Raw genomic sequence first — 67,064 nt, 5'->3', positions numbered from 1 at the left:
TCTGGGGGCCGCCCTGCATGATGAGTAAAAGAGAGAAGGGATTTGAAATGGAGCTGGTCCCGATGGTAGACCACTCGGGCTCGAGTCTCTTCTATTTCTTCAGATGACCAGCTAATGCCACAGCGGAGGCGCTGGGCCATGAACCAAGTCTTGACTTTCTCCATCTGCAGCCCATAGCGCAAGCAGAGAAGGGCAATGTCTGCTAGACTGGGATAGGGAAAGTAGCTGAAGGTTTGTAGCAAGTGTTCATTGCCATCCAGCTCACTGGTCTGGGCTGCTTGGGTCCACACAAGCTGTAGCTCCTCGGAGATTGGAGGGAGGCAGATGAGCCCCGCCGGGGAGCTATTAAGACTGCTGGCCTCTTTATTAGGAGGCATGGTGCTTTCTGATTTGTGCCCTTCAGAGATAGCTGTAATAAGAAGAGAAACAGCTCAATCACTGGAGCTCCTCTTTCAGCCCATTGTTCAATTTCTGCCAAACAAAATGCTGGACTCCAATACAATCAACTGTCTATGTGTACCATGTTGGATTGCTTTTACAGTGCTTTAACGATTTCTCATTTAATTTTCCTAACTTTATGAGCCTGTTATATAATTCCTGTCATATGTATGGAAAAACCAAAGTCCATAGAAGTTAAATTACCCCAAGTCACATGACTCCTGAATACTGTCACCAGGACAAAAATCTGTCTTTAAGGTTAAGGAGGAAAATTCATCCTTATATTGCCTTTATTTTTCTAATTCAAACTCACTTCATCCTCTAAGTTCATGGAACAGGTGTCACAAAACGAAAAATCAACCACAAAAACATAGAGTGCAGTAATCTCAGAACTGATGCAAATGCTTTAACTCCTGACAATTTATGATTACCTCTAGAATGTGAACATGGGGCGGGGGGGCGGGGGGCAGAGGGACAGGTACGAGAGAGGAGCATCTAGAAGGCAGGACAGCACTGTTCCTCTGCCCAGCCCCCAGGCCCCTTTCCTCTTCCCTTCTTGGTGGTGGAGTCCTTCAGGGAGGGGAATGATAGTGCCTTTAAGCCTAAACTCAAACTTGCTAAGCTTTATTTTCTCTCTGTAGGGTAAGAGACAGGTCAGGTATCTGGGATAAGTGGGGCTTACTCCTCCTGGGTTTGGAGGTCCTGTGGGGGTAGAGAGAGGGAACTGTTTCCACCAAGTCATCCTTGGAACAAAGGTTAGCCCCTCCCCCCAGCCTTTGTCTCTTCCAACAGCTCAATCTCTCTCCGGGGAGCTTGGAGAGCTCCCTCAGACTGTAATAGCCCCTCCACACAGGGCGGAAGGCCTGCCAGTCTTATCTCTGCAGCCCAGCTTTCTTCTCAGGGCCAGGTGGGCAGATTCACTATGAACTGCAGCCAGGTCCTGCAAGCTTCCCAGCAGCACCACTGCTCCTGGGCTGTGGGTGTGGGGGCTGCAGGGAGAGCCCCTGATTCTGCATCATTCCTGAAATACCTGCTCAGGGTATTTCCCAGAAAGTTCTGTTGACCAAATTTAACTCAGCTCCCTGTCTGGGCATTAGAAACTCTAACATATCTGTCACCCTTTACTCTTAGAGGAATCCCATCTGAGCTTATAAATATTTACTTCTGATATGTTAAGGATGGGACAGGATTCCTATGTAAATGCTACATGATGAACTGAGAAGAATCTCAAGTCCAGGAAGTTATAGTACAGTGTGGTATCAAGGGATTTTATATGACGATCAGAAAAATTTGGAAGCAATTTAATGAGTCACCATTTCCTTTTAACAAGCGGGTCTAATGAATCGAAGGCCATGCAGATCCTTCAGTTGAAGAGAACCTGAAGAGGGTAAATGGAGGCAGCATGGCACAGTGGGTAGAAATATGATCCCTGAGTAAGGCCAGCGTGCAGTTTGAATCCCAGTTCTGCCACTTACCAGCTATGTGATCTTGGGCAAGTTACTGAACTTAAAGGAGCTTTCGTTTCTTCATGTGTAAAAAATGCACAGTGCTAAGTGTCTGTAAAGTTATATGTTTTTACCAGGCACCTACTATGTGCTAGGTGTCCTGCTTAGGCAAGACCTAAAGCAGCTGGTGGGGTGGAGGCCTGGGGGGAGGCAGATTTGAGATTAAGTGCAGCTCCACCCCTTCCTAGAATGCTGCCTGTCCTTGGGCAAATTATTAAACCTCACGAAGCCTTAGTTTCTCCTCAGAAAGGCAGTCAAAACAGCACCTTCCTCACAAGTTTATGGCTAAATGAAAAAAATGCAGTTGACATGATGTCTAGAACAAAGTAAAGGCTCAATAAATAGCAGCTTTTCTCATTATAGCCTCACAAGGTAATTTTGATATAAGGGAATGCCATCCATTCTCCTCCTAGACAAGGGGGGAAATGAAGCAAAGACTACATTCTTTAAAATCGTTGTTTTCAATCTCTTTTTGCAGGGTCCTAATTGTAACGAGCAGTAGAGGAAACCAGGGTATCCATGATTTTATGCTCTTTACATTTTGGGAGTTGGATATAATTCCAGAATGGATTATGCTGCTTTAAAGGAAGTATGAAAATCACAGCTTTAGGAGAACTGAATCCGTAATTTAGATATAAATCCTTTTTGATTGCCAGATGAATTGCCAATGTATTAGTAGTTCCAGGTTTATCCCAGACACAGCTGAGTGGCCTGTGAGCAAACTTGCACAGACAGGTGCTAAACCACCATTTAAACATTGTGGCCCACCAGGAACACCACCAAACCTAAGCTGGAGAATCCTTTAGGATTGCAACACTTGACATCTACTTAACCTTATTTGTGTCCTGTTTTTTAAGGACACAATTATACTTTAGATAAGAGAAAACTGTAGCCTAAGGAATAAAGCAGTCCAGTGTTAAGGATGGAGACTTCCAGACAGGAAATAAGGCAGGCATAGCTATAAGCCTTACAAGGAAGCATTCTGCCTTCTTTCATGTGGTTTGCTATCCTCCAGATTCTCGTGGTATCGGTTTGATGTTTCAGTAGAACATGCAGTAATGCAAATACCGTATTTGGTGTACTCTATACATCCAGTTTTCCAATTACACAAAACAAATTGTGGAAGATTTCCTGATATAGAATGGTGGCTTAAATCAGGGCACAGCTGTATAGCTACCTGGTACCTCCCTGGAAGAATCTGGCTTTGACGTAGGAAGAAACTACAACCACAGAGTGGCTCATGAGAACTTTAACAAGGAGGGTAGACTCCACAGTAATCAAAACCACAATGAAGACACTATGGTATCTTGTGTTCTTATGCCTCCATTTGGAGAGGGTAGAAAAAGAAGGGAATCAAAACTGTAGAAGGACGGACTCCTATGGGCAGAGGTGGTAGTGATGGTGGGATTACCAATTCTGAATAATTACTAAATTTGTATCCTTATTAAATATGCTGGATATACCCTACTGCTACTTAGTAGCTAATAAAAGTAGCTAATAAAAAACAAGTAGCTAATAAAAAACATAATGAGAAAAACAGAGAGAGGCTAACACCCTTCTTTCCCTTTGGGCTTTCCATACCCGTGGACAGGTGGCAGAAAAGAATGGACTACCTTAAACTTCCAGTCTAGGTGTACATACAATCCTAGGAAAAAGAGGTGTTCACAACTTTAGGCTTGGGCCTAGACTTATGGTTAAAGCAGGAGGTAGTTCAAATGAGAAACTAATGATCCTGCAAAATTACCCTATTATCTTTATTCGGAGAAGTATTGAAGTACTGCCTGAAATGTGTTTTGATGATACAGTTTTAAGGGCCTTAAAGAATTTTGAGTGGTATTCAACTTATGTGCTTCTCAACTTTTTGGGTCATGAACTTTGAGAATCAGATAAAGGTATGCACCCTCAGAAAGTTATGACTACCCCCCCATAAACATCTAAACTTACACATTATATATATAATCTCAGAAGGTTCACTGGCTGCCCAGAAGCCCAAGTTAAGAACCTCTGCCTTATGTTCTGCCAACTTAATAAAAAAAGGAGTGATGGTAATTGCTTAAAGAGGAACATACAGCTTGATGTGATTGAATGGAGAGTGGATGCAACACTCAAGAGAATTTAAGTCTAGAAGGGACTGGGTATTGGTGATATTAGTTGGAGAGAGTGGAAGGGAGAGGTGTTCAATTGGGCCAGGAGCCTGGCTTAACTGACCCACTGGGTTATATGACCAACATCCACAGTGCGCTGTGTACTAGAGGCTGGTAGGCTACTCTCTAGTGGGCCAAAATCATCTGCTTCCTTCAGCTGCCCTGTGTGCCTGGACCAGTTGTGTGTGATTCCCAACCTGTTTATGTCTGGTTTTTTGTTTTTTTTTTAAATTTATATAATAATGTAATTAAATATCACAGAAACCTATGAAAAATTAGTGCACTAAAAATTGTTTCTATGAAAACAAAGTCAAATGTTAAGGAGTGTACAGCTGAGTTGGGAGCAGTAGGCAACTGTAAAAGATTGGAGGGGCAGGGGACTTAAAAATCTCAAAAGTATTCTGCATTCAGATTGCTCCAAAAGTGTTTAAATTCTCACTGCATTAAAAAACCAAAAAACACCAAACCTGGAAATCATAGACGAGAGGCAGTGGCACATTAGAATTACCTGGGAAACTTAAACCAGGAACTCTCCTCCTCATTCTTAGTCTGGACTGGGGCCCAGGCATCAGTACTTTTAAAAGTTCTCAGGGTGCAGCCAGATTTGAAATTCACTTGTGTAGTTTATACTAGAAAGACAACTGGGAACTCTAATGAGCAGACTTACACAAAGAAAACGCCTGGACACTACCCCAAAAGATTGGTGCAACGAACATACTTTTAATGACAATGCTTAAGATATGTATGCATCATTTAAAAAATTCCCAAGTTTAACTGGCTTTTTTGTTTTTTTTTTCAATCATTGCCTTCTACCTGTCCTAGTCATATAATATAAAAGGGCTTCAAATGTATGGTGAGAAGGAGGTTCACATGATAAAAGATCTCCTGATCTGGGCCCACATTACCAAACAGGTCTCAGCTTGAGTCTTCTTTCAGTTTAGAAGTCTCAGATTAGGACGCAAAACCAGGAACCTCTCAGGATTCGGGTTTTCACTTTTCTGGTTTGTTTTCTGAGTATGGCTGGGTAGGGAGTCAGAAGGGGCAGTTTCTCCCAAACCTTTCATTCCCAAAGACCACTGCTCCCCAGAAGTAAGGTCAGATTTCTGTACGTGTGTTGAGGTCGTCAGGAGGTAGTCGTTGGGGGAGGAGGAGAGGCCTGGGAAGGAAACGTTTCTCCTATCCTCCATTTCGCAGGCAGTCTACAAGGCTCCAAACTGGGTCAGAGAACAAAAAGTTGCTGCACTTGGGGCGATGAGCCCCAGGGAGTAGGCGAATCTCTAACCTCCCCTCGCGGAGGGCGTCCCAACCCAGCCTTCCCCTCCTCCCTACACACCCACTCACCCTCCCCCAGTTACAACAGGGAACCGAAAAGTCCAGAGGAGAAAGAGAGAACCGGGCGACTTAGAGCCTAGAATTCTCCAACACCCCCCCCCCCCTCCGCGTGGGGATGGGGATCCGGAGGTCGGAGATCGTATAGGGGCTAGGAGGGGAAGTCGAAGGGGCTGGGGATCACTCACCGCAGTCCGGCCCGGGCGGCGGCTCCCAGCCTCGCACCATGGGCCGGGGGGAAAAGGGGAGAAAGGGCAGGGGGCCTCCGGGGTGGGAGTGGGGTTCCCGCCCGGTGCGGCCTGCTCCAAGCCCACCCGCGCGGAGGGCCGGGACCGGGACTGCCCCCCCCCGTCCCCGAGAGCGCGCCCGTCTAGCCCAACCCTGTTCGAGCGAGTTGGAGGCGGGGCGGATGGGTGGGGCGGGATCCAGGGGCGGTGCCAAGGTGGCCCGAGTCCCGATTGGTGGAAGTAGGCAGGCGGGGACCGGCGGAACGCACTGGGCCGGCCATTGGCTGCGTGAGTCTCGGCTGAAGTCGGTTATTGGCTGCATGGGCCTCAGCCGGGGTGGCTATTGGCTGCTTGGGGCAGGGAAGATGTCCCTCGGGGCCAGGGTGCTGCGAATGGTACCTCCCCCTGCCCCCCCCCCCCCCCCCCCCCCCCCCCCCCCCGGTTTCGACCTTACCGTGTCGGACCTTCGGAGTACGCTGAGCCCTGGTCCTCCCGGAATTCCCCCAAGGAATTCACAGCAGTTTGTTGAATTGTCCAAGACCGCCTTGCAACTACTCCCCATTTGTTCCCCCTGAAGGAAGAGTTTTTTCAGCATCCCCTTGCCAGGCTTACACGCGAGCAGAACCGAGCCGAGCCGCGCCTGCCCAGCCGAGGGCCGTCAGCAGCGTCACTGTAAACGGAGCGCCTAGAGCAACCGGGAACTTGTTCTCCAGATGGATCAAATGTCTTGCCGGCTGAAAGACGAGGATCCCAGCAGCCCGGCGCCTTCGGAACACCGGACAGGTGTTCCCAAAGACTAAGTGCCGGAAGGGGCACCTGTTGTTTGGGACTCACCAGACTCCTAGACCACCCCCTCTCTGTCCCAGTGAGGAGGACCTGCCTCATATTTGGGGACCTTGGTTTTTGTTATCAAGAAAGGGCTGGCAATAAAATGGACTTTTCACCAAAGTAGTCACACACTCTGAAGTTGTGGGCCAAAAGTTCGTATATTTGGAATTTGGGCCAAAAGTTTGTATATTTAGGATTCTCGGTCTTCAGACTAAAACTTGGGAACAGCACTTTCTGAAGTGATTCTTTTGTTCTCATATGCTGGTCTTTGAAAGTCTCTTTGCCTATTTAGGTAACTTAATAGTTTACGTAGCTACAATAACTTATAAAACAGTTTCAGACTTTGTATTCCACATACATCACCCTTCCCATGTACTCCCCCCCAAACCAACCCCCACTACGGATTCTTTCTTGCTCCAATTTAAGGTCTAGAGCACTTCCATGGTTGTCAGACATCAGAAATGTATTTCCACTTCAGCACTGAGCCCTATTTTATGTTATTATGCCTGCATTTGTACCTGCCCACTTCCCAGCCCCATTACATTCAGTAAAAATTTCAACCTCCTAAGAGCCAGCCCTACGATCTTCAAACTAGCATCCAGCAAATACATCATCGGTGTAAACAAAGGAAAGATACATATATATATTCTCAGCTTTAGAGTTGAAACTTCTGATCCCTCAGGGTTTAAGCCAGGGCTGGTAGTGTATACAGACTTTGTCCTAAATCATGAATGACTATTACCATGCCCCAATAGTTTGTATATGATAAAAGGAAAAGTGAAACATTTTAGGCAGCAGCAGTCCTCAGTTTTCAGTGGAGAAGTTGTTCTCCCATAATCCAAACAAATTACAAGACTGGGTTGACTGGGAAGAACTCATGCTTATCTGGCTGGAAAGCCAGGCAGACAATGTCTGCGGGAACCTAGTGCCTGTCCCTCTATAGAGGGTTCAGTTAGGCACTCTGGGCAACACTTATCACCGGCTTTTGGAAATATGAAAGGTGGACAACTCTGCCACCTTTCTTGTCTCATTAAGACACTCACTCCCGAGACTCAGGAGTAGGGAACAGAATTGAAGATAGGTTTAGGAGAGGGGAAATCCAAGGCAAGAAGAAACTCATCTGCCCCTTTTCTGGAGTGTGTGCTGAAGCCTCCCCCCCCTTTTTTTTTTTTTTTAGGATTTTATTTATTTATTTGAGAGAGCGCACAAGCAGGGGGAGAGGTTGTGTGGGTTTCACCTAAAGCTTTAAAAGATGGACTGGACTGGGATTGGAAGAGAGGAATAGATGCAGGCTGACAATATCAGAGAAGGGAGGGCCCCCCTTTAGCAAGACAACAAACCTTCCCAGTTCTTCCAGGGCCTAGTGCTGAAGAATGCAGACTCATCATGTCATCCTCAGTGTAGAGATGTTAATTCCCCATCTTTGGTGAAAATTCTCTCTTCCTTTGCATGGCTTAGATATTAGCAGGATTAACCATAGGCACATTTACCGTATACCTAAGGAAACTGAAGTTTCAGGGTCATCCCTTGCACAGAGGAGCACTGGAGGAGCCCCAGGATGTGTTAACATGGTCGTGGGTTTTTGTAAAATTTGAAAAAAAAAATTTAAACTGCAGGGGCACCTGGGTGGCTCAGTCATTAAGTGTCTGCCTTCGGCTCAGGTCATGATCCCGGGGCACTGGGATCGAGCCCCATGTCAGGCTCTCTGCGTGGCGGGAGCCTGCTTCTCCCTCTTCTCCCAGCTTATGGTCTCTCTCACTATCTCTGTCACTATCTGTCTCTCTCTCTCTCAAATAAATAAAATCTTAAAAAAAAAAAACTGCAATTGGCTAAGATTGATGTCTCTTTCCTTTCTAACTTCCCCTCCATCACACTTCTCCTTTTGTCAGGTGGCAGTGGGAAGGCCATGGGTATTTTGGGATTGGCTAAGGAAATGGAGTTGGGGATACATTTAGTTTGGGTTGAGTAGGTATATGACTGTGGTTTGCAGTTACTTCTGTAAATAGTTTAATAGCCAGTATAGTGTTAGGGGCTGAACTGTGTCATCCCCCGCCCCCCACATTCATATGATAAAGTCCTAACTCCTGATGCCTTAGAATGTAACTGTATTTGGAAATAAGTTCTATAAAGAGGTTATTAGGTTAAAATGAGGTTTTTAGGATGAGTCCTAATCCAATATGACTGGTATTTTATAATAGGAAATTTGGACCCAGACATGAACATAGGAAAGACCATGGGAAGACATAGGGAGAAGATGACTATATAAGCCAAGGAAAGGAACCTCAGAATTAAGTCAACCCTGCGGATACATTAATCTCAGACTTCTACACTCCACAACTGTGAGAGAATTTTGGTTTAAGCCACCCAATGGGTTGCATTTTGTTCGGCAGCTCTAGCCGACTAATACATATACATTAATCCTAGTGTCAACAATCCAGAGTATATTCGTCATTACAAATTTGAAATGCTCTGAAATTGTACACATATATCAAAGAAATTTGATAGTGTTTTTTTAAAGTTTGACAAAAATCCTAAAAAAATTATGTAACATTATCACTTATAAAGTGTGAGGGTGAAAATTTTCTAAATCACTAAGAATTTAAAAAAAAGTGATCATGTAGAAGGCTGAATTACTTTTCTGTACTCCTTATAGAAAACATAATCATCAAGATGAGAAATCAAGGAGCATGCACCCAAAAACAAAATTGTAAAAAAAAAAAAATGCTTGTCAAGTAGATAATTTTTAAAATGTTATTTTTCTTGATCTTATGATATAGTATTTGTCACCTCCTTAAAAATGTTATCTTTTCTCATTCTAAACTATTTTCACTTTTGTGCCTAATGTATTTATTTTTCTTTTAAAAGGCTCCAACAGTTGTGTTTCAGGCGCCCCAAAACTTGGATCTACCCTTGGGACAACCCAAATGGATATGGTGAGTTTCTGCCTCACTTAGAGGAACCATGCTCCACCATTCTGTGCCCTGTCTCCTAAGAAATACAAAAGCTGAGGACTAACCAATCAGAACTGCAACTATTAAAGATTTGGGATAGCAAAAGCTGCAGTGGAGTTTGTGGAAGAAGGATTTCAGACAGACCTAGCACTAGACTAAGGTGTGAAAAGCCTGGGAAGACATTAGGGCCACAGAGGAATCTTAGGCAATAAGCCACAGAGAAAACCCTGGGAAGCCCCCACTTACCTCTCTTTGGGTGTCTGCTCCTCATGCTGGCTCTACCCTTCAGCATATCTAGTTTGACAACGTAAGTGTGGGTGCTCTGCCATGACATCACAACTTGGTCATTATGATGTAATGAGGAGGCATCTGATTATTCTCAGGCTAGGGCTTCCCTATTAGAAACGTTCTCATTATTTTGTGGGTAACTGGATTCTCTCATTGTTCAGGTGATGTGGGAGTCAATATTATGTTAGAACTTGATCTTTCTCAAGGATGCCTCACTTTAATACCTTTTGCTCCATTCTGGATTAGACAGAAGTCTTTGCTTTTCCTCTTCATCGTATTTCCTAAGCTTTGCTTTAGGGTTGCCCTTGATAGAGAAAAGGGCTTTGTTCTTTCCTTCAGTGTTTGAGGAGCAGAATGTAACTTAGATGGCCCCCTTAAGGAAGAAGAGCCCCCTCAACTGGGGGGAAACTCGGCGCTTTTACCCAAGCCGTACCCTTTAACTGCACCAGGAATTGGTGCTGGGTGCCAGGGGACTAAAACTGGGCCCTGATAACTTTCCTACCACTACCCAATATGGTGGTGGGATTCTATTGGGGTGTCTTATACCAGGGCTGCCCAACTCCTCCATATCTTTTGCCCACCCAACTTTTGCATAGCAATAGGACACCAGCAGACAGAACTTTTATGAGATACGGGGGGTGGGAGAGAAGAATCTCACTTCTGGGTCTCTTGCCACCCTTCACCCCAAATAAATAATATTTCTCAGTATTTTATTATATACTTTCATATTTCGACTTTATTTCAAATATGAGGTCTTTTATCCAGAAGCGAGGGCAGCTGCATGAGGAAGCTGAAGTGAGGCACAATTCTAGTGGGTTTGGGGCCCAGTGAACCGGGCTGCACTGTGAAGAGGGTGAGGATGCTCTGGGAGGGCCTGATGAGAACAGTGGTTTGGGGGGATTCACATAGCAAACTTTTAATTCCTCTCCAGGTTAACTAGTCAATAGGTGGATTATTCAGTCTTTTTAGCAACTTCACTGTTCCTTAGCAATATCACCCAAAGAAGTACCAAGGCTGGGAACACAGAGAAAACCACAAGTGCCTTTTGTTTCTTTCTATGCCTGGATAAGGAAGGGAATAGAAACTAGCAACAGAAAATGAAACATTTATGATATTATTGCTTGCCATGAAAAATTGCGGGTCTGACTGTAGAGGCCCGTTTTGTAGCCTGGGAGTGGGATATGGTCAGGAGGGCTGGGGTTAAGCCCCATCTCGAGCTGTACTAACAAATTCTCTGACCCTGCTGAAGTCTCCCCATCTCTGGACCTGTGTCCTCATTTGTACTGGAGAATGGACCCAGTGATGTCTAAAGACAAGCTTTTCCAGGTCTCTGATTCTATGATCTTGCAGATTGCAAGGATCCAGAGGAGCTCCAGAGAAAGGCAGGTGTTAAAAGCAAGGGAATGTGGGAGTTCGATTGGAAAGTTTAGGAGTTAGGGCTTATTGTGAAGAGAAATGAGCTACATGCATAAAGAGAAACAAAGATACGAGAGGAAGGCTGTCAGACAGGTAAGTGTAGGAAAACCGGGCAAAAGTGTTCCAGCTGTGTGACTTCAAGGACCCAAGCCCCTGATCAAGGCAATGTTTTCTCTTCTAGTGCTGCCTAGTCCACAGCTGACCTGTTATACACTAAATTGCTCCTGTTCATATAGTCATCAGCCTTCAGGGGGAAAGGACCCATCCCAATGCCTAACACCTAACACCTCTCTAAAAATTCCACCAAACTTCTAGTGTTCCCCATATCAGATTAGATCAGCTTACCCCCAGGCCCTGGGGCAGCTCTTTATGGGAAGAACTAGAAGATTCAGGTGTTGGTTCTATAAAGCTGAGAATGGGAGGTGGGGGGTGAGTGAGCCATAGTACTTCTTACAGAGAAAGCTCAGGGAAAAACGGATTATCCTTGGTTCCCTGTCTCCAACCAGTTTACATATCCACTCAGTAATACCAGGGCTTGCAGAGAGGGCCCAAGCACAGATCATTCAACAGTTGTCCTAGTCAGGGATACCTTTTAGTGGAGACTTTAAGGACTGGTCAGTTCAAGACCAGTCAGGGGAGTGGAAAGGGGTGTCACACCAACAGGTGTAGAATGTTGGTTAGGGCCAGGAGAGAATCCCAATGTAAGGAAAAGCTGGAGTTCAAATGGGTTCCCAAGTTCTCTAGCAGGCAGGCAGTGTGGTCCCTTGCTACTTCTGCAGAGCTGGGACACTGGTACAGGAGAGAGCAGCAAGCTCCTGCATGGGAGTGTGGGACCCACAGCACTTTGCCTTCTCTAAGCCAGTTCAGTAATCTGCGAGGATGGGAAGGCGGAGCAGTTAGAAACTGTGGTCTCCTCCTAATAAGAGATTATATATGGTAAAGTTTTCAGTTTTGTTTTTAAATGAAAAAATATAGTAACATGGTTATATACAGAAGCTCTGGAGAGCCTGAGTTCACAATCCTAGCAATGCCATTTACCAGTGATGTGATCTTGAACAAATTACTATGCTTTTCTGAGCTGTTTCCTCATCTCTAAAACAGGGATAGTATTTCTCAACTGATTGGGTTGTTCTGAGGATTGTAATGCATGCAAGACACCAAATTTGAGTGGATAAGTAAATGTGAGCTATTATGATTGTTAATACAACATGACAATAGTGCATACACATTAGGCAAGAGATTGGTATATACTGAGCCTCGACCCAGGCTCCCTCTCCATCATCCTCCCTTGGGCTCTTCATTGATGACTAAAAAGCGCATTGCTTGGTGGCTTCCAGGAGGTTCTTTCTTCACTCTGCTGGAACTTTGACCTGAAGGTGATCCACAAGATACATGAAATTCTTTGTTTTCTTCATCACATAAGGATGATGTTTAAACCGGCATTTCTTTGAGGAGTGACTCGGGGTTCCTCTCTTTTCGGCCATCTTCCTTTAAAGGACTAAGGCTTTGGATAGGAGGGGCCTGGTAACACACTCCATACTCTGTTCTGAATGCATGTATGGGCACATGTGCATGCACTCTCTGACTCAGTAATAAGGAAGAGGAGGATTCAGACATTTTTGAGAAACTAGTAACAGGTAGAAAAGAGTGTGGGGAGCTGGTTACCTGGGAGCAGCTGTTCATCTGCATCAGGAACTGCTTCTTTTCCCTCTTCTCCCTTCTAGAAGACTGTCAAGAAGGAGCCTGAGGGAGGAAGGTGGATCAACCATGGTCTTGGAGAAAAGGAAGTAGGTTCTCCACCCCTTCTGGAGGGAGAAGGAATAGCAGAAATCAACAAGGATGAAGATGGAGGCAAATGGAAAAGAGAAAATGAAGGTAAATACCCTATATGCTAAAAGAAAAATCAAAGTGATGAGAGAGAGGGACAAGGAAAGAAAAAAGCAAAGAGCTTAGGAATAGGGTAAGAGGAAAGGAAAAACTACCAGCAGAGGTTAACTAGGGAGACCTAAGGCATGATTGTGAATGGGTAGAAGAGTCCAGCTTTCCCATTTCACTTGCTCAGGGTATGGAACAGACTGCCATCTTCTGGTGCCATTTAATTACTAAGTGGCTTTGATTCTTGATTTGAAATGTTTTCCATTTCTTATATCCATAATCCTTTATCCTCAAAAGAGCCTCAACATTGTTTCATCTCTGGGGCTCCCAAACATCATTTTCCCCAACAGAGATGCACCTGCCCAAAATTGTCTCAAAGTCTGGAAGTCTGTGCAGGCAAAGGCAAAAAGCACTGGGCAGAGGATGAGCTGCAGTTTGAAAAAGGCCATGGAATACCATCAGGCTGCAAGCTGGTTATGGGATGCTTCCTGGGCTCTGGAATATCTGTATCAAAAACTGGAGGACCCATCCTCAGCCCCAACCAAATGCTGGGAGTGCTGTATGTTCTGAACTGTAGCACTCCCAACTGTATGTTGGAGAATGTGGCTTCTAATCTACACTCTGCCACTCATGGATCATAAAATGTTAAAGTAAGAGCCTGTGACAGATCACCTAGTCAAAATCTAATTTCCCAAGGAGAAGACTGGGGCCCAGAGAGGTGAAGTAACTTTACCCAAAGTAATACAGCTAGTCAGTGACTCTTTCCTTCTGAGGCAGAATCATGATAGTGATTTTTGTGATTCACTGTTCCTGACAAACACAGTGCGTAAAGTGCTTAGAGGTCATTAAAAGGCACCCCAGAAAGGTAAGGCTGGCATTTTTCTGGAAGCCCCTGAGTGTACCAACTCCTCAGGCACATTATTTGGCTACAAGGACAGGCCTGGAGTTGCTTTTGTCTTCATTTTAATCCCCAGGGCTGCCTGGAGGAGGAGGGAGGAGCTCTGATGGCAGTCTGCCATCACTCCCCAGCCAGTCAGGGGAAAATGAAGCCAGGGATCGTCGGGAATGACAAGAGAATCCTGTCATAATGCCAGGGGCTGGGGAGGAACAGCCAAGTTCCTGGGACTTAAGCAAGGCAATTATGGCTGAGTATAAAGCTAGGATGGGCAGGACTGGGGGACCTGAGGAGGCAACGGCGGGTAAGAAGAGGGAATGAGCTGGCAATACAAATTACTCAGTAGGGTGGGCTCCTACTTCAACAAAATACCTTCTCTATCTCAAAGAGGTACCCTAACCTTCAAATGCCTAGGTCTGACGAACCCACTAACTTTCTCCCAGTACTAGCTCACGGTATAGGACATCACCATCAAACCCGTCTTTTGCTTTTTTCTAATCCTTCCAGCGCCCTTTCTGGTTTCCTTTCTTCTATGCCTTGGGTTCCTATCACTCACATCCAACTACTGTTTTTCCACCCGGATCTCCCCGACCTTCGTTCATTCCGCCCACTCCCCACACCCCTTTGATTTTTCCCATTCTCCTCGCCCTCCCCCACTTGACTCTCTTGGACAGCTCCCAGCCAATCTCGGTTTCTCTCATTCCTCCCCGCCAAATCTTCGGGCTCCCCCAGCCCCTGGGTGCCTTTGGTTTTCCCGCCGTCGGCCCAGGCGTCTCAGATAAAGTGGATCCAGCCTTGGGGCTCCGGGGCCCCGCCACTCCCGGGGTGCTCGGGCCCGCGTAGAGCATAGTCACGGCCGCCGTTGTTGTCCCAGAACTCGTGGCCGGTCACGCGGTAGCGCAAGGCGAAAAGCAAGGCGCCCCCAATGGGTGGCGCCGGAAGGCGGAAGGCGAAGCGGTCTGCGCGCGGCGGGGGCGGGGCCGGGCCGGCGTAGGAGGCGGGTGCCTCGCGTTGGCTCCGCCAGCCGTCGGCGCTCCAGCGCACGCTCACGCGCTTCTCGTAGGCCAGGTCCAGCACGCGCGCGCTCCCGGCCACGCCCAGCGGGCCCGCCTCGGCGCGTTCCAGGCAGATGCGCTGCGCCTGCAAGCGGGTGGCGAAGCCAGGCTCGTTGGCCGGCTCCAGGGCGGCGCGCGCCTCCTGGGGGAAGGGGGAGGAGAGGAGAGACGGGGGCGGGGTCAGGGAGAGGCACTGGACCAAGCCGAGGCCAACCCCGGCGGGGGGCAGTCGGAGTGGAGCCCAGCTGAGAGAGTGGCCCCAAAAGGAATGAGCAAGGATAAGTCTAGGGTTGGGGATGGAGATAGGTGTTGCTTGATAAATCCTCTCCCACACGCCCACGGCGGCCGGGTCGGGGAGGTCCCGGGAAAGGGGCGTGCCGCTGCCGCCTGCCTACCTGGAGGCCGCGGGCGCGAGGCTGGCACGGCGCGAAGTGGCGGAGGGCGTCCCTCTGCAGCTGGACTTGCACGTGGCGGGGCACCCGGGGCAGCTCTCCCGGGCGGAAGCGGCGCACCGCGGCCAGCTCCAGCCCAAGCGCGTCGGCGAAACGCACTCTCTTGCGGGTGTCGGGGCTGCGGGGCGCCCGGACCCCGCCGCCTCCGGCGGGCGCAGAAAGGGCCCGGCGACCCCGACTCGGAGCGTGAGCGCGGGATCGGGCCCCAAGGCGCGTCCCACCCTCGCCTGGCTCCACCTCCGGCTCTTCCTCGAGGCTGGGCCGCTGGCTGCGGTAGTAGGCACGCTCTGTTAGTGCGGCTATGAAGCTCAGGTTGCGGGGAATGTCGGTGCGGGGGGGCCGCTCTCGAGACATGGCACCCCCCGCCCGGGCGGGGCCCGCCCGCAGCGGCGCAGCGTTGCCCTGCTTTCCTCTCGCCCGACCGCCCGGCGTCGGCGCAGAAGCCGCCCCTCGCCGTTGCGTACTCTCCTTGCTGTCACCTCCAGGATTCTCCACCTCCTGTAGCTGTCTCCCCTCCGTGACTACCTTCCCCCCCCCTCCGCTCTGACCGTCAGCTCTCAGGGTTTTAGACCATCATCTCCTGCCTCCTGCAAGCTGTCTGCTCTGAGCGTGCGCTCAGCGGCGCTCACCCTCCGGTCCCGGGGCCCTCTCGGCCGGGCCCCCGCCCACAGTCCTCTGACAGGTGGTTCCCCATCTGTCTTAGCAGAGTACCAGGGGGCGGGGATCCACCTTCCGGTCCTGAGTGAGACCACTCAGGCTTTTTGTTTTGTTTTTAACGGCTTCAACCTCTCGGTCATAGGAAGAGTTAATGCTTAAGGGAGGATAAAGTCACATTTCCTTTTCTTCCAGAGGATGGTTCAAAATGCCCAGCGTGTGAGTTTCTCTTCAGGGCTCACCATTTTCTTTTCCAAACCCTAGGCTCCAGGTTTTGGAGGGGGGTTGCAGAGGGTGCACAGAAGGAAAGGTCATGAAAACTAGGTAGTGTCTCAAATAGAAGCTGAGATGTGGCCCTCAAAAGGGTGGGTGGTCCATTGGGAAAGAGTTCTGCACTTGATCTTAGCCAAATCTGAACTGAGTTGTGGGAAGACAGCTCTGGTCTCACTTCTGGTAGTATTTTGCAGTGTGGCCTTAAGCATGGCATAACTTCTCTGGACCTCAGTCTTCTCATCTGTGAAAAAGTAGATTAGAGTTCTGATCTCTAACTCCACTGCAAGTCCTTTGAGGGCAGAGGCTGTGTCTGATTCACAGTTTCAGCACATAGTAGGCTCTCAAATTATTGAATGAATGAACACATGACTCTCTTGGAGCTGGGACTGTGGAGTTCTAGTTCCACTGGGAGCTTCCAACAGGGGCACAGAGCTGGCTTTTTTCTCCTTCATTTTGTTCTACATTAGGGGAAAAAAAAGTGAAGTATTTTGTGTAGTTTTTTTTTTCTTCCTAAATCCCCTACTGATTTTGTATAACACTTACAATGTACTAGGTACACTTGTAAGAATATTACAAATATTAACTCCTATAAATAGCCATCAAAAGAGTAGGAAGTACTAGTATGCCTATTTTACAGATGAGAAATTTGAGAGAGGGGCTAGGAGTCTTGCCCAGGGTCACAGAGGCAATGATTGAGGAGCTGGGATTAGAACATCAGCAGTCCAGCGCTAGAGCCCACTCTTACCCACTTGGTTATGTAAGATTAAAACGTTTAGTAGTAATAGTTAACATCTTCAGAGTATTGTAATGAGGAATCTTTTTTTTTTTTTAAGATTTTATTTATTTATTTGACAGAGAGAGACAAAGCGAGAGAAGGAACACAAGCAGGGGGAGTGGGAGAGGGAGAAGCAGGCTTCCCGCTGAGCAGGGAGCCCGATGTGGGGCTCGATCCCAGAACCCTGGGATCATGACCTGAGCCGAAGGCAGACGCTTAACGACTGAGCCACCCAGGTACCCCTGGAATCTCTAAATTTAAAACAGCACAATAGTTTAACTGTAAAATCACAAGTTGGACTAAGTTGGAAATAAACAGTGAGACACATACTATCTTATTATACAAGTCATTCTTGTTTGCATTTTAACTCCGAATTAACCTTAGCAATGCTATTTAGCCAGGAATCATTTTTATTTTTTATTTTTATTTTTTAAAGATTTTATTTATTTATCTGACAGAGAGAGACACAGCGAGAGAGGGAACACAAGCAGGGGAAGTGGGAGAGGGAGAAGCAGGCTTCCCGCCGAGCAGGGAACCCGGGAACCCGATGCGGGGCTCGATCCCAGGACCCTGAGATCATGACCGGAGCCAAAGGCAGACGCTTAACAACTGAGCCACCCAGCGCCCCTAGGAATCATTTTTAAAGTGATACTGAGTTTTCTGATTTTATACATGTATATATAATCCCTGGACATACTCTTTTCCTATCTTAGGATGTAAAATAATGTTACTAATTTGTGTTACAGTCAAGCATTTTAAAACTATCTTCCTTGCTCTTGTAAAATATATCATTGAGGGGCATCTGGGTGGCTCAGTTGGTTAAGCATCTGCCTTTGGCTCAGGTCATGGTCCCAGGGTCCTGGGATTCAGCCCCACATCAGACTCCCTGCTCAGCAAGGAGTCTTCTTCTCCCTCTGTCCTCCCCAGCTCGTGCTCTCTATCTCTCTCTCAAATAAATAAAATCTTTAATATATATATATTTCAATTGAAATAAATATTTATATATATATAATTGAAGTAATAGATAAGGTTCAAAGTGGGCCTATATGGCCTGAGGTTTTCTGATAAAAACAAGTGTGCTTTGTCTATAGTTTGAACTGCCATTCCTTGGCTCCATGGTGTTGGTCTGAGAAGATCCTTGAGGTACACAGCTTTGGACCAGGTATAATTTGTGTTGGTCTAGCAGCTCTATTCTGGCTGCTCAGACTGACATTGAACCTTTATTCCAAATCAATGTTTGTTTCTTCTCTTTTTCTTTTCTCTCTTTATAGTTCAGTCTTTGTTTCTTAAATAGCCACTATAGTTACCTTCAAACAGTGGAGTGGGCCTGCTCAATAACTGGCCAGGGGAGTTGAATGATTTGTTCAATCAACATTACTGAGGGTCTATTAGGCCTGAAGGACATAACAGTGAATAAAATTCTGTTCCTGCTCTCCCAGGGTTTATAAATAAATGGGAGGGCAGACAGAAATATATTTGGATTCTGAGACCTAAAAGTGTTGTTATTTCAAGTAAGTGTCTTAGAAGAAATCAGGATTGCAAATGAAGGATTGGACTAGGTTATTCTCTGAAGAAGAAGGCAGCCTTGCTGGTGGCAGCTGTAATGATCATCCCAAGAGCAAAGAAGTAAGGAGGATGGTTGAAAGGATACAGTCATAAATATGTGGAATCTGCTGTGCATTCAGAATGGAGGGGATAACTGAGTTTGGACTTGTCAGTGGTATGATAACATAGATTACCTGAAGCAGAGAGATGAACTTATAACAATGCACTTAAAGTTAAGACAAACTTTACAGTCAGACAAAATTGAGTACCAGTTTCTAAGTATGGCTTCGGGTAAGTAACCTCTCCAAGCCTCACTCTCTTCCTCTATAGAATGAGAATAAGGCAGCATAGGGATTGGTGTGAGGATAAATATCATGCATGTAAAGAAAGCACCTAGTGCCCAATAAGTCCTTAAAATGTATTAGTTGTTACTATTACTGTTACAGAAACGACCTTTCTTCTCCAGAGACTGTAGGGGCAGTTAGGAATATCAAGGCTTGGACTGGATGTGGAAGCAAAGGGAACCAGCAGGAAAGGAAAATTGGGGGGCGCCTGGGTGGCTCAGTCATTGAGCGTCTGCCTTCAGCTGGGGTCATGATCCCAGAGTCCTGGGATCGAGCCCCGCGTCAGGCTCCCTGCTCCGCGGGAAGCCTGCTTCTCCCTCTCCCATTCCCCTTGCTTGTGTTCCCTCTCTCGCTGTGTCTCTCTTTGTTAAAGAAAGAAATAAAATCTTAAAAAAAAAAAAGGAAAGGAAAATTGGGTTGCCTCTTTCTATCCTTTGGCTGGAGGTCCCTCCGAATAGAGCCAAAGGAAGTGTCAGGGCAAGAGCCAGTGAGGCCCAGTCAGAATGCCTGAGAGAGCCCTCCTGAGGATCACCTGTGGTCGCATTGCTTCACATCCTGTGAACCGCCCTGTGTAAATATACTGCCGTGCATAAATAATAGGCATACATATATGTATGTGTCTGTACACATACACACACACATACACACACGTATATAAAAAATCTGAAAGGGTAAACATCGACCTTGACATTGGCAACCTCCAGAAAGGGAGGTGGAATTGGGCAAGGAGTGGGAGGAGGGAGATTGAGGACTTGTATTTTTTTCCCCTTAGATCTCTATATTGTTTGAACTTGTCATAAGGAGAATAAGTTCATGTGTTGAGTGAAAAGAATTAAAAAGGAAACCAATGTAATTACCAAAAAAATGAAAGAAGGTAAAGAAAAGTTACCTGCAGAAATTACTTGCGATCCAAGTCTTGATGCCCGGCTAAAGCCCCAGCCCACAAAGAGACTATTGGGTTAAAGGTCCTGGAGAAAAAGAGGGAGTAAAATGTTCAGTGTCTGTGTCGTGTCTGCCAGTCCCACGGGGCGAGGCACCTGGCAGGCAGTTCCCACTGCAATGGGAACTGCTCCTCTAATGCAGGCATCCACTCCAGGGCTGGAAAAATTCAACAAGTGCATGGGAACATCAGAGACCTTCTGGAAATGGTGAATTTGCTCCGAGGTTTCCTGAGGCCTAGCCGGCTTCTCTGGGCAGGCTTCAGGCTCAGGAGCCCAGCCTGGCCCTCTGTGTTCTCTCCGGCCCGCTCTTCTTGGCTTCCAGCGGCCCTCTCTTCCGGAGTTGTGGCCCTTCCCAAGCTTGCTTCCCAGCCCCGCCCCTCTCTCTGGACGCATCTCTGGGCCCCATCATCACCCGGCGCCAGGCCCTCCCTCCCGCCCCCCCCTTTCTCCTCCCTCCTTCCTTCCTTCCCTTCCTCCCTCTCTCCCTCCCTCCCAGCTCCTGCACCAGGAAACGGCCCGGATCCTGGCAGCGGCCTGACCCGTGAGATCCCTAACCTGGCAGGCAGGCGGGGTTGGAGACTTGCTGAGGGTGGGGGTGAAGGAAGAGTTGGGCTCTTGGACTGCACTGGGGGGGAGCCGGGAGTAGAGATGGTGTCGGCAGGAAGCCCTTGGCCCTGGGTTTCCCGGGAGGACAGTCATTAAACATGGATTCGGCCACACAGCTGGTAGTTGGGGGCAGGGGCCGGTCCGGGGAGCTGCAACCCCAGCCTTCTCAGTCCAGACCCTGATCCCTGGCCTTCCCCGCCTAGCTCTGCTCTCCCCCTCCCCTTCCCAGGGCTCCACGCTGGCCAGGAGGATGAAAGGCCCCAGCTGGGGGCTCCTTGCCACCAGCGCTGGGTCCTAAGAGCTGCCATCCAGGCTGGGTGAGTGTCCCCTTCCTTCTCTGTTCTGGGCAGCCCTTTGCTTCTCCCACCTTTCCCTTCAGCCCCTGTCTCCTCCCCCCATCTTGTGCCTCTGCCAGCATCTTTACATCTTCCCTCTGGGGAGGTACTAAGCCCCTTCCTTTAGCCAAAAAGGTCTGTACTGTGGAAAGGGGGGGTGTAGGGGGTGTTAAAGAGCTAGTATTCTATTATGGAAAGAATCTAAAGTACTTTAAAAATAAAATTTACTTGTTATGCATTTAGTGTGGCATATTACGAATTTAATGGCCAGCCCCTCATGCCCTGGGCCTCTCACCTTGACTTAATTCCCGTGTTCTTGCCCCTCCCTGCCCAGTGGTCTCTGAGCATTTCCTCCCACCTCTCTCCCTGTCTCACTGGGCTGGCCAAGCCTGAAGTACCCCTTCTGGCTCTCTGACCATATATTCATGCCAGTCTTTCATCCTTGACTCTTACAGCCGCCCGGATGGCGACCCCAGCCTCAGCCCCAGACACACGGGCTCTAGTGGCAGACTTTGTAGGCTATAAGCTGAGGCAGAAGGGTTATGTTTGTGGAGCTGGCCCTGGGGAGGGCCCAGCAGCTGACCCACTGCACCAAGCCATGCGGGCAGCTGGAGATGAGTTTGAGACCCGCTTCCGGCGCACCTTCTCTGATTTGGCAGCCCAGCTGCATGTGACCCCAGGCTCAGCCCAGCAACGCTTCACCCAGGTCTCTGATGAACTCTTCCAAGGGGGCCCCAACTGGGGCCGCCTTGTGGCCTTCTTTGTCTTTGGAGCTGCACTGTGTGCTGAGAGTGTCAACAAAGAGATGGAGCCACTTGTGGGACAAGTGCAAGAGTGGATGGTGGCCTACCTGGAGACACGGCTGGCCGACTGGATCCACAGCAGTGGGGGCTGGGTAAGGAGCTTCTCAATTGCTGCTCTGCACACCCCTCTGCAAAGCTCGTCTCCAGAGGGAAGATGGGGGCTCTGGCTGGAGGCTGGGGGCTGAGTCTCCCTATTTGGGTGGAATCAGATGCCCTCACTCTGGGTGTCGCGCTGGACTCTGCACTCCAGGGCTGCCATGCAGTTATCACTGGATGGGCTCATGGTCCAAAGCAGAGGACAGAATACACAGTGCCTGCAGGGAAATGGCATCCAGCTGTCGGGAACTTTTTACACCCGAGTAGGTGACATGGGCGGGGGGTGTCAGCGATGGGTGGTGGTCAGGAAAGCCTTGGCAAAGGATGCCAGTTCTGAGCAAAAATTTTGGCCAGGGAGAGGCTGGGATTCACTTGAGGCAGAGAGGGCAAATGAGCCAGGCGCTCATGGGGGATGATGGGGGCTTGCAGCCAGTAGAGCTTTGGCTGGAGAGGAGCTGGGTATGGGGTAGTGCTTGCAGTGGATGGAACTGGAACTCTTCCTCTCCTCTTTCCTCCACTCTTTCCTCTCCTGATATCCCTTTCTCCTTCTTTCTCTCCTACTTCCCTTCTCTCCCACAGGCGGAGTTCACAGCTCTATACGGGGACGGGGCCCTGGAGGAGGCGCGGCGTCTGCGGGAGGGGAACTGGGCCTCAGTGAGGACAGTGCTGACAGGGGCCGTGGCACTGGGGGCCCTGGTAACTGTAGGGGCCTTTTTTGCTAGCAAGTGAGAAAATCCAGGGCCAGGTGGGGCTAGGTGTGGCTGGGGGACAGGAGAGCAGGAACAGAACAAGAGAAATGCCCTTGGAAGAAGTGGGGTGAATGGATGGGCATGGAACGGGGATGGGAAGGGGCAGGGTACTGTGTGAAGGAGCTGTGTGTGCCAGGCAGGCAGTTGGAAGGATGAGCTGGAGACATTAGGGAATGTATTTGGAAAGTATTTGGGGGCCAGGAGATGAAGTCATTCCAGGGTTGGGAGGAGGTGGGAGAGGTCATGTCTATAGGTGTAGGCACACAAAACTATACCTAGAGCTTAATTTATAGCCCTGAGGGAGGTTGACTTGCATAAGGGGTTGTGTCTCCTTTGGATGAGTGAGATTTGGGGAAAACATAGAAGGCACAACCCTTTGAAATGGAAGCTTGAGGTTCTCGGGTGATAGGGAGAGGTGGCTGTGATGGGCTGCTTGGACACGCGTGTGCATGTGCACGCATGCTCGTGTGCATGCTGGGCTGCTTGTCTAACCTGCTGGTGGCCGTATTCAAGGAGAAAACTTCCCTGTTGGACTGGCAAGAACAAGGGCCAGTTCTCTGCCCCTCCTCCCAACCCTCTCCTCCCCCCTCTCCTTGTCCTGATGCCTCAAGGCTGTGGGAGAAACACTGTATCCAGAAGAGGGCTTTGGGCACTTTGGGCAGAAAGTCATTAGCAGGGCTTTGGAGAGAAGAGAAGTTCTGTAGCTGGCCTTGTTGCTTCACCATCCCCATTCCTTGTGCATCATACTTGCTGCTGCCTCCTGGGCTCTGAACAAAAACAGGGCTGCGGGGGCTGCAGCGGGCGGGTGGTGGGGAGGGGCTGGACCTACGTGCCACCCTCCTCTCCCACTGGGGCACACTGGTGCCTAAAGTGTTCCCTGTCTCTGGGACCTTCTGTACCCAAACTTAAACTCTAAATTGGGACTCTGATTTTCCTTTGGAGTGTGTGGAGGTAAATGTTGATCTAGAGTACAGTCTGGGTCCTGCACTGTGTCTCAGTGAGACTGCTGAGAGCAACATTCCAGCTCTGAACCCCATGGGTGTGAGGGTGACCTGTACTCCGTGACTGGCCTAGTCCATGTGGTGGGCTTTGGTGCTGCTTTATCGAGGGCCAGGTGTATGGGTTCTAGAGTACCTACCACGACCTAGAAGCATTTGTATTTTCTTTGCATGGGTGTTACTTGTCTGTACCTCAGAGTCTGCGGACATTAACTTTAGAGCTCACAGTCCTCTAGAACAGATTCAGATTATAGCTTTTTCTTTCGAGAGAGAAATGATTTCACTACAGATGCACGTCCTGAGCCAGACCTCACTGCTGCACTTCCCGAGGTGCTCAAGTTGCTGCTCTCCAGTGCTGACTTCAGACACAGTGCTCTAGAACCCTGCCCTCGATCCTGAGCACTGATCAGCTTAGCTAGACCATGGTTGACTCTTCTTGGAGATTTTCATTTGGTCCCAGAATGTGGCAACATAGTTGTACTCACAAGAATGTGGGACCAAAATTGGCCTCAGGTGTTTAGCCCAGACTTTTGCTTTTGAGAGAGGGCTGCACTTTTTAATGGTATTTATAGGGGAGGTGGTAGACTGCATGTGCCACTTGGTCTGTTGTAAGTATGCTGATACCAGAAACTCAGAGCTGGTCTGTGGCAAGAAGTTGGGGGTGGGGGTCTCTGACTCGCTCAGGACAAACTAGACCAGTGGTTTTCAGACTGCTTGGCAGAGCCCTGAAGTTTCCTAGGGCTTGCCTCAGGAGTCCTTGGGGAGGTGAAGAGGGGGTGCTAAGCAGACTGGGCTACAAATCCTTAAACAGAATAGCTCCCCTTGTAGCTTACATATCGGGGTTCAGGGTAAGATTTTATTTGAATTAAGGGGTTTGCTGCTGAAAAGAAAAAAACAAATGTTGGAAAAACCACTGACTAGACCATCAGCTCCAAATTGGAGCCCGCGCTCCCCCAGGTTTGGGGCAGACTCTTCACACCCCCCCCTTCTACCACAGGACGCCTATCCCTGTTAGCTCTCTTGGGGGCCTTTAGCAAACCGGAGCAGCAGGGACCATGGTCAGGTAACCGAAATGCTCTGCTCTGAGGCCTTCACACCTGGGTGGAAGGAGAGGTTGTTTTCTGAAAGGGGAAAGGGCTTGGATTCCCAGAAGCATAGCTTGCTTGGGACCATAGTGGGCAGTTTTGATCTGTCCTGTCCTTTTTAGCTTGAGGGGCAATGGAAACCCCAGAGACTCTTCTGTCAGGGAAAACTAGAGACTCTTCTAGAGCCATATAGTTCCTTGGGATTAGCTCTTGGCCAGGAAGGCTGAGTATGGCTCCCAATTTTTAAATCTATTTCATTTTTTTTAAAAATAAGGGAAATAAATCTAATTGCCATTTTTCAGAGATTAAATACGTGGAGAGGGCGTTTCTCGCTTTCCAGAGCCCAAAGGGACAAATAGGGACTTTGCTTAGGCCAAGGAAGGAGCAGAAGTAGGGCAACTAGGTCCTGCAATTATTAATCCCACTCCCCACTTATTCTAGGGTATATACTATTTTACTTTTTTAAATCATAAAATGGCGGGAGAACAGATTTGGTTAGTTTAGAAGAAAAGAAAAAGCTCTATAAATATAAATATATATTCCTGTATTTTTATTTAATAATTTATAAATACCAAGTTCATTTGACTTTTATTTTTGTGTAATATGTAATGGTCATATTAAAAAAAATAAATAAAGCCCAGAAGTTTAATGAGAAGGACTGAGCAGGGTTTGTGACTTCTACGCTCTGTAGCCTGGTGTCAGGACATTTCTTGATCTAATCATCTCTTCATGACCTTGGTAAGGGCAAGAATTAGGGTAACAGGGATTTCGGAAAGTGTTGAGACAAAAAAGAAAAGAAAAGAAAATCAGAGTTGCTCCTCCGTCTTCCAACCCCTGCCAAATGCCCAAAGCCAAGAGCTCCATCTGTGCCAACCCAAATCTTAAGAGGGTGTGTGTCTATAGTACTTTGGGATGGCTACAAATGAAAAACGAACCAAAACAAAGAAAACTTACCCCAAATCTTTGTGTGATGGTAATCAAGTCCCCAGTTGTGGTTCAGCCTCCAATGATAATGAGCATTCCTCCCCAGTACCCTGCTGCCAACTTCTGGCAAAAATGGAGTCCCTGCTTTCTTTCCTGGCCCCCTGAGATACTTGGTTTCAGCCATTTTAATGCAAACAGCTAAAGTGGATGGAATCTACAGGAATTATTCAGCCCATCCCTCTGTACTTCTAGTCTAGGACCACGTCAAAATAATGTCTGACAGAAATAGTGATTGTAATTTCAAATTATAAGCAGGAATTTCTAGTCTTTATATAAACCAGTGCAATTAAATTGCATTTGGATTTATGTGTCAAATTGTACTTAGAAATATACTGCTCAGGGGAGAGTTTCCATTCTCTCTCTATAGAAAATCCAACAGGGCAAGCCATATTAAAATCTGAGAGTGGCTTGGTGAACATGGCATTAGGGGAAAGAGAATTAGATGCTCTTAATAGTTAATGTTGTCAGGCTATGAGAGCATTTATCTCCACTGCAGTGTGACTGAATTAATGATTGATTGATTTGTATTTGACTAGTTCCTTCCAAAAAGCATTTGCAACATCTTACTATAATACACAAAAGACAAAGCAATAGGAAAATACGGATTTTTAAAGTAGAGGTAAAGGGTAAATTGAAATATTACAATAGGATGGCAGCACAGGGAAAATTAATGTACGGAAAAGCATTCTATAGGTAATATTTCCGAATGCTAAAGCTAAGCTATGAATTCGGCCTTGAGCTTTCTTGGCAGCTAAGGCAAATTGGAAAACACAACAAGATTCACATTTCTGTTAGGATTTAGAAAAGCCTATCAATTCCTTAAGATGGGCAAAAACTTCTGTAGCTCTTCTGAGATAACATAGAGGATATCACCCTCTGTAACACCTGACAGTAAATATGATGCTGAGTTTTGCACCAGTATTTCTCATAGAAACACCAAATGGGGATTCAGTAGGTTCTAAGCTTGTTTTATCAGGCTCATCACAATTTAGCCCAAAGATACCCTATGATGCTTTAACATAGGGCTAAATTTCAGACTATCTAAAATAGATAGATGGATTATCCTTCAGACATTTCTTCATGAATGTCATTTCTCCAGATGGTACTTTTGATAAAAGTTGGGCAACATTTAGTTACAGTTTCTAGCAAATAGATGGATTATAGACATTCTGTGTTTTTTCTTAAGAGCAGATCCTTTGAAAACCTTAAAAGCTGCCTTAAATGTGGATATAGGTGTGACATAAATAAACTAAGAATATTTTAAAAATTAATGAGAAAACATAATATAATGGAAATCTATGTAGTTCTTTACTGATTCAATCATTCATTCATACAGCAAATATTCAAGCCTCTTCTGTGTGCTAAGCACAGTTCTAGGCACTGAGATAGAGAAGGAAGTGCACAGACACAAATTTCTGCCTTCACGTTAGTTACATTCTAATAAGGGAAACAAACAAAAACTAAATAAATAAGTTCATCTCGCAATATTCATTAACATGACATTTCACATTATGAGGTGGTAAATGCTATGAAGAAAAATAATTCATTAGTATGGAATTGGGAAGATGTTAGTATAGATTTCAATGTTAAATAGAATAGTCAGGGAAGCCCTCATTTCTAAGGTGACTTTTTGGAGTAAAGTCATGGAAAATGAAATTGGAAAAATATTTTTATCGATACAGAAAGATGTTTCTGACTTGGTAAAAAAGAAAATAGAAAATAATATATACAGTATGATCCCAGTTTGCTATAAATATATAAATGTGTGTGTGTGTGTGTGTGCCTCTATATGTATTTATGTATTGAAAACTTCAGGAAGGGTATATGCCAAAATATCATTAGTGTTACCTCTGGGTGTTGGACTTTACTGGTGATTTTATTTTGTTCTTTCTACTGTCAGTATTTTCTGATCTTTTCATAAAGAACACATATTTCTTGTACAGTATACTAAAACAAGTTTTCCAGGTACAAAGTTTTTAAGAAGTTAACCAAGCAGAATAGAAAATAAGCAGCCCAGTGGAGGTTCTTTCTCATTTAATAAGGACACCTCACTTCCCTGCAAGGACAGACCTAGGGAGTTAAGGTAGGCAAAGCTAGACTTTGCATTAGAAAATAATTGGGAGTTGGGGCACCTGGGTGGGCTCAGTTGATTGGGCATCCAGCTCTTGATCTCAGCTCAGGTCTCCATCTCAGGGTTGTGAGTTCAAGCCCCGCGTGGGGCTCAGCACCCCCAAAAAACAACAAAGAAAATTATTGGAGTCCACTCCCCAGTAGAGGTAAGTAAATGATCAAGGCTTCAAGCTTCTATATCAGCACTGTCCAAAAGAAATATAATGCAAGCCATATATGTAGTTTTACATTTTCTAGTAGCCTCATTAAAAAGGCAAAAAGAAACAGGTGTAAAACTAATTTAATAATATTTTACTTAGGCCAGTATATAAAAATTATTATAATTTCAACCTATAATTAATATTACAGCTATTAACTTATTTTACAGTTGCTTTTTCATACTGTCTTTGAAATTTTGTGTATATTTGACACTTTCAATACATCTCAAGTCAGACTACTCATGTTCCAAGTGCTCAAGGCATGTGTGCTAGTGGGTATCATATTAAACAATGTAGTTCTAGGTTATAGAGAATTATTATAGCAGGCAAAAAAAGCAAGAGCTAAAAATAAGGATGAAACTACCAAGGAGCCAAGTATTTATGTAGTTTAGTGAGACAGCTTTTCCCTTTTGGACAGAACTGGAGATGCCCTCATCCATTTTTTACTGATTTAATTCTCCTTTTCTTAAGTCCATTAACTATTCACTTCTATTAACACATTTTTCCTTCTAGGGCACAACATCACTGATTTTCAGTTTTCCTGAAACTCCATGGCCTCTATTGAGAGGTTATTACTGAAGGAAAATTATACTCATGATGGGTAAATTTCACATCATTACATACTAATTTCTTACAAATTCATTCTTAGAAACTTATCTCTTTGATGTTTTCTATGCATCAACAATGGGCAAGATATTAAAATTATTATGGAAATCATTCAGTTAGCATTTATTGAGCACACAGTGATGGGCAATGGGTATACAAATATAATTAAGACGATATCCCTGCCTTTTGCAGTTTACAGTCTAATAGGGAAGTATCTTACTTTACAAGTCACTGTTCAAATCTTTTTAAATGTGTCTTTAAAAGTAATCATGCTTACTAGAGTAAGTTTGGAAGTTGGAGGGTTAATTTTAAATAAAAATAATATATTGTGGAAAAATCATAGAATATGGAAAAGCATAAATCAAGTATAATCCTACTACTCAGAAAGTACCACTGTTAACATTTTGGCATATTTCTTTCCCATCTTCTATCTGTGCTTCTATTTTAGGATCATACTGTATGTACAATTTTCTATACTACAATTCTGCTTACTGTTTTATTGCACAATTTTCCCTTGTCATTAAAAATGTTTTGAAGGCAAAATGACTATAAAAAGTTATATCTATGTGTGTATATAATTTTCCTGAATGTGCCCACTTGGACATTCAAATTGCTTACATTTTTTCACTTTGATGAACATCTTTATTCTCAGATGTTTATCCAGTTTTTAGATTATTTCTTTAGAGCAGAGTATAAGAAATACAATCACTGAGTTAAGAATCTCAATAGTTTGAAAGTTTTTAGTACATATTACCAAAGAAAAGATCGAACTGGTTCTTGCTCCCTTTTTTCCCCAAGTCCAAGTTATTTTTTTTAAAAAATAAGATATCATAATCACACTTTAATCATACCTTAAATACAATTTTACATTCTACTTCTTTGGCCTAACAAGAATTATTTTTGCATGTTATTACATGCTATGTTTAGCCCTCTTAATAGGTGCATAATAATCTTTGGGTATAATTACAGTCTGCCTAATCATTTGTCTATTATTGGAATTTAGTCTTTTTCCAATTTCAACATCATATATAATGTAATCTTTGTGTATCAAAGCAGACCTTATAGTAATTTTGATCTAAGCTTTGAAAGCTAGCTCTGAGTTCCCTGCTAACTCTTTTTTTTTCCTCCTCCACTCACTTTTAATTAGTTCCATGACTTGGGCAAGTTACTTCACTCTTTCTTCACCCGCTCAAAAAGGTTATAGTTTTGGAAATATTTGCTTCATAGAGTTGTGAGAATTTCAATGAGATAATATAATAAGGAGTCTAGGATTGTGCCTGTTACAAAATCAAGTACTCAACAAAAATAGGATTTGGAGGCATTATAAAAAAAAATCCCATTTCCCTTGCTATGTTTAAACCAGGCACCAATAAGACATAAAAATCTTGATTAGATTAGGATTAGTAGAAGACCTTTTTCTTCCAGTGACCCCACGGTCTTTTAGAGCTTGTCTTCCCAGCGCGAGTTAGTTCTCCCAGACCGCGCGGGAGCTGAGATGGCTGCTGAAGTAATTTTCAGTGAAATTTTAAGCGACTATGACTGCTTTGAATCCCCCTGTTCCTGAGGTAAGGATTTGTGAGAAAAAGTGAGGGTGAGGGGAAGAGTGGGGTATACTGAGAAGCTTTTGACTTTTGGTTTGCTAACAGGGATCTCCTCTTGTCAAATCTCCCCACTCCAGCCATACACATCCTGTTGGGGTTGTCTGATTAACTAATTTGGTTGGGCTCATTTGAATCTGGCTGTAAAGCCGAAACTTGGTCTGGCTACAAATAACCCTCTTGCAAACTTAGCACCGTCGTTCCTTGCTTTTAATAAATGTAGAGTATCACTACTACAAAATGGCAACCCTGCTTTCCAGGGCTAGGTCTCACAGGTTATCTCAGAGTGGAAACGTATGGTAGGAACCTGCCTGGAGGAATTCCTCTGCGTCTGAAGGAAGGTTTGGGGGCTGGGAAAGCGTTGAAGAATGAGGGTGGCACCCAGATCCCCAATCAATGCAAACATTTACTGACACCTACTATGTACAAAGAAGTGGAGCTGCAAATATAAATAGGATCTAGCCTCTCATCTCCATACTCTCACAATGTAGGACAAAATGATTAAGCGCAGTGGAGGTAGGCCTGCTTGTCATGGGAAAGGAGAGGAGGCTAGCGGAAGGTTTTGCACCAGAGGTGATGCTGGGGTTTGCAGTGGTCTGGTTGAAGAGGGACTTTGTGTACAGAGGCACAGAGCCGGGTGCAGGTACACCCCGTGGAATGAGGAGTGTGGAAATAACATTTGTGAAGTAGGCTGGTCCTGAGGCCTCTAAGGCCACGGTAGAGTTTTACTTTTACCTGGCCAGCAAAGCGGAGCCAGCTCAGTCTGGTAGCGATGGAAGGGTGACACTGTAATCTGAAAGACCTGTTAGGGGGCTGTAGCAAACAGTCTAAGAAACAGGCTGAAACTGGGGCATAAGTTAGAGGGCTTGGAAAGTAGGCCTGTGCAAGGAAGACAGTTCAGACAGGACTAGTAGCTCTGGAGTGAGGATTTCTCCCCGCTTTCTGGTTTGGGAGACCCGATGGATGTTGGTACCAATAACCTCGATGGGAAAAGTAAGCTCCTTATTGGAGAGCTCCATTCAGAACCTCCATTTCCAGCAACATTCCATCTACTGGTCCCTTCCTGGTCAGCAAACCAGTTTCCAGAAACCGCCTCAATGTTTTCGGCCTCTGCTTTCCAACAGCTCTCTAGTTGGCAACCAGTAGTGTCAAGATGGCGGCCCCCCTAAGGACTAGTCATGTGACCTCGGGTTTCCATTGCTTGGAAGCCTGGCGGTCCGTTGCGGGGCAAGGTTCACCTGTCACGAAACGGGTGTTAGCCCTTCGAATCTCACGAGCCAATCGGCATCTGAGACGGCCATTGCGGCGAGGCGATCGGAAGATTCGCTCTCTCCCGTCGCCCAGCCAGCGGCCAATCACCGAGCATCATATACTTCGCGGACCCGCCTGGAGGCGGCGGGGTGGGGGAGCAGGAATGTCGTCACAGCGTGGCGGTATTGTTACCTAAGGACGAGAGGAGGTGGGACGTATGTTGATTGACAGATGAATTCCCCTACCGGGATTTGAGAATTTGGCGCAATATTCCCGCCTTAGGGGTGGGGTCTTATCTGATTGCCAAGTAATATTCCCCAATGGAGTCCTAGCTCATGGTGACGGGCAGGCTGCTAGACTAATGAATCCTCGGCGTGCCCGGCGCAGTTCTCCAATCGCCGGCTGGCGGGCCCCAGTCTGAGCGGCGATGGCGGCGGCGGCGGCGGCGGCAGCAGCAGCGGGGGCTGCGGGCGGTCGGGGCTCCGGGCCGGGGCGGCGGCGCCATCTTGTGCCCGGGGCCGGTGGGGAGGCCGGGGAGGGGGCCCCGGGGGGCGCAGGGGACTACGGGAACGGCCTGGAGTCTGAGGAACTGGAGCCTGAGGAGCTGCTGCTGGAGCCCGAGCCGGAGCCCGAGCCCGAAGAGGAGCCGCCCCGGCCCCGCGCCCCCCCGGGAGCTCCGGGCCCTGGGCCTGGCTCGGGAGCCCCCGGCAGCCAGGAGGAGGAGGAGGAGCCGGGACTGGTCGAGGGTGACCCGGGGGACGGCGCCATTGAGGACCCGGTGAGGGAAGGAGGGCGAGCGAGCAGGCCCGGCCGTGTCATGGGAGGCCCAGAGCTCGGGCGAGCGGGAGGCAGGCGGGGGGTGGGGGTGGGCGGGGAATAACGTGGCTGGGGCAGGGCCGGGGACGGATCCTCGACCGCCAGAAGGGGCCCAGCCGGGTTGAATCGGGCGTTATGGGTGCCTAGTGTTGCTCTAGGGAAGGTAGCTTGCTTTTCTTTTCATCGTGACCCGCGCGTGGGGCGAGGGAAATGGCCGAGCATGGTTAGGGCCGCGCTCCGACCGAGAGCAGGGCACAGCCCTTGCGTTGGTTCCTCTTAAGCTCTTTTCCATATCCTCTCCACTCCTTGTAGGAGCTGGAAGCAATCAAAGCTCGAGTCAGGGAGATGGAGGAAGAAGCTGAGAAGCTAAAGGAGCTACAGAACGAGGTAGAGAAACAGATGAATATGAGTCCACCTCCAGGCAATGGTGAGTAACTGGCGGTTGCACGCGGAGCCCGGGGTCCTTGGAAGGGTTGTGCGAGCACGGGTTGTATGGGATTAGATGCTTGGGACCTTGGAGCTGCTTGTCTGAGCAATTACTGGGCAGGTGCTGCGGTCATAGTCCATTGTGTGTTTCTCTGACCTTAGTGAGGCAAAAACCTATATTTTGGTGATGGTAATCTTGTGCTTTTCTTTGTCCTTTTTACAAATGTGTTCTTCTTTGTTCTTTAGTCCACCTCTGTTCTTTGTGGAGGTTGCTAACTGGCATTTGACCTTCAAGTCTCATAGTTCTTCCTTGAGTTGGAGACCCTTTAGTTAGGAGTCCTAAGAGAAACTGCTCGACTGCAGGGGGTGGGGGGGCTTTCCCTTTAATCTAGAAATGTTGAGTTTGGGTTCCCTTGATTTTGTTCACTTTTCAAAAGATTTCAGTCAAAGCTTTTCAACAGGGACTTGATTTGGGGGCAGGAGGGAATTCCTATACTGTTTTCTCTGATTTTTAAGAATGTGTTAATCTGTTGCTTGATTTGTTAAATGTTCAGTGAGTACGTATTGTGTGCTAAACAGTATTCTTGATAACGGGTACAGCAGGGAACAAAACAAACTAAAATCATTCCTTTACTCTAGTGGTAGTGGTAGTGGTGCAAAAATTGGTCAAGTAGAAAACCAGCTTTTTCCCCCTGATTCTTTTTTCTTCAAAGCTGGCCCAGTGATCATGTCCATTGAAGAGAAGATGGAGGCCGATGCGCGTTCCATCTATGTTGGCAATGTATGTATTAGGATCCTGATTGGGGTTGGGGAAAGGAACATCTCAAGGATAGGTGGTGGATTTGGGGAGTATTGGGAGGGTTTGGAGGAGGTAAAAGGTAATGGTGATCAGCAGAGGCTCTGGAGTTGGAAGAGAAAAGATTAGTTTCTTAGAGAACCAGATTTGATGTGCCTTGTCGTATATGGGTGGCCCAGCCCAGAGGCTAGGCAGGGTCCTTGTGAAACATGACTGCCTCTACCCCCACAGGTGGACTATGGTGCAACAGCAGAAGAGCTGGAAGCACACTTTCATGGCTGTGGTTCAGTAAACCGTGTTACCATACTCTGTGACAAATTCAGTGGCCATCCTAAAGGGTAAGTAGGGAAGTAAAATCAGGTCATTTTAATCATATTTTAGAAATAGATAAATTATGTTTTATATTGAGCAGTAAGTTAAAATAAGCAGTGTTCATCTTACAAGCTCGGGCATTAATGTTATATATCTGGTTGCACGTAAATGCCTCAGAGACCAGACAGGTAAAGAGGAAGGCTAGTGTGGGTGGGATCGTGAACTAGAAGAGGGAGGGACAGTTTTTGCTTAGCCCCAGCTGGTTCTGCTGTATGGAAATACAGGCCGTGTGTAAACTATTTTATAATTTTCCAAGAGTAGCTGGAAATTTGGATTGAAGTCTTCCATTCAACAAATTTTTGACAAATAATTAAAAATGTGTCTACGCTGTTACTTAAGCAGAGCATACCTGCGAGTTGGATTTGACATGTGAGCTGCTATTTGTAACTTCAGATAGATGAAATGACAATTATTTTTTTCAGGTTTGCATATATAGAGTTCTCAGACAAAGAGTCAGTGAGGACTTCCTTGGCCTTAGATGAGTCCCTGTTTAGAGGAAGACAAATCAAGGTAAGCTCCATTGCCCATTGCTGTTCTGGTTCTGTGTAAACACTCCAGGCCTATTCTGAGGCTTTCTTTTGTACATCCCTCACTCAGGTGATCCCAAAACGAACCAACAGACCAGGCATCAGCACAACAGACCGGGGTTTCCCACGAGCCCGATACCGTGCCCGGACCACCAACTACAACAATTCCCGCTCTCGATTCTACAGTGGTTTTAACAGCAGGCCCCGGGGTCGCGTCTACAGGTCAGGATAGATGGGCTGCTCCTCTCCCCCGCCTCCCATGAGCCCTGTATGTTTCCTTCTTTCCTGATCTGAGGAACCTCCCTCACTTACCCTCCCCTTGGTCTCCAGGGACTTGGTCTCCTGCCTGTGCAGGGTGAGGAAGGTAGTTGCAGGCCAGGCCAGGAGGCCAGTCTCATCATCGTTTTCTGGAGCAGGAATTGGTGATAAGGGCTGGATCTCTCCATTCTATTCTGAGAGATGCTTCTTCCCCCAGCCTTTTTTTTTTTCCTTGAGAGTTGGTGGCAGTGAAGGTGTTTACACAGCAAGCCAGGAAGAACGGTCTCAGAGTAGTGAAGGCACTGCTTGGACATTTGCTACTTTTCCCAGGGTTAAGGAGGGGTTGAAGATTGAACCTCCCTTGGAAGAATACCAGAGGCTAGTTGATCCTCCTCAACAGCCATGTGGGAGGGTACTGAGATATTTACTCTTTAACTGAACCAGTGTTTTGCAAGGTTAACTTTCTCTCTGGGCCTTGTGTGGTGCCCATGTTGCTTTACTATCATCTCTCTGCCTTTAAATAGACAGAGTAGGCATGTAGACCTTGGCTTTTCTTAAGATTTACTTATCTGCTCCCAGGAATTAGGGAGGATCTGATGGTGAAGGCTTGGGATTTAAGAGATGTGAAGAACTGAAACTGGATAAATAATGAGTCCATTTTCTTGCCCCTATAACTCAGATGCACTTTTTTGCCTCTGGCAAGGTATTCTGTTAAATTGCCCCCTCCTATTTGCCAGGTGTGTCACAGTTTCTGGGATTGTGGGGTCAGTTTTAGGATACTTGGAAATTTCTTTCCCCCATTCCCTGCACTGTAACTGGGGCAAGGGCCCACGGGGAGGGGCTTGTGCTGAACTCCTAAGTGATCATGTTAACACCTAACTCTCCTTCTTTCTTCCAGGGGCCGGGCTAGAGCGACATCATGGTATTCCCCTTACTAAAAAAAGTGTGTATTAGGAGGAGAGAGAGGAAAAAAGGAAAGAAGGAAAAAAAAAAAAAGAATTAAAAAAAAAAAAAGAAAAACAGAAGATGACCTTGATGGAAAAAAAAATATTTTTAAAAAAAAAGATATACTGTGGAAGGGGGGAGAATCCCATAACTAACTGCTGAGGAGGGACCTGCTTTGGGGAGTAGGGGAAGGCCCAGGGAGTGGGGCAGGGGGCTGCTCATTCACTCTGGGGATTCGCCATGGACACGTCTCAACTGCGCAAGCTGCTCCCCTTGTTTCCCTGTCCCACTTCACCCCCTTGGGGGCTGCTCAAGGGTAGGTGGGCATGGGTGGTAGGAGGGGTTTTTTTACCCAGGGCTCTGGAAGGACACCAAACTGTTCTGCTTGTTACCTTCCCTCCATCTTCTCCCTAACTTTCACAGTCCCTTCCACCTGCTCCTGTCCTGCCAGATCTGCCACCCACCCCACCCCTCTTTTCCGGCTCCCTGCCCCTCCAGATTGCCTGGTGATCTCTTTTGTTTCCTTTTGTGTTTCTTTTTCTGTTTTGAGTGTCTTTCTTTGCAGGTTTCTGTAGCCGGAAGATCTCCGTTCCGCTCCCAGCGGCTCCAGTGTAAATTCCCCTACCCCCTGGGGAAATGCACTACCTTGTTTTGGGGGGTTTGGGGGCGTTTTTTGTTTTTCAGTTTTTTGTTTTGTTTTGTTTTCCTTTTTGCCTTTTTTTCCCTTTTATTTGGAGGGAATGGGAGGAAGTGGGAACAGGGAGGTGGGAGGTGGATTTTGTTTATTTTTTTAGCTCATTTCCAGGGGGTGGGAGTTTTTTTTTTAATATGTGTCATGAATAAAGTTGTTTTTGAAAATAAAAATTTGTTTGGCCTTTTGGGTGTAAGGATTATTTATCTATTTTCCTATTTTCTCTTAGATCCCAGATGGCTGTTAATTCTCCTTTGTGGAAGTGCTGGTGTTGTGGAGGGGAAGTTCTCACTTACCAATTAAGGAGTAGGAGTTAAAATTACAAGAGGAACATTGTGTATTTAGTTGAGACTGATGAGTTTTCTGGGTAGCATGGTGCCTGATTGGCATTCAAGAGGTACACTGAATGAGTCTGGGATGTGAAAGAATGGCCAGATGAGAGTGCTCTAGTAGCACGTCAGTGTGCACTCCTGATTAAACTTCACGTGCAGATGAATTACCTGCACCAGCAGCACTGGAGTCTTAGCTTGGGGTCTGGGTAGCTTTTCTTGTCTTTACCTCAAGGTAAGCTCAAAAAATGAGGGGAAAAGGCAGCAGTTTGCTAAGCTTATGCTATCTTTTGTAGCCACATGGTGACCACTTAATATGCTCAGCTAACTCATTTTGAATCATACTGTTAATTAGGACTTCACTGGTTTTCACTGATTTAGTATCTTGAGTTTAGTACTTGATCACATTAATAACCGATTATTCCATTTTATATTCTTAATGTGAGGTTGGTCTTAAAATTCTTGGGTGCTACATAGCCCCCTGGCCCTGCTCCAGTCTTTATTACTTAACAGGTTTTTTTTTTTTAGAGAGTGGCTAGGTTTTTTTTTTTTTTTTTTGAGTTCATTTATTCATGAGAGAGAGAGGGGCAGAGGGAGAAGCAGGCTTCCCTCTGAGCAGGGAGCCTGATGCAGGACTCTATCCCAGGACCCTGGGATCATGACCCGAGCTGATGGCAGAGGCCTAACCATCTGAGCCACCCAGGCACCCACTTACAGGATTTCTAAATATCAAAACCTTTATATATTTTATTGTACCACTCATTTCTGTTCACAGGATATTTTATGGTTGCCTCTGACCTAGGTGCTCTCTTCAGTAATCTTAGGTTAAAGAAATGAGGGACCTATATATCCATGAAGCCTTACCCCACTTCTCAAATGGCTTTGTATTCTGAATTCTCAGGTCAGTGTTGACCACTTTAGCATTTGCTCGTGTATTCTGTCTCCTGTTGCATCATTTGTTAAGCATTCCGGGATCTATCTGTCCTCTAACTAGATTCAACTAGAATAGTGCCTTGTAATCTGAATGTGGAGATTTCTGCAGAGGCTGATTAGGAGGAGTCTGGATAGTTTCAATATCAACTTGGCTAGAACAAGGTGGAACATCTTAATGCTGGGAAGTGTGAATGCCTTGAAGCTGGGAAGGTTTCTTCTATCCACCAGGGGGCACTAAATGGCTATCTAAAAAATCCCTATAAATTGGATCTTGGACAGGGTGAATGTCATTTTTTTGACACTTCGTTTTTAATTTTGTAGTCCAGTCAATTCTCAACATCCTGCACATTCTCTCCATTCTGTTTTAACTGCTTGAGCAACTCCCTGTCTTTAAGTGGGCTCCTGGTAGATGTGTGCCTCCAAACTGTATTGATGTTGCCAGAAAGGCCCCTGTTCTACCACCAATAATTGCAATGTACTTAGGTGTGGAACTAAGCCCTTTCCCAATTTGATCCTGTTTAAGTTTCGCTGCCACATCTTGCTCTACATCTGATGCCCTGTGTGTTCTTTTTTTTTTTTTTAAAGATTTAATTCATTTATTTGAGAGAGAATGAGATAGAGCATGAGAGGGGGGAGGGTCAGCGGGAGAAGCAGACTCCCTGCCGAGCAGGGAACCTGATGCGGGACTCGATCCCGGGACTCCAGGATCATGACCTGAGCTGAAGGCAGTCGCTTAACCAACTGAGCCACCCAGGCGCCCCCTGCCCTGTGTGTTCTAGTTGAATTTTATTTTCCCATATTGATCGTGCTGTAGTCATTACATCTATTCTGTCAGAATCATAAGGTGTAAGCCAAGGTATAAAGCCAAGCACCAAAGCCAGAAACCTTCATTCCCTAATCATGAATGAATCACTTATGCTCTCAGGGTAGATTGTTCCTATCTTGTTTAGCACTTCATGGTTTTATAATTAAAATAACTACATCTTTGTTTCCCCACTAGACTGCAAGCTCCTTGAGGGCATGGATTGTGCCAACTTAGTAGGTGCTCAGAAGGTGTTAATTCCCCTTGGGAGTTCCCTTTATCCTGGACCTGCTGGTTCCTATCCTCACAAGAAACAGATTTCCCTCCTTACCTGGTCTAATTTTTCTTGTATCTTAGTGATTTTAGGGGGAGTGGCATGGAAGGAAAGTTGCTTTCCTTGGGAAGGATTGCTTATTTTTTGGTCAATCACTCCTGATGAGCCACCTCTTAACCAAGAGATTGGAATGAACTTAGTCTCACTGGAATTATGGGGGAGGGAAGTGTTTAAGAGATTTGGGGGAGCCTGTCTACAAGATTTCTCTGGAGTGAGAGTGAGTTAGAGATCTTTAGAGGGACTATGACTGATACAAAACGAACGAAGACAACCCAGAACTTTTTCAGATAGGATTTGCCCAACCTGACATCAGCAATAGAGAAAAATGGTTGCTGTTTTTTTTCAAACCTTTTTTTTTTTTTCCCCCCCAAAAATGGTTGTTCTTCTATATGGTTGAAATGAGTAGCCTTTCTTAAATCATGATCTAATTTTAAAACCTCTTTGAACTCTGCTAATGCTAATTTTTCATGCTTCTTTCTCTTTATTTGTGCTTGTGGTAATCACTGATTCAACAGTCATTTACTATTTACCAAGTGCTGGGCACTATTCCGGGTGCTAGCATTTGTTAAAGACGAATCAGTAGGAGAACTTTAATTTTAATTTGCTGAAGCAGAGTGTCAGTTTGCCATAACTCTGACTTGCCTCCCACTGAAAGCTATATAGGCTCTGTTAGATATAGTTCACATACCATAAAAATTTACTTTTTAAGTGTACAATTCAGTGGTATTTAGTGTAACATTTATATGGTGATGGTTAATATATATATATAATATATATATAATATATATATATACACATTATCACCATTACCTAATTTTAGAGCATTTTCATAACCCCCATGGAACCCTATATCCATTAGAAAGCACTCCTAATTTTCCCTCCCCCTAGCAACTATTAATTTCTGTTTCTCTGACTATGCCTGTTCTGGATATTTCATATAAATGGGGTCATACAATATGTGGCCTTTGTGTCTGGCTTCCTTCACTTAGCATCATGTTTTGAAGATTCCATGTTGTAGCATGTATCAGTACTTCATTTCTTTTCATAGCTGGGTAGTATCTTGTTTCGACTGATCACATTTTGATTATCCATGAGTTGATGGACATTTATTCCTTTTTTCTTTTTTCTTTTTCTTTTTTTTTTATTATTAGGGACAGTGCTGCTACAAGCTACATGATTTTCTGTAAACATACCTTTTCATTTTTCTTAGGTATATACCTAGGAGTGTAATTGCTAGGTTATCAGGTAATAAACCATGTTTAAGCTTTTGAGGAACTGCTGGGCTGTATTTGAAAACAGCTGCATCATTTGATGTTTCTACCAGCAGTGTGAATGAGGGTTCCAGTTTCTCCACATCCTCATCAAACTCATTACTGTCCCATCTTTTTGATTACAGCCATCCTAGTGGGTATGAAGTGGTATCTCCTGTTTTTTATTTGCATTTCCCTAATGATTAACGATGTTGAGCATCTTTTCTCGTGCTTACTAGCCATCTGTATATCTTCTTTGAAGAAACGTGTTTGGATTCTTTGCCCACTTTTTAATTGGCTTATTTGTCTTTTTATTGATGAGTTGTAAGAGTTCTTTCTATATGCTGAAAACTAGATGCTTATATATATAATTTGCAAGTATTTTCTCCCACTTTGTAGGTTGCTTTTTCACTTTTCTTGATAGTATCCTTTGAAGCACAAAAGTCATGAAGATTTGTGCCTATGTTTTCTCCTAAAAGTTTTTGTTTTTAAGATTTCATTTATTTGAGTGAGAGCGTGAGCGAGCACAAGCAGGGGGAACAGCAGAGGGAGAGGGAGAAGCAGACTCCCCACTGAGCAGGGAGCCTGACGTGGAGCTCGATCTCCAGACCCTGAGATCATGACTTGAGCCAAAGGCAGCCACTTAGCCAACTAAGCCACCCAGGTGCCCCTGTTTTCTCCTAAAAGTTTTATAATTTAGCCCTTATATTTAGGTCTTTGATACATTTTGAATGAACTGTTGTGTGTGGTGTGAAGGAGAGGGCTACTTCATTCTTCTGTATGCAGATATGCATTTGTCTAAGCACCATTTGTTTAAAAAACCGTTCTTTTCCTTATTAAATGGTGTTGGCACCCTTGTTGAAAATGAATTAATTGGGTGCCTGGGTGGCTCAGTCATTAAGCGTCTGCCTTCGGCTCAGGTCATGATCCCGGGGTCCTGGGATCCAGTCCCGCATTGGGCTCCCTGCTCGGCGGGAACCTGCTTCTCCCTCTCCCTCTCCCACTCCCCCTGCTTGTGTTCCTGCTCTCGCTGTCTCTCTCTGTGTCAAATAAAATCTTAAAAAAAAAAGAAAATGAAAATGAATTAACCATGAATGTATAGGTTTATTTCTGGAGTCTCAGTTCTGCTGCATTGATCTGTGTAGCTGTCCTGTGCCAGTACTACACTGTGTTCATCACTGTAACTTTGTGATAAGTTTTGGAAGTGGGAAGTATGAAGCCTCCAAGTTTGCTCTTTTTCAAGATTGTTTGGCTCTTCTGGGTCTTGTACATTTTATATGAATTTCAGAATCCGCCTTGTCAGTTTCTGCAAAAAAGAAAGCCAGGATTTTAATAGGGATTACATTGAATTTGTAGAACAATTTGGGGAGGATTGCCATTGTAACAATATTAAGTCTTCCAAACTGTGGAAGTGGTATGTCTATTTAAGTCTTCTTTAATTTCTTTCAACAGTGTTTTGTAGTTTTCAGTGAGTGTCTTAATGCTGCTGCTTTTTTTTGTTTTTTTAAAGATTTTATTTATTTATTCGACAGAGAGAGAGACACAGCGAGAGAGGGAACACAAGAAGGGGGCGTGGGGGAGGGAGAAGCAGGCTTCCCGCGGAGCAGGGAGCCCGAAGCGGGACTCGATCCCAGGACCCTGGGATCATGACCTGAGCCGAAGGCAGACGCTTAACGACTGAGCCACCCAGGCGCCCCTTAATGCTTCTTTTAGTACGTTTATTCCTAAGTGTTGTTTTTTTGCTATATTAAATGGAGTTTTCTTAATTTTGCTTTCAGGTTGTTCATTGCTTTGGGTAGAGGTTCCGTTGATTTTGTACATTGATCTTGTATCCTACAAGTTTAATTTTAAGTTTAGTAACTATTGAACTTGTTTGTTTAGTTCTAAGTTTTTTTTGTGTGTCTAGTCCTTAGGATTCTATATATACAAGATCATGCCATCTGCAAATATAGTTTTACATAGTCCTTATATTCCAGGTGTCTTTTTTTTTTTTTTTTTCATTTTCTTGCCCCATTTCCCTGGCTAGAACCTCCAGTACAATGTTGAACAGAAGCGGTGAGAGCAGACATCTTTGTCTTATTCCTGATCTTTGGGGAAAAGCTTTCAGTTGGTCATGATAAATAGGATTAGCTGTGGGTTTTTTCAGTCTCCCTCTATTCCATGGTTGTTTAAAAACTTCATGTTCTCTCTGCACACCGTTCATATTCTGTCATACCTCTGGGCTTTGAACTGTTCCAGTCCAAATATCTGACAAGCTTTCCTTGACTGTCTCCAAAAGAATAGATCCTTCCTTCCGCAGAGCCACTGCAACACTTTTTACATTTCTCTGCATTTTCCATATAGGATTGTAAGTATTAGTCTCACAGTGTTTGGAACTCTCGCAGGGAAGGACCACGGCCCTTCCCCCAGCACTGAGGCAGCACCAGACAGTTGTGGATCATCAGCAGAAATTGGTTCCGGGGTGGCCAGGCAAGGTTGACCGGATGAGAGGAATCAGAGTGGCCTTCATGTCATTTCATGTAACTTAAGGTTAGAAATGTACCCCATATATTCTTTTAATATAGAATATATTCCCCCTCAATAATCCACTATGGCTCATAGTTGTGAATCCAACTAAAACATTTCTAAAATCTGTTTCATGTTCATGAAAGTAATCATTTCCTTACTTGCCTGGAAAGCTATCTCCAGTTCCTGGGGTATCTTCTAAACTGATTACAGGATAAGTAATACTTTCATGGTGCTTAGAACTATTTTCTATCTGGCATGCAGTAAGAAGACTGCAGACTCTCAGTTCTCTGGATCTGGCTACTTTGATTACTTAACAGTCACATAACCTTGAATAAGTTACCTTTCCAAACCTCCGTCTCCCCATTTGTAAAAACCTAAAAAATGAGAACTGTTTCTCATGGGGTTATTGATGAGGGTCAAGTGACATATGTGGTTGGTGAATTTTAGAACGAGATGCCAGTTGTTTTAGCTATACACGCTGACCCTTTTGACCTAGACTATGAATTGCTTAGGGATAAGGGACTGTATCTTCCTGTGCTTCACTGATGCTTCTCGAATGCTTTCATTTTCTTTGCCTTCACCTCTTTGTTGAAGTCAGAGAATCTTATTCTCTTTCACCTACCCTTCTACAGGAGCTGCTCTAACTTTCTGAGAGTTTTTACTTTTTTCCCCTGAATCTTCTTCCAGTGGGGTGCAAAGAATGGGTTTACTGGAATGCCCCTTTGACACCATTCCTCACAGTATGTATTGGATGGTGTCATTAGCATATAAATAACTCCTTGGCTTTACAGGGGATCTTCCAAAAATCTTACAAGAGCTTTCTTTATCTACCATTGTGTTGGTTTTCACCAAATCTCTGGAGACAGTAGTGAATATGATCTCTTGTTTTATCATTGTCTATCCCAAGCTAAACAGTGAACACTGGAATTAGTTACATTGTTCACAGATCTTGTTTTACAGAATGTATGATACAGAGTACATAACTGAAGGAACTGGTAGAGTTGAAAGTGCAACCAGAAGGCCCGGGTTTGAGTCCTGGCTCGGCCATTTAATGGCAGATCCTTCTCATTTCCATGTCTCAGTAGTTAAATAGGATAAAAATAATACCCACTTCAGAGGGCTGTGAAGATTAAATGAGAAAGGTTCTTACGAGTTCTCCAGGACCATGGTTAGTATTGAGAGTCCTGCAGCATGGCTTAGCGCATAGAGCTTTGGCCCTCAGACATGGATCGGCAGAGGGTAAGGAGAGAGGACACTGGTGCTACAGGAACCTATGGAGAACGGGCCTCCCTTTTCCGAAAGAGGCTGGCCTCAAGACTAGTTTCCCTAAGAATCCTCCTCTCCAGGACCACCTCACCCTTTCCTACCTTCAGGCCTTTGCTCTCCCTATAACCTTTGGGTTGAAAGCACTGTACTCTTCTCCTAAGCCCTTGCCAGAGGACTTCCTGCCTCTCTGAGTGAAGTCTCACCTGCTTCAGGATGCAGCTGTTTGGTGCTCCAGACCACTGGCCTCTCTTCCTCCTCATTAATATTCCTAGTATTAGATGGATTTGTAAGGTCCTTGAAGGATGGCCTAAGCCCTAAATATCCAGGATGGTACCGGTCACAGGAAACATTTGCTGAAAGAATGAACACATTAATAACTTTCTGAACATCTATCGTGTCAGGCTTTGGTGTTTTAAAGTTCCTGCCCTCAAGGAGCTGATCACTTAGTGGGGTAATTTAAGAGGCATTTGTAATACATGATCTTGTTTCAGAGCAACCCTTGAAGGGAGTTGGAGGTAAAGAGATCCACCCAAAGTGGTAAAGCCAGGCCAGGGCTAGTCTGAGAGCCAGCCAGACCCTGGCACTGAGGGAAAAGTAATAGTCTCCTATGGCCAACTCCTGGGGTGCTCCGAAACTCACTCCTCGCTTCCACGGGTAGTGCCTAAAGATTGGAAGGAGTTGGGAAGGTGGCCACAGTGTGCATCAATGAAGAGCTCTAGCTTCAGGATCTGTGTCCTAGCTCTGTCACTCATTAGCTTTGTAACCTTGACCAAGTTACTGAGTCTCTCTGAGTATCAGTTTTCTTACCTGTAAAAGAAGACTACTATAGTGGGCATCCATTGTTACCTGCACAACATCCAATCCTACTTCTGCTAACAGCACTCAGTTGTGGCTTTCCATCTTCCCAGTTGTCAGTAATATGGGTAGGGATGCAGGCATGTTACTCAAGCTAGCCGGTCATTTGCTGTCTGGAAATGAATCATCAGTGGGATGATCCAAAGATGGAATCCCACGGGAGGTCATTCATCCAGGTGAGGCCCTGGTTCCTACTCCCTGGAGAGGGGGCCTCTCTGGTTCCTGACCTTTTATGACTAGTTCTGCTTCTCCGTCTGTTCTGTGAGCTCCCCACCACATCCCTCTAATAAATTCCCCTTTTTGTTTAAGTTCATTATGGTCAGTTTTTATTGCTTGCAACAATAAAAAAACTTCTAGTTGATCCAAACACCGACCTTGGGGTGTTGGAAGGACTAAATGGTTGAGTGGAGTTTGTGAAGTGCCTAGCCCCAGTCTTAGCAGCATAGCAAGCCATCCATAAAGGGTGGTGGCTGTGTGTAAGTTAACAGAGAGGCAAGGCACAGGAAGGTGGGGAGGGAGATTGTTACTGATTTTGGTTCCACTCAAAGAAAGCTTCCCCCAAGAGACAGGACAACAGAAGGGAGGGAAGTCCAGGCTATGGTATGCTCATTTATTCAAAATGTCTTTATTGAAACAGAATGATAGAGCAAGAAAGAATGAGGTCTGGGAGGATGTCTTTGGGCACAGGATGGAGCCCAGACCTAGTGGTTACACTGTGGAGCTCACTCCCTGTCCCCTGACTCTTGCCAAGGAAGTGAACACAAAGCAGCAGGGAGGAGATGGGGGTGGGGACAGCCCTCTGAGCCCTCCTTGATGGCTGGCGTGAGGTGCCTCTGAGCCTTCTGGGCAGCCCTGTCTTCCTCACTCAGTCCTCCCAACCTGCTTGCCAGGGCCTTACGCCACCTTTCAGTACGAGCCAGCCTCCTGCCAGGGTGCTCAGAGGCCACTCAGAGGGCAGGGTTGGGGGTGGCGAGCAGTGGGACATGGTCACAGCGGTTAGGGGGTGGCTGCCGCAGCAGGGAGGGCCGGCGGCACAGCTCCCCATCCCGGAGCACCTCGGGCAGGAGCTTGCGCTTGGTCTCCGGCAGAAGCATGATGCTGAGGATGCAGAGGAGGGCACAGGCTGCCAGTACCACATGCTGCAGGAAGGCTCCATGGCCCATGTGGAGGCGCTGCGCTGGGCCACTCAGCCCTCCAAGAGCCCCCAGGGCCATGATCAGGCCCAGGCCTCGGCCCCTGGTAGAGACGGAGGAGGCACTCAGCCTCTAGCTGTGGGCCTCGCCCTAGCCTTTCTCCAGAAGCCTTCCCTCCCTCCCTCAGGCCCTTCCTCAGCCGGAGCAGCACTGCTCTCACCGGACAGTGGTAGGGATGACTTCAGCAGCAAGGAGGGTGCTGAGGATGCCAGCAGCTTGGGAGGAGAAGAGGCCAAGGACAGAGAAGGTGGTGATGGCAGCCTCGTTCAGATCTGGAGTACCAAGAGGGAGGATGTGAATGGAGGTGAGATCATGCTTGGCCTAGGCCCTGGCATCATCCCCTTGGCTCTCTGATCCCATGGCTCTAGCCGGGTGGGCTCTGGGCATCCACTAATTGATTGGGAGAACAGACAGGGTTGTGTGGCCACGGGGAGGACTGTGGAAGGTCTGGGCAGGGTCTGGTCTGGTCTTGGGGGGACTGTGCCAGAAGCAGTGGCTGAGCCTGTCTGAGGCACCTCTGCTGGGGTTCCTTTGCTCAGCCCACACTGTGGGGAAGGGAGGATGCTCACAATCCCACAGGCCCAGCAGGACCAAGGACGCAATGCCTGTGAGGGTCATCGAGAGTAGCAGAATGCCCCGGCGGCCAAATCGGTCCACGGTGACCCCCAGGAAGACACAGGCCAGGGCTGCTGTGCCGCTGGCTAGCAGGGAGCACAGGTAGAAGTCCGATGGGCTCCCTCCTCCTCCCACAGGCTGGTAGCAGTGGCGAATGGCGTGGGCAATAAAGCTGTGAGAAGAGGGGTAAAGCAAACAGCAGTGTCTGAATCCCCATGCACAGCCTTCCACTGCCCTGGCTGCCCTCTGCAGGGGTCCTCAGGCCTTCCCCACCCAGCCAGCCCCCATTCCAGCTACTGGCCTGGCCCTTGGCTCAGATACCCAGGCTCACTTGGTGAAGCCCAGGATAAGCAGATTTTTCCAGATGTTGCGGTAGTTGAGGAGGGAAGCGAAGGAAAAGGAGGATGTTGCAGGGAGAGGGCAGGTGTTCTCCAGGTCTTTGGGAAAGAGAGAGGAGCTGTCTGTTAGAAGAAACAGCTGAGAATCCAGGGTCCTCCCACGTGGGTGGGGGGGACCCTGGGAGGTGGCACAGCTATAACCATGGAGAGGATACTAGCGTGTGCATGTGAGGTATCACCTATAGGGACCCCTGTCTCTTACCCTGCAGGGCCTCCTGCGCCTCTTCTCCCAGCATCTGCCCATGGGGCCGGTTCCGCTCAGCCAGGATCCTCAGCACGGATTGGGCCTCCTCAATCTGTCGCTTCACTATTAGCCACCTTGCAGACTCCAGAAATAGACCAGGCCAGCTAGGGATGGGGTGGGGGTGGGGGTGCACTCTGAGGTCTCCCATCTCCTGATCCAGGGGTGGGAAACTCCCACCTCTGAGGGGCCGGGGCTGGGGCAGGTCTGGACAAGGGGTAGTGGAGAAGAGGAAGGGTCTCCAGGCTAGAGCCAGGCTAGAGATAGAGGTGGGGATGGCCAGACAACAGGTGGAGGATGATACTAACCCATAAAACAGGAAGAGGATGCAGGGAGCGGTGATCATTCGCTGCAGAAATCGCCAGTCCTTAGAGACAAGGGCCAGGCCCAGGAACAGGAAGTGCCCCCCCACCCCCACCAACTCCCCTGCCAGGGCCACCCGAAGCCTCTGGGTTGGGTCGCACAGCTCCAGGCCTAGAGATACAGGAGGAGACGCCAGGGAGGAAGGAGGAATGGGAGAGAGGAGAGAGGGAGGGAGGACAGAGAATGAGGTTAGACCCCGAGTGGAGGCCGCAGCCATCACCTCCCACAGACTAACCTCTGAGTGGCAAAGAGTGGAGAGACTGTTCAGTCCTCTCTCCTCTCCTACTCAAACCTGGGAGGGCTCAAGGGCCAGAGTCCCTGGTGAGTGTTCATTCCTATTTTACAGGCCCTTTCACATCAGACCTCTTATTTGACCTTCATATCAACCCTTATCCAAGGGCATACAGCTATCAGGATTTCATTTTTAAATAAGGCACCAAGATTTGTGTGTGTGTGGGGGGGGTGCTAAGGAGGAGGGGTGTGGAGAGAAGCAAAGGCCCTGGATCCTTCAAAGGCTAGGGCAAAAAGACAGCTGAGATCCTGGACAGCTGAAATTTGGGGCTAAGAAGGGACTGAGGGGACCCTAGGGGCAGTTGGAACAGCCTGGGGATGCAGACAGGCAGGCAGGAGCCTCAAGGGAAGGACATCTGGGAAGCTGCCACTCACGCATCAGGTAGACACCAAGGTCAACTCCGGCAAGTAGAAAGCCCAGGAGGAATCGGAGGGCCATGACACCTGTGGAGGAGCCTGCAGCAGCCCCTCCCACTCCACAGGGGCCCACCAGCCCCAAGGTCAGCAGCACAATCCCTCGACGGCCGAACCTGGAAAGGGAGGAGGGCCTCTGGTCACCCAGACTCCCTGGAAGAGGAGTTGCTGGGTGGGGCCAGGCTGCCGGCTTCAAAGCTGGAAGTGTGAGGATGAGGCCCTGGGATAAAAAGTTGGACTGAGGCTAGAGAAGATGGGAAGGGATGGGGACCATGGATAAGCAATGTCTGGGTTCTGGGCACTGGGGCGTAGCTATGGATCTGCAGGGGATTGACTTGTGGATGGGCCTGTCGGTCAGAGATGAGAGCATGGAAGTGAAACCTACCATTGAAGGAGATTAGATACTGCTTAAGGGACATGGAACAATTGATCCTTGGGAATAGAGCTATTAGCCAATGGGGATAGAGCTTGCCTTGCTCAGACTGGTCAAAGGAGATGAAGTCATTGATATATGGGGTTGGAACTATAGATCTGTGTAGACGAGGTCATTGGCGACTTATGCATGAGGATAATATTTGTGAAGATGTAGCTATTGATCTTAGAGAACTGAATCATTGATTTTGGGGGATGAGGCCATTGTTCCATGAGTTGGTTCATGGGTCAATTAATCCATAAAGATGGTCAGTGGGGATGAGGTCACTTGCCAGAAGATCCAATGATCCATGGGAATATAACTATTTATTAATCCGTGGGGTAAACTATTGATCAATGGGCATGATCATTAATCTTTGAAGACTGGACAAATATCTTTGGGATTGAGGCCATTGATTCATGAGATGGGGACATTAGTCCTTGGGTGGATGGGGCTGTTGGTCAATGGGGAATGAATCTATGGGGGTATGATTCGTGGGGATAATCAGTAAGCAGGGGTTCACAGATTAGGGAAGCTGAGACTATTGGTCACTGACTATGAGTCAATGAGGACAGGGCTACTGATCCTTGGAGGCTGGACTATTGATCTTTGGGGATAAGACCACTGATCTGGGGTGCCTGGGTGGCTCAGTTGTTAAGTGTTTGCCTTCAGCTCAAGTCATGATCCCAGGGTCCTGGGGTTCGAGCCCCACATCAGGCTCCCTGCTCAGCAGGAAGCCTGCTTCTCCCTCTCCCATTCCCCCTGCTTGTGTTCCCTCTCTTACTGTGTCTCTCTCTGTCAAATAAATAAAAATCTTAAAAAAACAAAAACAAAACAAAACCACTGAATTATGGGGATGAAGATAGGGGTCACTGATCATTGGGAAGGGGGACTGATCTCTGAGAGTGAAGCTTCATTTTCCCATGGAGATGAACTTATTGGTTAATGAGGCCAAGGCTACTGAATTTAGGAGACTGAATTATTGGTATTTAGGAATGAGGGTATTATTCCATAAGAATGATGCTACTGGTCTGTGGGAATGAGACCACTAATGCATGAGAATGGGTTGTTGACCTGTGGGTTTAGGAACATTTGCCTAATGGGTGTGTGGCTATTGGGCAGTGAAGATAGGTATTGATTTTAGGGATTATTGAATGTTGGATTGCGTTTGATCCATGGGAGTTGAGCTATGAATCCATTTGGATGGGACTGTAGATGGGTGGAGATGAATCTAATAATCCATGAGGATGGTCAGTGGAGATGGAACACCTGGTCAGTGGATGGTGTCAAGAATCAGAGGAATTGGGAGTTTTGATCCCTGGGAAGAGCTATTGGTTGGTGGGAATAAGCTGTTGATCTTTGAGATGAGGCCATTGATTCATGCAAATTGGGCTTTTGATCTGAGAGGATCTAAGAGCACTGAAGATCCATGAGGATGGGACTATTAATCTCGGGGGGGGGGTGCTATTGTGGTTATTGATCCATGGGGGCTGGACTGCTGACCCATAAGGGTGGAGTCATTTGTAGAGTTGAACTACACAGGTCAGTGAGAATGTGGCTGTTGATATTTAGGAATTAACATAATGATCTGTAGGAATAAGGCCATTGAGATGAAACCTGTCATGTAGATGGGGTTATTACTGGAGATGAGTCTATTAATCTATGAAGATAGAGAGGGAGGTGGTTAGTGGTGACAGGGACAATAGAGGAGGAGCTAGGACTTTTGATCTGTGGAGGCAGGGTTTTTGGTCAGTTGGGATGGGGCTATTGTCTTTGAAGATGAGCCCTTGATCCATGGATATGGGGATGGGGGAATGGGTGGTATATTATTCCCTTGTGCAGAAGAGGTATGGAAGGAGTACTTCTTGATGGGGAGTGAAGTTGAGACAGGGCTGGGGCTGCATATCATTGAACAGAAGTCCAGAAGACTGCAGAGTCCAGTGAATCCTCTTCCACCTCGTGCAAAGGCCACCTGTCTATGCTAACCACCCTAGCATCCCCTCCTCTCTACTTGCCCTGTCCCCACTGCAGCCCTCACCTGTCCGCGGGGTAGCCCAGGAACAGGTAGCCAGAGGCAAAGCCCAGGATGAAGAGGATCTGCTCCAGGATCACCTGCCAGCCCAGGTCACACACTAGATCCCACTGGGAATGTGAGAGGGATATAGCCGCGTGAGGCTCCGTGCTCCCCGCTCTGGGCCCGCCCCCAGACCCGCGGCCTAGCAGGCCGTCTCACCTGGCCGATGGCGTTGGTGGTGAGTACCGGCAACCCATTATAGTCCCAGTCCTTGAGACAATGGTTGAAGTCCGGCGGGGCGAAGCCGCTGCACGACGGGTCCGTACTGGTGGCGACGCGGCTGGCGGCGCTGGCTGCTAGGGCCGCGCTGGCGACGCTGACGCCGCTGGCGTTGGGGGGCTGCTCCCAGCCAGACGCATTGGGGGCAAAGCCCCCGTAGTGGCAATGCAGTGGGGGCGCCAGGGTGAAGATGGGGTCTGAGGCCATGCCCAGCGCCACGAAGAGCACGGGCAGGCAGCAGAGGCCGAGCTGCAGCTGCTGGCCGCCGCCCAGCGCCCCCACCTGGGCGAGCAGCGCTTCAAAGCTGAGGGGGCCGGGGGGCACGGCCAGCGACAGGCTGCTGCCCATTCCGTCGCCGCCCGCGTCGCCCTCCCCCTCCCGCTCGCGCTCGCGCTCCCGCTCACCCTGCAGCTGCTCCGTGGGCACCGCATCTCCGAGAGTCCCGACCTGCTGGGGGGGTGGGGGGGAGAGGGGTGAAGCGGAGAAGCAGAGAAAGACGCAGAGCAAGGGAAGAGGGCGGGCGCGAGGAAGGCGGTCAGGGGCGGGGGGTGCTCGGGAGGAAGATGCCGCTTGGCGGCTGCGGGGGGCGGGGGGGGGGGGATGATGGCGTAGCCCCCAGGGCGCAGGCACTTACTCCGTTGGGGCTGGGGGTGATCTCTACAGTGCTGTCGATTTTGCTGCCGCCCCCGCCATTGGGCTCGGGGGTCCCGGTGGCCACCCGGGGAGCCAGCTTGCCGACCGCAGGGGCCCTGCCGGCCTGCACCGAAAGGATGCGCTGTCCTCTGGCCTAGTAGGGGGCCCGATGCCCGGACACAGAGGCCGGAGAGACCCCGCTCTGCAGCTCTGCAGCCGCGGGCACCTCCTTCGTCTCTGCGATCTCTGTGCTGATTTCCCCTCCCCTTCCTCCAGACTCTCCTCCCCCTTCCCACGTCAGCAGAACCTTCGGTCCAGACTCTTCGTCAGAGGGAGGAAGGGGGGCTAGGGCCCAGGGGCTCTGTCTCTGTTCCCTGGGTCTGCGGGCCATTGCGGTAAAAAGGAAAGAAAGCTGAAGGATAGTAGCTACCCAGGCAGTTGCCAGAAAGTCCTTTGCTTCCAATTCTTCCTCATCATTCATTCATCCAGCTGTCCAGCCATCTTTCCACCCATCCACTGATTCCTCAGTAAAATTTATTAAGCGTCTGTTATGTGCCTGGCCTTGTGCTAGGCTTTGGGGGATGACAGGATGGACAAGACCACCTTGAAGTAGCTTACTTGGGAGACAGCCGTGTATACTGGCAACTACAGTTCAGGGTATGTGCATGGAGGACTGGGCTGGACCCTGTAAACAGCCCTGGTTGCGGTCCTCTACAAGACCACCCTGTCTTGTCATTTCTCAACATCACTTCCTCTAAACACTTCCTTTTTTGGTTGCTAAGTCTCATACACTCCTCGTTTTCTTTCTCTTGCTCCTCTTTTCTCCAGGCAGGCTCCTCCTCCTCTTTTTCACCATCATTGTGTCTGCGATCCTGAGGCTTGGTCCTGGGTCCACCTCTCATTTCACTGTTCTTTCCCACCTTGAAATCTCACCCATGTCCACAGCCTCATTCACCCCTGATATAAACAGTACAAACCTGATCTCCAGATCTACATCTCCAGCTCCCACCTCGCTTCTGAGCCCCAGACCTATGAAGCCACCACTTATTCATCCTCTTAACCTTGTGTGACTCACAGGGACCTCAAACTCAATACGTCCAAGACCAAACTCATGCCCTTCCCCCTGTAACGTGGTTGTTCTCTAGTGCTTCTTTCCCCCAGTGAATGGTACCGTCAGCACTCAACTGTGGCCAGGTGCTCAGGTGACAGCCCTTACAAGGCCTCCTCCTTACCCTCATGTCAAATCCTTTACAAAATGCTGTCCATTTTACTTCCTGTGTAGTTCTTACTCTGTTTCTCTACATCTCTACCACCGTTAGTCAAGCTACCTGCTGCCCAGACTGCTTAAGCCTCCTAACTGGTGTTCTGCATCCACATCGTTTCCACCCACTTCCCCTAGCCTTATTTCTAGTGCAGGTGGAGTGATTTTTTTCAAAATGTAGATCTGTTCGTGTCCCTTTCCTGCTTAACAGCCTTCAATGTCTCCTCCTCGCCAACAAGGTAAATACTAATATTCCAGAAGCCTCATACATGCTCCTGCATGCTTGATCCCATGCTCCCTGGTGCTTCACCTCACTTCTCTCCCCAGACTGCACTCATCGTACGGGCCTTCTTTCAGTTTTTCCAATGCCACAGGGCCCTTGCACAAGTTGGTCTTTATGCCTGAGGGCTTCTCCTCTCCTAGTCAAGTTCTCATCCTTCAGCTATCAGCTGAAGCATATCTGCCTCAGAGAAGCCTACCCTAACCCCTAGACTTGCTACTCAAAGTGTGATTTACAGAACAGTACTCCCACGTCATCTGGGAGCTTGTTAGAAATGCAGAATCCAAGCCCTTGAATCATTATCTCCCTTTTAACCAGATCCCCAGGTATATGTACACTCAAGTTAGAAACACACTTCTCTAAGATATTTAATACCTAATACATACTGTATTCTCCAGTCCAAGGTTAAGGGCTAGAAAGGAGTGTGCTGTTAGTCTCAACCAGGAAGTCCATTGCCTCTTCTCTCTACTGAACCACACACTTCCAATTTGTCTCCTCTGTTCAGAAATTTTCCAAATATGGGAACTCTTCTAATACATTAAGCAGCTTCCCACTGCTCCTTTACCCCGACTCATTTCGGTATCTCTTTAGGATTTACTTTGGTGCGGTCACAGCCAACATTGCTTGGGGATCCAATTGTCCTTGTGTCTGTCCTGAAATTGTAATATAATCCCTTAACTTTATGTGGCACTGGGCCACTCACATGCATTATCTTGTTACGGCCTCACAACCCCGTGAGACCATTATGATCATCCTCCTATTAAAGGTAAAGCCGGGGGGGGGGGGCGCCTGGGTGGCTCAGTTGGTTAAGCGACTGCCTTTGGCTCAGGTCATGATCCTGGAGTCCCTGGATGGAGTCCCGCATCCAGCTCCCTGCTCAGCAGGGAGTCTGCTTCTCCCTCTGCCTCTGCCTGCCGCTCTGTCAACCGAATAAAGTCTTAAAAATAAATAAATAAAACAAAACAAAACAAAACAAAAAGGTAAAGCCAGGACTCAGAGGGACTGACGGGATTTACCTGCAGACACATAGGTGCATGGCAGATCTGGGACTTGCACTGAAACCTCTGACTCTATTTCCAGGTTGATCTCTTGACATTCTTTCTGGGAGATGATGGAGGATAGCCCTGTTATAAGTCTTCAACACACAAGGGTGAATTTGGGTGACCCCAGAGTCTGGAGGTGAGTTTTCTTGGAGAGTGAAATGAGAAAGAAGGAACCCAAAATGGAGAAGGCAAAGGCATAGAGGGGGGCCAAGAGACTCAGACTGTGACTGAAGTTCAGGGTGCCTCTAATCCAGTCACAGTGCCAAGGTGTCATCTGGGGAAAGTACAACGGAAGCAATGGATATGTGGCTTGGACTTCTTCCCTGTGGTAAGTGGCTAGAGTGATCTCCCATCTAAGTCATGGCTTGTCAATTTCACCAGTGCTTAAGGACTATGGACTAACAGCACATTGCATTCACTTGGCTCCTTGGCTCCTCTAAAAGGTGTGTCTAGAAGGATGGTCAGCAGGAGGCCTGGGAAGGGAGGCTGAAGGGGCCAGACCTTCTTGCGTTAACCTAAGGGAGAGGGCACCCAGGCCAGCCAGCAGCACTGTCCAGTTGGCCAGAGCTGTCCTGTGGCGCCAAGCTGAGGATAGGCCTTCACTGGGGTGATCTCTTCAGCATGGCATCTTTCAAGGCTCACGTGAGGCCAACCTCTCTCCACATGTGCACCTCTCTAATGACATTGTGTGACAGTGAAGTCTTGAAGGAAAGGCCCCCACCCAGTCAGTAATCTGTCTGCCTTCTGGGAATGCTAGTTCTCAGACTCTTCTTGGTGCTCTCATCCCTGGGGCCTCAGCTTAGATATCACCTCCCCACCATCCTGTCCAAAGTCTCCTTCAATGGCCTTTCCCTCATCCAGTTAGTCCCTCACATCACCCTGTTTATTTCCATTACCAGCAACTGTTGAATCTGTGGCAGGTATTTTTTTTTTATTTACTTATTTTAACTGACGCAATTATGTCCATCCCACAGTGTACCTTCAGAACTGTGCTTGGCACATCTTGGGAGCTGAAACCCGCCGAATGAATAGTTACTGAAAATAACAGCAAAATCTCCCCCCAAACCTAAGGACATCCTGCCCACATGTGTGTCCTGTCGGTTTGGCCAAGGGCCACCAGGCCCAGCTCCTCCCCCAAGCACCCAAGAAGCAGAGGCAGAGAACCAGACAGCAGGGCTTACTGAGGCCCAGCTCTGTCCTGCCTCCCGTGGGGAGGAGCCGTCGGGCCTCTCCCAGATCTCCACATTTTGGGCGGTCAATGTCCTGCCCTCACTCTCGACCAACAGTGAGGTGCTGATGTTCTAGAGCCAAGAACCAGGACAAGAAAGGGGCTCCGGGTGGCCCCAGGCTTCAGCCACCTGCTTCTCTGTGGGGCCATTTCCAGAGGTGGGGGGCAGTGCAGTGACCAAGAACCTCCACCCTAGGCTGAGAGAAACGAGTCCAGTTCCTCCCTGCCCCAAAGGGCCTGGCACCTGCCTCTGACAAAACAGGGAATAATATTAAATATAAATAATTTATACAAAATGGCTCGTACAAAAAGCTGCGGGAGGGGGAGGGACATCTCTGTGAGAGACTGAGATGACCGGAAGGGGAAAGACGCCCCCACCTCTCCCGGTCCCTAAAATGGAGCCCTCTGGCCGCCCAAGGCCCAAAAGGGAGCTTCGGCAGGCAGGAGAGGGGCGGAGCAGGGCCCCGAGGGGGCCCTCAGGGGGCCAGGCTGGAGAGCAGAGAGGTGAACTGCAAGGCCTGCCCTGCCAACTCCGCCACACGCTGCGCCATCTCTCGGGCCGCAGGGTGGGACGGGTAGCCCAGGGCAGCCCCCTTGACAGCCAGCACCGTGGCCCGCAGTGCCTGGCCCAGCGCTGTACCTGCAGCCCCGACCCGCGCTCGCAGAGGGGCGGACGCCGCCAGCCGACCCAGAGTGTCCCCAACAAACACCAGGCGGTGAGCGGCCACCACCACCCGCTTGCCATGGGGCACGAAGAGGCGTGGGGGCTGCTTGGCCTGGGTGCTGGACATGAGGGCCGCCACGGCCGCCTGCAGTGCGGAGTAGTGGCTCTGGCACTGGCCTGCGTAGAAGTGCAGGAGCTGTAGGTCTCCGGTGGGCAGATCCAGCAGCTCCCCTGGGGATGGGGCCTCCTGGCGGCAAGAGGAGTGGTTGGTGGGCACGCTCCAGTGCTGCTACTCCGGCAGGGCTTTCCTCCCTCCTTCCCTTCCTCGGGTCCTCATTCCTTCCCTTCATTCCCTCCTTTTTACCCAAGCTCCTCCCCCTGCCCACCAGAACATTTAAATTCTCATAGCCAGGGCCAGGAAAGTGCCCGGAGGAGCTGATGTCAGATCAATCTGGATTCAAACTAGTCTCTGAACTTGGTTCCTTATCTCTAAAATGGGGCATCTGGCCCATTTTATGCTGTCCAGTATCAACATAATGTGAACCACGTGTGTAATCAAAATTTCTCTAGTAGCCATGTTGAGAAAAGTAAAAAGAAAGATTTTTTTTTCTAACTCCAGATATAAAAATTGTTGTAATTTCAACATGTAATCAATATAAAAATGACTGACGTTTCTTTTCATTCTAAGTGCAAAACCTGGTGTGCGTTTGTTTTATACTTACAGTGCCTTTCAGTTCAGACTAGCTACATTTCAAGTGCGCAGTAGCCGCATGTGGCTAGTGGCCACCATATTGGATAGTGCCGTTCTAGCGCCTGCCTCCCAAGGCTGCGGGGCGGTGAATGCCGCAGCATGCGGAGAGGGCTTAGAACAGAACGTTGCACACGGTGAGCACTGTACCAGTACTGACTGTGGCTGTGATTAGTGCTGACCTGTGCGATGTGCTTAGCACAGGGTCCGCACTTGGCATCTGCCTGATAAATGGTAGCTATGCTTAGGACCATTCTAGACAGTCAGGGAGACCACCTCGCTTTCCTGAGGCCCAGAGAGATTAACTGGTGACTTCAGGGCCCCTGGCTTCTTACTGGTGGAGCTGGGATTAGAAGCCCCGTCTCTTAGGAACCCAGGAATTCACAGTTGGAAGGAGCTTCAGAAGTCACCTGGCCCAGCCCAAAATTCTCTCTGCTTCCTTGGCTGCTTGGTTTACTGATTCCTCTCCAACACATTCTTTCCCCTCTTTCTGAATTCCTGATATCCTTTTCCAGGTTCCAGTCCTTCCTGCTGAATTCTCGCTTCTCTCTACCCCAGCTCTGGCTGCCTGAGTTCTTACCCCCACCCTAATCTCTCTCCCTTGCTGCTTCCTCCAAGTTCCTGTTCCTCCTTCCTGTCCCCCTTCTCTAGCACCGTCCCCACAGGGTTACCTGCTGCTCCGGTGACCCCCTCTCCGGCAGTTCAGGATCCCCTGGGAAGGCTTTATCCAGGGACCTAGATCCCTGAGCTTTATCCATGCCCTGTGGGAGGGACCAGGGTCTCAGAGCAGGGGTGGAGGAGCAGGGCAGGTGTCCCCCACCCCTCTGCTGCTGTGTTCCTGCCCCTTCCCCCTCCCCCTTTCTTCCCCAGGTCTCTACAGCCATCAGAGGTTGCAGGCCCTTGACTCCAGGTCTGGGAGAGTTCTGGTGGCAGATCAGATGGCTTGGGGACCCCAGGCTGGGTTTAAGAGTGTGGCACCAGTACAAGTGGTGGGACCAAGCACTGGGGTCCCAGGCCATAGGGTGCAGGGCCAGTGGAGGAAGGGAGGAGGGAAGAGAGGGGGGTCCCTCTGGCCCCAGGCCTCTTCACTCGTCCCTCTGGTTATCTTGGGGGGCATTTCTGGTGGGAGGGGAGCTCACCTTCAGGTGGACATAATCGTACTCCTCAGCCATCGGGATGCCCTCATACTCATTGTGGTGTCCTGTTGGATCGTCCTCTACCTCCTCACCCTCTTGGTCCCCCTCAACCTTGGGGCCCCCATAGCCAGGCAGGCGAGGTGGGGGTGGGGGTAGAGGTCGATCCTGGATACTGCCTTTCCGGCCTGGAGCAGGAGAGGGAGCAGGGGAAGGGCTGGGGGCCTCAGGGACAGGCAGAGCAGGCAGAGGGCGGCGGGACAGGCTCTCGGCTGAGGGCAAGCGGGGCCTGTGTGGGAGTGGGGGGCTTCTGGCCAGAAGCAGGGCCAAGGTGTCCAGGTCATTGGAGGCTGAGGCTCCTGGGGGCTCTGGAGAAGGGGGTGCCTCTGGCCCCAGCAGGGGCACATCGTAAATGCCCTCATCGGTGCCTCCACCTTCCCCATCTGCTAGCAGTTCCTCCGGCGCTTCGTATAGATTGAGCAGGGCTGAGGCCCGTTTCAAGTTGGAGGGGGCAGCATAGAGGGGGGGCTCGGGTTCCCGGCCTCCCTCCCACTCAAGATCCGGTTCCAGGTCTGACGGTAGCTTTGGGGTCAAAGGCACATCATAGGGAGCTTCATCCTCTCCAGGGGGTTGTGGGGCAACCCGGGCCAGAGGGCGGGTGCAGGAGGCAGGGGAGTCATAGGGTCCACTGGAGGGAACTCGGACGGCAGTGGGGGGCACGTCGTAGACCTGGAGAGGGAGCAGAGCCATCGGTTATCCTGACTCCGCAGTGGACGCCCACTGAGAGCCCTCTGTTCCCTGCCCAACATACACATGGATGTCTAGCCCTCACCTCCACGGTGTCTCCAGGGGCAGCCAGCTGGGCCCCACTCCCTCTGGGGACCTTGTAGATGGGATCAGGGGAGGGCGGGCAGGGTCCAGCCGGAGGTCCTAAGGTAGGACAGGGCCGAGCTGGGGGTGGCACCACATATACCTGGGGGGTCAAGACAGATGGGTGGGTCAGGAGTGGGGACAAGAGAAGCAGCTAATATATGCCATAGAGGAGCTAACACCCCTTCCAACTCCCCCCCATGCCAATGGGATAAGAGCTCAGGAAGGGTGGCAGACAGGTTTCACCCAGCACCGGGTCCGTGAAGAGCGACTGTCTCAGGGATCGCCCTGCCCCACCTTGCTGCAGGTACCAGCAGAGTGCAACGGGGCTCTTCCGGCTTGGGGTGGGAAGGGCTCCAGCTCTCACCTCCTGGTCCTCATTGCTGTGCTCTGGGGCTGGATGTGGTGAGCCAGGCTGGGCTGGGGGCACCTGGGTGACGCTGGGCTGGGGTGCCGGGCCAGCAGGAAGGAGCTTCACTCTGTTGGCGGGCACAATGCCCTGCTGGCCATGTAGAGAGCAGAGGCACCAGCCGTCCAGCCCACCGGCGCCCTCCCTCTGCAGTACCCGTAGAACGTCCCCTCGGCGGAAGGACAGCTCCTGGGGGGACTCAGCGGTGTTGTCGTAGAGTGCCCGGGCCAGCTGGGCCTGGTGGGTGAGGCGGGAGTGGGGAGAGGGGTCTCACACACATATCAGGTCATCAGGTCCCTTGCTCAGAAATATCAGAGAGCTCCCCATTTCCCTCAAGCTACAAATCTGAACTGACTCAGCTCTTTTTGACTGGGTCCTGCCTTGTCTCCAGCTTCATCCCTGTACTCTTCCTCTTTCCTTCTATTCCTTGAACTAGAGAAATTCTTTCCCGCTTCAGGGCCTTTGTACTTGTGGTTTCCTTGACCCAGAATGCTCTTGCCCTGACTCATCACCTGACTGGCCCTTTTGCATCCTTCACTTCTGCTTAAGTCTCTCCTTCTCAAAGAGGTCTTTTCTGCACTCTTCTCCCTACCCCACTCTGGGTCTGTCTCCACCATTGTTTCCTTCATCATACTTCATACTATTTGCCAATTTCGTTTCTTATTATCTATCTCTTCCCTTACCCTGTAAGCTCTGGGAAAACAGGGACTGCTATATTCCTGGCCCCTGTGAAAGGGCTTCACCTGGAATCAGGTCTCAATGAACATGTGTTGAATGAATTTCCTCCAAAGCTCTGTGTACATGAGAAAGCCCTGCTAAGGTCTGCCAGAGAATCTCCTTCACCTTCCCTGTTTCCCACTCAGCATCCCCCACAAGCAGAATTAGATTGAGTGGCAGCAGAGACCCATCAGTCTGAGAGAGACTGGGAAAAACCCAGCCCAGACAGTGCCCGGGCATAAAAAGGAAGAAAACAGAAACTGAAGCAACTGTTTTGTTCTCAGTCTCAGCAAATAAGGTTCTATCAGAGGAAGCCGACGTTACCCTGGAGAGGAGAAAGAGTATACACTCTACTGTGTGTGCGTGTGTGTGTGTGCGTGTGTGCGCGTGTGTGTGGAGCAGGGCCTGGCAGACCAACCAAGAGCAAACATTTATCAGCCTGTTTCCAGGCCTGTCTGGCAGGGACATCTAAGCTTTGTTGCTCTGAGAGCCACCTGCTCAGGTGGTAAGTCACAGATACCAAGTGCAAATTATGGATCCAGACCTGGTGCAAGTCTTCACACTAATCATCTCATCTCATTTAATCTCAAAACATCCTTATGAGGAAGGAGCCATCAATATCCCCATTTGAAAAGGAGGCTGGGACAGATAGGGTAGGACTCTGCCCACAACAGAGGGCTGGTGCCGCTGGTGGAGGTGACTTGAACCCCAGGCTGTTTGACTCCAGAGCCAGCACTCTCAATCACCCCCTACTGCTTCTCCACAATCACAAACATGAGGTTCTACTTTTTTCTTCTTCTACTAGTAACTTAACCTCTTGGTTAAGTAGAGTCCATGACTCAAACATGACTCAAGCACATACGAAGTCTTCATTATACCCGACTTTCCTTTGCTATTCACCCCTCACAGGGCTCCGGTCTCGTGTTGTCCTTCGGTAGAATCAAGCTTACACCACTCACAGTATCGAAATATATTTTGGTTGGCTTATGCTTGCGAAGTGACCATGCCTGCGGGCAGGACCCCAAGCAGTGGTGGCGGAGAGCGGGTAGTTAGGCATCACCGGAGTAGGGAATCCATGTGGCCTAATTCAGTAAAACGTCTCAAGCTAAAGATCTCTGGCAGGGGTGCATTTGGCCCCCAGACCCTGGACAGAAGGAGGCCCTGCTCAGCCAGCAGGAGTGCATGTTTCTCTTGACTGGCATTTCCCTGCATGGAGAGGTGGTCCAGCCCTCATGGCTGGGTGATTTTAACAACAAACTGACTTTTCCTCTTGCCTGGTTCCAGATCAAACCATTTTCTGATTATATTTTGGCTTCTAAAGGATATTATCCCACAGAAAGAAAACATGCTAACCAGATGGCACAAATTCCTGGTTAGCTCAGCACTCTTCTTTCTAATTGTAAATTAGAAATTAGTGTTTTGGATTAGGCAGGGGGTGAAGAGCACAGTTCTGAGGCAGACAGACCCCGGGTTGAGTCCTGGCTCTGTCCCTTTCTAACTGGGTGACTTTGGGCAGGTTGTTTGAACTTCCCAAGCCTTCGGTTTCCTCCTTTGTAGAATTCCATGTCCATATCCAAATATCCATTTCCGGATAATAACAGCACTATCCTCACAGGGTTGTGGCGAGGACTGGAGGAGATAATGCATCAAACAACCAGGACAAACCGAGATAAAGCTTAGGACCAGCACAGGGCCAGTATATGCTCAAAAACTATTAGCTGTTATTAGGACCCTGTGAGTTTGATTAGCGTAAATGCCACTCCCCACCTCTAGGTAAAAAGAAAAATCTACCTCCTGGGACTGCAAAGCAGACCAGCTGACCAGCTAGCCCTGAGCTACTGTTTTCAGGACCTCCCCCTCTCCAGGCTCTGAGTTAAGGTCTTCTCACCATCATACAGATTGAGGAGCTAAAAGGAGTTTGGTCTGAGAAGGAGTGAAAACTGAACTCATCCTTGAGGGGTATGGGAGGATGTCAGGAGCCATGCTTCTCGCCTTTCCAGCCTCACAGTCCTCCTTCCCAGAGTACCCATTTGGAGGGGGTCAGAAAGCAGGCAGCAGCCTTGCTTTCCCCGGGAATCACAGGGTCTAGGGAAGGGTGGAAAGGGGACAGAGTTGTTTGGATTCACACCATAAGGCGTGCTGGGCAGAAAGCAGAGGTGGGGCTGTGGAGAGCTCCTCCTTGTGTTAAGGTTTGAATTCTGTCCAATGGGGCCAAACCTCTGGGCCTCACGACTTCAGAAACCCAGGCCAGAGCTACTGATGGACTGATTGATGATGGGTGTGGCCACCTCTGCCCTACCCGCTCCTCAGGGGCCCGGCTGACTTGCGAGGGAGTGGCTGCCTTAACTGGGGGGTGGCAGTGGGCACCTCTGGGAGGCTCTCTGGGAGGCCTCCTCCCACCGTCCCATCATGCCAGCTGTCTCCTCCCTTTGTCCCCAGTCCCCAGAAAGTGGCCAGAGGCTGGCTGACATCACCTCTCCTCCTCCCTCTATTTTCTCTCTCTCCCCTCCCGATCTCCCTCTTTTGCTCTATTTCCCCCCCTTTTCTCCATCCTTCCTCCAGAGAAGGGCTTCTTTGACCTCTCCCATTTTCCTGGAGCCACCTCCGTTCTTTCAGCGGCCCCCCCCCCCCCCCCCCCCAACCTTTTACTTGCCTCCCAATCACAAGCCCCTGCCAACCACCGGTGGCCATCTGTTCCCGCCCCTAAAACAGCAGATAGGACTCGGGCTAGGCTTGCCCCCTCCCCTCCATCCAGGGGCAGCCTCTAGAAAGAAAAAGAGGAAAATGGGGAGGAGGAGGGGAGAGGGGGAACCTAGACCCAGAAGCAGCTAGGGAAGGGGAGTGAGAGGGAGAGAGGGAAACAAAAGTGGGGTTGGGGGGGTGGAGGACACAGCCTCTCGGAGAAGAAAGGGCCCAGGGAGAAAGACAAAGAGAAGGCAGAAATAAAAGTGACAGGAGTGCAGGGCAGACCGTGGAGGCCTATGGCCCGCGGCCTCCTCTCCCTGGTGGACTCACCGACGTGGCTATGGCCATGGCCTTGGCCTCCCGCGCGGCCCGCTCCAGGCCAGGCTCGCTTTCGCTGACTTCAGCAGCGGTCGCCCCGCACCATGGAGGCGGCCCCCGGCTGCGGCGCCTGAGTCGTGGCCTCCGCGGAGGTTGGAGGAGGAGAAAGAAAACCCACAAAACTCCCCAAATGGGAGGCAGCTTGGCTGGGCAGGAGGAGGAGCGGGGCGGGCCGGGCCGGGGCGTCGCTGCGGGACCTCATCCAAGGGCGTGCGCTCCGTGCCGTCCCGGGGGCCACGGGGTTGGCTGGGCCCCTGGAGCTGCCTGGCCTAGGCCGCGGGGGGACCCCGGGTCCGCATGGGCCGAAAGCTCCCTCCCAGGGCCGGGGCAGGCGAGGAGGCGGGAGCTGGGGCCGCGCTCGACGCCTCGCCAGCCGCTCAGGACGGCCCCGAGGGCTGGGAGAAGCCGCCGGGGCGGTTGGGCTGGACGGGCGAGTTCAGGCGCCAACCCTCCCCAGCCGGGGGCCGCGGCGGAGAGCGGTGCTCCCAGGGCTGTGGTCGGGCGGCCCGGGGCCCTGCGGCGGCCCAGCTGCGAGGGGGTGGGGCGAGCGAGCACCGAGACGTTCGCCCCTCTTCAAACTCGCCCAAGTTGGCGCCAGGAGGCAGGCTGGCGCCGGAGGCCTCCGAGAGCGTGGCGGTTGGGCTGCGTCGCCCGAGTGCCAGCGCTCGGCCCAGACACTCGCACGCCCGGCGGCGAGGCGGGCTCACACTCACGCACACTCGCCCTCAGCACGCCCGGGGCTCGTGGGGCGCCGCGACGGAACCTCGCTCCCCGCACGCGGGCTCGGCCCGAAGGGGCGGGACGGCCTTCCCACGCCTCCGCGGGGCCCCCCTGCGCGCCGCCACCCCGCGGCCCGCTCACGCGCACCCTCGGCAGGGCCCCTCGGCGCGCCCCGGAGCTCGGGGCAGCTCTCGGGTGTCTCTCGGGACGGAGAGAAAGGCCACAAAGCAAAAGCAGCAGCAAAGAGAAGGCGAAGGAGGAGCAGGGGCCAGGGTCCCGTGGACTCGCCTGGAGGAGGGTCGGGGGGGGAACACTGAGGGGGCTGCGAAGGCTCCGAGGGGTCGCGCGTGGCCTTCGGGCTCAGCCCCCGCGCGCGCGGCTCCCCTTCCCTCCCCTTCCCGGGCTCCCGGCTCCCTCTCGGGGCAGTTCCTTTCTCCTCCCCTCGGGCCCTCTCCGCTCCGGCGCGGGGCTCAGTCCTGGGGATTAAAAGAAAGGAGGGAGGGGAAAAGGGAGGGGAAGGGAAGGGGCGGAGGAGAAAGGAGGACGGTCCCTCCAAAGGCGGGTGTTGAGTTTCAGCTCGGGACCCTCGGGCCAAACTGCACGCCCCCTCCCGGGCCCGCTCCCCGGCGCTTCTCGCTCCGGACTTCGCGGCGGACCTCCGCTGGTCTGGTGCGCTCCCTCCGGGGAGCTTCCCTCACCCCGCCACGCCCCCCTCTGCCCCGCCAGCCCCGCGCCCCTCTCCGCGTCCCTTTCATGAGCCCCACATGTCTTTCCCGTGGGAGGGAGCGTGCTCCTTCCTTTCTGGGGTCCTCAGCCGAGCGTCTCCTCTCCCTTGGCGTTGCCTCCGCAGCGGTGACAGGGTTGGCTGGCCGTTCCTGGGAGGGGGGGGGGAATGAGTGGGGGTCTGAGCCCGGTCCCAGAGCTGCGGGCGGGCGGGTGGTGCCGCCTCTTACACTCCTCTGCCAGTCTGGGCCTGTCCCCCCGCCCTCACTCTGGCTCACTCTGCGGCCTCGGGGAGCAGGAGTGGGGACTGCCGGCACAAAAGGGCAGACCTCTTTCAGAGGAGCTGGGATCAGCTGAAAGGACAGGGTTCTTGGGTTCCCACACCTCTCCTTAGTGTGTGCTGTTTCCCTCCAGCCACCCCCATCTCCTGCTTCTTCCTTTTGGGGCTCACCTCAAGGCCCCTTAGGCTGGAAGGGAGCCTCCCTTCTTCCATTTTTGAGGTTCCTGGTGTTGAAAAGGTGAGATGCCACACAGGATTGAAAATTTGTAGTAGATTTTCAGTGTTCACGTTGAACAAATTAACACTTCAAACCCATAAAACAGACAATGACTCTATGTATAACCTCACTTGGAGATAACATCAGAAGTCTAATTGAAGGCCCTTTGTGAACCTGAGGCCTTGAACAGGTGCTCCCCTCCTTCTCTCCTCACAGTGCACAGGCCCACACATCCAGGCATTTTCTAGCAGGGGAGGGGGCTGGCTCCTCCTCCCTGTCACCTGGGCACCTGTGAAGAATCCTGTGCAGAGGGGAGAAGTGGGACCTACGGGATGGGTTAGGAAGAGATTCTGGGGTGAGTGTGGGGATGGACAGTACAGTATTGGTTCTGGGCTTGGCTCACAGATGGGGTGCAGACCTGAGCATGGGCCTGGGGATTCTGAATACACTTAGACCCCTTAGGATGGTAGAGGAACTTACAAATTTCCAGATGGATCTGAAGGGAGAGCTCCGCATCCCAGTCCAATCTCCTCCAGACCCCAACCCCGGGGGCGGGGGGGGGGGGGGGGGGGGGGGGGGGGGGCGGGAGGGGGGAGGCTGGCTGCCTGGAACACAGACATTCAGTTGCTGGGGAGTGACTTGCTTTGCTCTGCCCGGGGACTGCCAAGGTAAATTGGGGCCCAAGATGGAGGTGGGCAGGAAATCCAATTCCCAAAGATGAATGCTCAGAGAGGCACAAGGAGAAATCGATGGTGGCCGAATAGGCAGGACTAGGCAGGAAAGAAGTGCTAGGACCAGGCAAAATGGTGGTTTGGGAGGAGGGCACTGGGGCTCACTGTCCGAGCTCAGTGCCCGGGGAAATAAATGTACGTGAGGGGAAGCAGAGTACAAACCTGCAGGATAACGAGACAGTGCTTCTGGAGTGCCCAGGCATGGAATGGAGCCAGTCAGACTCAGGAATAGAACCCTGGTTTCTTAGCTGTGTGACCTTGGTCAAGTTATATAACATCTCTGAGTCTCAGATCCTCATCTGCTGCAGTGTCTTCAGTGAAGAGTAAATATATGTAAAATGCCTAGCACAGAGATCTCCCTCCGTGGCTTTTCCTCACCTTGGCTCCCTGCCCCCACCCCCTCCTCCCTGCTGGTACTTTCATGAAAACTGAAAGTGTTTCTTTGTTGAGGCCAGGAGGAGTCTTTTCCCGTCCTTATCTCATCTCTGCTTTCTCCTTTGCAGAGGTTTAAGGCGATTCTACCTGTTCAGGGAGAGCTCTGGGCTCCAGGTGAGGTTGGGCAGAACCCAGGCTGGGCTGTTAGACCCTGGGTGGGCGGTGGGTAGCAGCCTCAGGCAGCTGGGCCCTCCCCTTCAGGGCTTGTCCGGGCCATATTCCAGGGGTAGCAAGGAACGAACCCCTCCATCTGGCTTTCTGGGCCCCAGTTTCTCTCCCCTTCCCAGCAGGGCCAACTGCTGGTTTCTTTCATCCCATATCATGAGTGTTCTTGTTCCTCTTGCTGCTCAAAACTCAGGTACTCAGGGCTTCTTCCAGTTCTCCTCTCTTGGGACCCCACGGCAACCTGATTGTCTGGGTTCTAATCCTGGTTTCAACACTAGTTGGTGACCTTGGCATGACCTCTTGGAGCCTCTGGTTCCCTGTCTGTAAAGTGGGAATAATAATGAAATCATTAGGGGCACCTGGGTGGCTCAGTTGGTTAAGCGTCTGCCTTTTGCTCAGATCATGATCCCGGGGTCCTGGGATCGAGAGTAACCTCAGTGGGGAGCTTGCTTCTCCCTCTGCCTGCCGCTCCCCCTGCTTGTACTCTCTCTCTCTGACAAAGAAATAATAATGAAATCAATAGCATCAGACTTTTTGTGAGGATTAAGAGATTCCTGAGAACAGTGCCTGGCTCATGCTATGTAAATGTTGGATAAAAGCAACTATTATGATTATTTGATGCCAGCCCTACGGGGGCAGCAGAAGGTCAAGGACACGGTGCGTGCCCTTGAGAAACTCACATCACATAGACCATGCTTGAATCCAGTCAGGACCTTGGAATAAAATCCAAATGCTCTGTCACAACCGGTAAGACCCTCTATGATCTGGCCACTGCCCACCTCTTTGCCTTATCTCATCTGGCTCTCCCCTTATCCTTTGTTCCCCATCCCCATTGTCCTTTCTACTCTCAGATACTCCCAGCTCTTTCCCAGCTCTAGGACTTTGCCTATCTTGCCACCTCTGCCTGGACCACTCTTCCCCCACATGCCTTCCATCATCATGTCAAATTCCTCATCCTCGGAAAGGCCTTCCCTGGCTTTCCAAGTCCCAGCAGCACCCTCCTTCCACCTCCCTCCGCCCCCTGTCTCATAACACTGTTGCAT

The 67,064-nt window shown here is 49.2% G+C and overlaps 6 protein-coding genes across 18 annotated transcripts in view; 2 read left to right on the top strand and 4 right to left on the bottom strand.

The window, feature by feature from the left end:
- Positions 1-7,560, bottom strand: part of HOMEZ (homeobox and leucine zipper encoding) — a 16,087-nt gene extending 8,527 nt beyond the window's left edge. For 2 of the 5 annotated variants that reach the window (XR_004677322.1, XM_034994333.1), the window contains exons 1-2: positions 5,605-5,835; positions 1-409 (exon numbers count right to left, since the gene is read on the bottom strand). The exon at positions 1-409 is cut by the window's left edge. Coding sequence is in view for 4 of the 5 variants with exons in the window: in XM_034994333.1 (XP_034850224.1) it covers positions 1-409; positions 5,605-5,644 (449 nt within the window). In the remaining variant the exon portion in view is untranslated. Of the gene's footprint in view, positions 410-4,595; positions 5,302-5,604; positions 5,836-6,097 lie in introns of those variants that run through there. The other 3 variants (XM_034994335.1, XM_034994334.1, XM_034994336.1) reach the window with 3 other exon arrangements.
- Positions 7,561-10,428: 2,868 nt separating this feature from the next.
- Positions 10,429-20,277, bottom strand: PPP1R3E (protein phosphatase 1 regulatory subunit 3E). 4 transcript variants are annotated; one of them, XR_004677325.1, is made up of 5 exons: positions 19,884-20,172; positions 15,347-16,788; positions 14,554-15,093; positions 12,792-12,931; positions 10,429-12,496 (listed from the first exon to the last, which is right to left on the bottom strand). XR_004677325.1 is itself a non-coding variant. In XM_034994340.1 (4 exons), the coding sequence occupies exons 2-3, from the start codon at positions 15,755-15,757 to the stop codon at positions 14,671-14,673; spliced, it is 834 nt and encodes a 277-aa protein (XP_034850231.1). In that variant the 5' UTR covers positions 15,758-16,788; positions 19,884-20,172; the 3' UTR covers positions 10,429-12,931; positions 14,640-14,670. The 4 variants fall into 4 exon arrangements, 1 of the variants encoding a protein (XP_034850231.1); XR_004677324.1 differs by having other exon boundaries at positions 10,429-12,931; positions 15,347-16,571; positions 19,884-20,277; XR_004677323.1 differs by having other exon boundaries at positions 10,429-12,931.
- A 94-nt stretch (positions 20,278-20,371) lies between these two features.
- BCL2L2 (BCL2 like 2) lies at positions 20,372-25,384 on the top strand. Of its 2 annotated transcripts, none has more exons than XM_034994341.1 (4): positions 20,372-20,476; positions 20,771-20,858; positions 21,332-21,771; positions 22,355-25,384. In XM_034994341.1, exons 3-4 carry the CDS (start codon positions 21,340-21,342, stop codon positions 22,502-22,504), a joined length of 582 nt encoding a protein of 193 aa, XP_034850232.1. In that variant the 5' UTR covers positions 20,372-20,476; positions 20,771-20,858; positions 21,332-21,339; the 3' UTR covers positions 22,505-25,384. The 2 variants fall into 2 exon arrangements, with proteins under 2 accessions (XP_034850232.1, XP_034850234.1); XM_034994343.1 differs by having other exon boundaries at positions 20,430-20,497.
- Positions 25,385-31,785: 6,401 nt separating this feature from the next.
- On the top strand, positions 31,786-35,550 carry PABPN1 (poly(A) binding protein nuclear 1). 2 transcript variants are annotated; one of them, XM_034994337.1, is made up of 7 exons: positions 31,786-32,151; positions 32,502-32,616; positions 33,329-33,396; positions 33,643-33,749; positions 34,206-34,293; positions 34,381-34,532; positions 35,467-35,550. In XM_034994337.1, the coding sequence occupies exons 1-7, from the start codon at positions 31,801-31,803 to the stop codon at positions 35,504-35,506; spliced, it is 921 nt and encodes a 306-aa protein (XP_034850228.1). In that variant the 5' UTR covers positions 31,786-31,800; the 3' UTR covers positions 35,507-35,550. The 2 variants fall into 2 exon arrangements, with proteins under 2 accessions (XP_034850228.1, XP_034850229.1); XM_034994338.1 differs by lacking the exon at positions 31,786-32,151 and adding an exon at positions 32,290-32,352.
- A 9,537-nt stretch (positions 35,551-45,087) lies between these two features.
- Positions 45,088-53,658, bottom strand: SLC22A17 (solute carrier family 22 member 17). 3 transcript variants are annotated; one of them, XM_034993691.1, is made up of 10 exons: positions 51,336-53,647; positions 50,642-51,151; positions 50,447-50,550; positions 47,958-48,112; positions 47,237-47,402; positions 46,890-47,035; positions 46,621-46,726; positions 46,244-46,461; positions 45,835-45,946; positions 45,088-45,717 (listed from the first exon to the last, which is right to left on the bottom strand). In XM_034993691.1, exons 2-10 carry the CDS (start codon positions 51,047-51,049, stop codon positions 45,429-45,431), a joined length of 1,704 nt encoding a protein of 567 aa, XP_034849582.1. In that variant the 5' UTR covers positions 51,050-51,151; positions 51,336-53,647; the 3' UTR covers positions 45,088-45,428. The 3 variants fall into 3 exon arrangements, with proteins under 3 accessions (XP_034849582.1, XP_034849583.1, XP_034849585.1); XM_034993692.1 differs by having other exon boundaries at positions 50,642-51,148; XM_034993694.1 differs by lacking the exons at positions 46,244-46,461; positions 46,621-46,726 and having other exon boundaries at positions 51,336-53,658.
- A 130-nt stretch (positions 53,659-53,788) lies between these two features.
- Positions 53,789-63,461, bottom strand: EFS (embryonal Fyn-associated substrate). Of its 2 annotated transcripts, XM_034993690.1 has the most exons (7): positions 62,703-63,461; positions 58,929-59,207; positions 58,524-58,664; positions 57,698-58,420; positions 57,230-57,319; positions 55,787-56,057; positions 53,789-53,976 (listed from the first exon to the last, which is right to left on the bottom strand). In XM_034993690.1, exons 1-7 carry the CDS (start codon positions 62,718-62,720, stop codon positions 53,888-53,890), a joined length of 1,611 nt encoding a protein of 536 aa, XP_034849581.1. In that variant the 5' UTR covers positions 62,721-63,461; the 3' UTR covers positions 53,789-53,887. The 2 variants fall into 2 exon arrangements, with proteins under 2 accessions (XP_034849581.1, XP_034849580.1); XM_034993689.1 differs by having other exon boundaries at positions 53,888-56,057.
- Positions 63,462-67,064: the final 3,603 nt, after the last annotated feature.

This window comes from Mirounga leonina, unplaced genomic scaffold (genome assembly GCF_011800145.1).
Source record: "Mirounga leonina isolate KUSES-001 unplaced genomic scaffold, KU_Mleo_1.0 Mir_91, whole genome shotgun sequence".
NCBI lineage: Eukaryota > Metazoa > Chordata > Mammalia > Carnivora > Phocidae > Mirounga > Mirounga leonina.
Note: the sequence above shows the minus strand (reverse complement) of the source record. Positions and strands in the feature narration are given on the sequence as shown.

Coding starts and splice junctions, on each gene's coding strand:
- PPP1R3E (XM_034994340.1), bottom strand. CDS start 15,757: ATGTCTCGAGAGCGGCCCCCCCGCACCGACATTCCCCGCAACCTGAGC. Junction 15,094..15,346: donor CTCGCGCCCGCGGCCTCCAG/GTAGGCAGGCGG, acceptor CCCTTCCCCCAG/GAGGCGCGCGCCGCCCTGGA.
- BCL2L2 (XM_034994341.1), top strand. CDS start 21,340: ATGGCGACCCCAGCCTCAGCCCCAGACACACGGGCTCTAGTGGCAGAC. Junction 21,772..22,354: donor TCCACAGCAGTGGGGGCTGG/GTAAGGAGCTTC, acceptor TCTCTCCCACAG/GCGGAGTTCACAGCTCTATA.
- PABPN1 (XM_034994337.1), top strand. CDS start 31,801: ATGGCGGCGGCGGCGGCGGCGGCAGCAGCAGCGGGGGCTGCGGGCGGT. Junction 34,294..34,380: donor TTAGAGGAAGACAAATCAAG/GTAAGCTCCATT, acceptor TCCCTCACTCAG/GTGATCCCAAAACGAACCAA. Junction 34,533..35,466: donor CCCCGGGGTCGCGTCTACAG/GTCAGGATAGAT, acceptor TCTTTCTTCCAG/GGGCCGGGCTAGAGCGACAT.
- SLC22A17 (XM_034993691.1), bottom strand. CDS start 51,049: ATGGGCAGCAGCCTGTCGCTGGCCGTGCCCCCCGGCCCCCTCAGCTTT. Junction 48,113..50,446: donor CTGGGCTACCCCGCGGACAG/GTGAGGGCTGCA, acceptor CTCCCTTTCCAG/GTTCGGCCGTCGAGGGATTG. Junction 46,727..46,889: donor GGCGCAGGAGGCCCTGCAGG/GTAAGAGACAGG, acceptor TCTTTCCCAAAG/ACCTGGAGAACACCTGCCCT.
- EFS (XM_034993689.1), bottom strand. Junction 58,665..58,928: donor ACAGCAATGAGGACCAGGAG/GTGAGAGCTGGA, acceptor TTGACCCCCCAG/GTATATGTGGTGCCACCCCC. Junction 56,058..57,229: donor GGGGGTCACCGGAGCAGCAG/GTAACCCTGTGG, acceptor TCTTGCCGCCAG/GAGGCCCCATCCCCAGGGGA.